Genomic DNA, 72,089 nt, shown 5'->3' on the forward strand with positions numbered 1-72,089 from the left:
TCCAGGTCACTGCTGCTGGGCCAGGGTGGAGAGAGTGTGCGCTGGGCAACACCTCACGCTGAGCAGTGGAGGAGGAGCAACCTCCAGACATGGTATTTTGTGAAGGTTTATGTAATGGATGTTGAGTAAGGTTATGAGATGATTGAAACTGATTTTCCAGAAGGCATAACAATGTAAAATTCAAGTAGATAACCCTTATCAGGCATTTTTGATCTAAGTCAAGTGTGTATTGTTAAATATTAATGCCATTAAGGTATGTAAGCAGGAAGTTAAGATATGTGACCCAAATACATTTCTTTCTGGTAACTGAGTGTAATAGGGAACTAGTGTTTAGTGGATTTGTAACTGGGGGTGGGGCAGGATGAAGAGAAGAAGGTCAGAATAACCTAGGGAGCTCTTGCAAAATTTATCGGGTGCCAGCACATGAGGTTCCTCAGAATGGCGGGGTGAGTGGCTAAGGAGAACCTTACTCATGTAACTTATTTTGAAAAAGCTCCCTGTGTAATTTCAGTCTACCTAATCCAGTGTATTGTTTAGAGATAGGAAAAGGAAAATTAGTCTGTCTCTTCCATTGTATGATGGAGTCAGCGGGGGGGGGGGGGGGGGGGGGGGGTGCGGGGGGGGAGTAGATTAATGTGTCTTAAAAAGGACAGCTCCAGATATGAGTCCATGTACTTGGGTGGGCCTAGATCCCCACTCTGTTCTCTCTCACTGTCTTCCTTTCCAAGGGCCTCTGGCCATTCTCGTCTTCCCTGTGCCCTAGGTCATTTAGAACAATCAACTGGGTTTAGAACAACTGCCTTAGGCATTTCTTTCCGCTATCAGGTGTGTCTAGCAAGCTCCTGCATGTGCATGCCAAGTCACTTTAGTCACGTCTGAGTCTTTGTGACCCCATGGACTGTAGCCTGCTAGGCTCCTCTGTCCATGGAATTCTCCAGGCAAGAATATTGGACTGGGTTGCCATGCCCTCCTCCAGGGGATCTTCATGACCCAGGGATGGAACCAGTGTCTCTTATGTCTCCAGCATTGGCAGGCAGGATCTTTACTGCTACAGACACCTGGGAAGCCCAGTCTGTTCTTAGATGCATTTTCTGATCAGTGCCTAAAATGATGATATTGTGTGCTGTTGATCAAAGGAGACATCACATATGCAGAGAATGCAATGGCTAGAGACCACGCTCAGCTGAAGAAATTTAGGAACCCCACTCCCAGAAAGATGGGCCAGGAATGTGTGAGCAGGTTAAAAATATTCTTGATCAGGACCTGATCAAGCCTTTGGATAACAGTTTAGGTTGAGACTTCAAAGTTTGGTTGTAGAGCTTGGCTCATTTATGTTAATATTAAAAAGGCTATTGCTATAGAGAAAACTTACAGGCCATCAGTTTAATAGCTAGGTCTGCTGATGGATGGAAAATGTCCTTCCATCAGATGGAAATGCGCTTTCCCCAAACTTCATTTAAACTGAAATTTTGTACCGTATTTTCAAGGCATATCAGCCTTGAATGGATCTGTTTGTTTTTCAGTGATTTTTTTTTTGTTGTTTTTTTCTGTTAATGGATTTAGACTATCCCTACTCCCTTCTGCATTTTCTTCATCCCTGATTTCAGATTTTCTCCTGATAGAGATCCAGTTTTCCCTGACATGTAAAATATTGGTCACCTTGGGATTTTAAAAGCACAAGGTGTGACTCGTATCATTGGGAGACTATCCAGAAGAAAATAAAGTTCTTTTGGTGGCATGTTGTACAATACCTTATATCAACAAAAATGGCTTACCACCCCACAAAGGTCTAGCCCTAGCTTCCTACGTCTATTTAGTGCCACAGAATCTGTTGGTAGTGAAGGTGATAAAAAGGCGTACAACCTTGAAGAGACTAGAGCAGATTGTTTGTCAACAGTTCAGATTCCATCTCTAAAAAATATCTGTGTTTCTCCTTTGAGTTTCCCTATGCTTTGGGTATCAGAGGTGTGAAGTGCCCTGGGGTTCTAGAAGCCACTCAGGATTTGTCTTCTTTAGATTATCTGACTAGAGGGGAAGGAGAAGCTTAAAGGCATGTATAGTTTGGGCTTAAAAATTTTAGTAATCTTTCAAAAACCCAGAAGGAAAAGAGAAAGAACTTTAGACTAACACAGTGGAGACTGCATCATTCAGTAACAAATACATTACGTGCCAGACATGGTGATACAACATGCTGGCGTGGCATGATTAAGAAAAAAATAGATTTGGCCTTTTTCCTGGTTCCTGGCATGCTAAATTCCTTGGAATTTCCACTGATAGGAGTGTCTTCTGTTTTCTAATAAGGTGACTAAAGATGGGGTATTTAGACAGCTTCAGGATGGAGGCTGGTTCCCAGAGGAAAAATCTATGTGATTATAGGGATAGAACCCTTCAGTCCCACCTCTGACCTCTGGGGAGGAGAGATGGACTGGAGACTGAGTTCAAGTACCAGTGGCCTAAAATTCAGTAAATCATGCCTATGCCATGATGCTTCCAGATTGGGAACACATTGATGTGCTGGGAGGGTGGTGCACTCGAAAAGAGCATGGAAGCCCTGTGCCCTCCTTACCCCCATACCTTCCCTATGCATCTCTTCCATTTGGCTGTTCCTGAGTTGTATTATTTACAATAAAGCTGTAATAGAAAGCAGAGAGCTTTCCTGAGCTGGGAGTTGCTCTGGCAAATTACTGAACCTGAGTGGGGTTGTGGGAACCTCCATATTTACAGTTGGCTAGGCAGAAGTGAGGCAAAGGCAATGGCAACCCACTCCAGCACTCTTGCCTGGAAAATCCCATGGGCAGAGGAGCCTGGTAGGCTGCAGTCCATGGGGTCGCTAAGTCGGACACGACTGAGCGACTTCACTTTTCACTTTCACACATTGGAGAAGGAAATGGTAACCCACTCCAGTGTTCTTGCCTGGAGAATCCCAGGGACGGGGGAGCCTGGTGGGCTGCCGTCTATGGGGTCACACAGAGTCGGACACAACTGAAGCAACTTAGCAGCAGCAGCAGGTAGAAGTGAAAGTTGTCTGGGAACCCCATTTGTGGCTGGTGTCCAAAATGGGACTAAGCCCTTAACTGGTGGGGTCTGTGCTAACTCTGGGTAATTAATTTCACATTGAATTTAATTACTGGACACCCAGTTGCTGTCAGAGAATTGGAAAATAGGAGTTGGAATGATATTCCATGCTTAAGTCGATTCAGTCATGTCTGACTGTTTGCAACCCAGGGACCACAGCCAGCCAGGCTCCTCTGTCCATGGGGTTTTTCATGCAGGAATACTGGAGTGATATAGTTAGGGATAAAATGGTGAACAAGAAGAGACATTTTCTGCTCTTACAAAATTTATAAGTATTTCTATGAGTGCATTGGGTTAGGTAGCACCCTGCTGTGTATTACCCAATTGCCCCTCCAGATCTCCTCACTCTGATCATTAGAGGCTGACTCTTAATGGACCCCTTCAGTGGGCCCCCTGTTCTGTCTCTGGTTGGATTTGATCAGTCGGGACCCTGACAGAACACTGGAAAGGGGAGGAGGAGGAGGTCAAGGTATTTATCCTCCTTACTCGTATCTTGTTGGGGACACCTTGGACAGTGTCCCTAGATTGAAAAGCACTACTCTCTTCATGACAATCTTCTCTACATGACTTTCTTTCTCCAGGTTCTGCCAACCCACCCCCCTCCTCCTTGTCTCCTTACGCCTAGAGTTGGTAACAGTGGCTCAGTTCCCAACCCTGATTATTGCCCAAAGTCCCTTGTGGTTTTACTTTACCCTGAGTACACTTTTGTAAAAGTTCCTTAGTACAGAAGCCTTTGAATTATTCTGATTTGAGTGTTCCATCTTATCGGGATCCCAACTAATTACAAGCACTGTCCATTTAATTGTGAGATTGATGCTGGCTAAGTGTGTTGATTTATGTTTTGATATTGTTGATGCTACTATTTCATGTAATTTAGCCAGTTGCTTCTTAAGAAGGTCACACTACGATTGCTTCTTAGCAATGATAAGATCATCTCATGGAATAGAATGCTTATCTTTATATTTTCTTTGGCAGGAGAGTGTACATTCAGCGAGGTAAAGTGAAGGGTAACTAGGACATCAGTTCTGTTTTATAGCATTTAGAATAGCAATTTCAGTTGCCAAAATGCTCTTCTTACCAACTGTGATTCTGGCATTAAACTGTATTCTAGGCTTTGAAGGTGCATTAATAGCCTGGGGTTTATACCAAGATCATACATGCTGATGAGAGCTTGATAAAGGGTGCACAAAGTCATTATTATTAACTGTTTTTTTGCTGAGATGGAACAGGATAGTAGCACCCAGAAGTTCAATAGTTATGCCTGGAACATCTTTCCTTTCATAATAAACACTGGAGTGAAAGGTGTGGGAAATGAAGAAAGAACACCCAGAAATGAGTTGTAAAGACAGCACAAATGTGTGCTTTTTTGTTTACTCTACAGAGGTTCTAACACAGGGAACCAAGTCATGAAATTTACATTTATTATTGATCTTTTCATCTGAACCCACCACAGCACCTTCTTTGAATCTGTTATAAGCCAGTTTTTTCAAATGATGAGTTTATTTTACTAATTTGTTTTTAACTGGAGGATAATTGCTTCACAGTGTTCTGTTGGTTTCTTCTGATGTAAATCAGCCATTGTTGTTGTTGTTCAGTCCCTCAGTCATGTCTGACTCTTTGCAACCCCATGAACTGCAGCACACCAGGCTTCTCTGTCCTTCACCATCTCCCGGAGCTTGCTCAAACTCATGTCCATTGAGTTGATGATGCCATCCAACCACCTCATCCTCTGTCATCCCCTTCTCCTCTTGTCTTCAATATTTCCCAACATCAGGGTGTTTTCCAGTGAGTCTGCTCTTCACATCAGGTGGCCAAAGTACTGGAGCTTTAGCTTCAGCATCAGTCCTACCAGTGAATATTCAGGGTTGATATCCTTTAGGATGGACTGGTTTGAACTCCTTGCAGTTCAAAGGACTCTCAAGAGTCTTCTCCAACACCATAGTTCAAAAACATCAATTCTTTGGTGCTCAGCCTTCATCAATTCTTTGGTGCTCCATACATGACCACTGGAAAAACCATAGCTTTGACTTGACAGACCTTTGTTGGCAAAGTAATGTCTCTGCTTTTTATTATGCTGTCTAGGTTTGTCATAGCTTTTTTCAAAGAGCAAGCATCTTTTAATTTCATGGCTGCAATCACTGTCTGCAGTGATTGTCAAGCCCAAGAAAATAAAATCTTTCACTGTTTCCATTGTTTCCCCATCTATATGCCATGCAGTGATGGGACCAGATGCCATGATCTCAGTTTTTTGAATGTTGAGTTTTAAGCCAGCTTTTTCACTCTCCTGTTTCACCTTCATCAAAAGGCTCTTTTATTCCTCTTAACTTTCTGCCATAATGGCAGAATCAGCCATAAGTATACATAAATCCACTCTCTCTTGAACCGCCCTCCCACTCCCCATCCCATCCATCTAGGTTATCACAGAGCACTGAGTTGAACTCCCTTCATTATACAGGAGCTTCCCACTAATTATCTAACAAATGATGAATTTCTTGAAGGAAGATATAAGCTTATAAGTTTATAGCCTTTCATCAGAGTTACTTTGATCCTCCTTTCTCCCTTATTTTGCTTCCTAGAGTCATTACCTAAATATGACTTAGGATGACCAGACAGGATTATCAAAGATGATGTCAGCTTGTCTATAATCCACTGATCTATAGATAAGAGAGAAAGCTTTTCTCAGAAGATGGTGCATGTTTACATCTCAGAAGATCTGATGAGAGTCTATGTCCATTCTTGAAAGTGAAAGTGTTAGTCACTCAGTCATGTCCAACTCTTTGCAACCCCATGGACTGTAGCTTGCCGACTCCTCTGTCCATGGGATTTCCTAGAAAAGAATGTTGGAGGGGTTGCCATTTCCTTCATCCTTGATCATTAGCTATTGGAGATACAGCGATTTCAAAGCTCATCTACCTCCTAATGCTATAGATGAGGCAACTGAGACAGAAATATTAGAAGACTTGGCTAAGAACACAGCTGTATTCATTTGCCAGGGCTCTGTCACACAGACCCCACAACTGACTGGACTAAACAACTGAAATGCATTTTCTGTATTCTCCCAGTGCTGGAGGCTAGAAATCCAAAGCCAAGGTGTTGGCAGGGGTGGTTTCTTCTGATGACTGTGAGGGAAGGACCTATTCCAGGCTTCCTCTCTCCCTGGCTTATCAGTGGCCATCTCCTCCATATCTGTTCTCACCACATTCCCACTTATGTGTGTGTGTGTCCAAATTTCCTCCTCTTAGAAGTCCACCATTCATACTGGATGAGGGCCCACTTTCATGACCTCATTTTAACTTGATCATCTCTAAAAGACCCTATCTCCAAAAGAAAGTCCAATTTTAAGGTACTAGGGCTTAGCTTATAACAATGGCTGTCTAAAGATAGACTTGAAAAAAAAATAAAGATAGACTTGAATCTTGATCTTTTGATGTCTTTGTTAGGTATTTTTCACCCTTGCTATGCCATGTGCCATTTAATATTCTTCTTCCCATGGATGCAAAGAAAACCATTTTATTTTTCATAGAGGTAGGGTATAGAGATGTGATTTAAACCTTGTATTTTCTCAGACATTTCAAATCATTCAATTTAGATGAAATATAAGGTCAAAGTAAATTTCAAATAGTAAGGATCCTTATTAATAAAGCCTGAAAATAGTCATCTTGGGGATAAAGATAAGTAATGAGATTTGTATTACATCACTGAAATTATTGAACTTTAGAATTAGAGTACCAGGTTCTCCCATACTTATTCTATAAATTACAGTTTATAACATGACATTGTGTTGATAAATGCATTTGTGCAGTTATTTTCCTCTTTATTTGGATCTCTCTGTCCCTGCAAAAAGGCTTCCAGGGAAGTAAGTTTTCCTTCTAGATGTGCTATGGATAAAGCTTTGGCAGAACAATTGCCAATCCTGCCATTTAATTCTCCTAAAATCATTTGGTCAGTGTAGGGATGCCTAAAGCCTGTGTGGTTCTAAAGCAGCCCAGGTGACACCAGATATCCTAGCAAAATATTTGCACATTGGTAGACAGGTTATTTTTGTTAGGTTATACCAAGTGGTCTTTTAGAAAAGGTGGATTTAAATAAGACAAATTTGTCTTAGAAGTTTTTAGTTCATATATCATATCACCAAGGTCAATGTGGTTTACTTATCCTTGCATTAATGAAAACTGCTTTGATTAAAGGTCAGAACAGGAAAAAAAATAATGGGGTGTTGGACTCTTTGGTGACAACCACATTCTCCCTGTTCTCACATGGCCTAACAACCTCATTTTGAAGGAGGGAAACCTGATGATCCTCTGATCATAACATTGACATGATCAGCCCAAGAAGATAAATACACACTCTCTCAGACTTTCCACCCAGGTTGGCCTCTGTGATGTGGAACTTGGGAACAGCAGATGAAGTAGCATTTCTAACTATCTACTGACATCCAACAGGGCTACACATAAATCTGCACATGGCCTACTTCACCGACTCTTAAACTATGCCTCTTGGTATTTAAAAAAGGTAGTTAAGTGGCCCCACTCCAGTACTCTTGCCTGGAAAATCCCATGGATGGAGGAGCCTGGTAGGTTCCTACCATGGTCCATGGGGTTGCAAAGAGTCGGACACGACTGAGCGACTTCACTTTCACACATTGGAGAAGGAAATGGCAACCCACTCCAGTGTTCTTGCCTGGAGAATCCCAGGGACGGGGGAGCCTGGTGGGCTGCCGTCTATGGGGTCGCACAGAGTCGGACATGACTGAAACGACTTAGCAGCAACAGCAGCAGCAGCAGCAGCAGCAGTGAAATGAAAGTGTTAGTTGCTTAGTTGTGTCCGACTCTTTGTGACCCCATGGACTGTAGCCCGCCAGGCTCCTCTGTCCACGGAATTCTCCAGGTAATTATACTGGAGTAGGTAGCCATTCCTTTCTCCAGAGGATCTTCCCAACCCAGGGATTGAACCCAGGTCTCCTGCATTACAGGTGGCTTCTTTACTGTCTGAGCCAAAGAGGTATTCATTTCTAGGATTTGCCCTCTATATTCCTCTCTTCTAGCAGTTTACCAAAACATATCTATTGCATCACCAGCCTTTCAGTATACACCAAGGAAGAAATGTTAGTGGTTAAAGAAATCTGGAAGATGCCACACACTGCATCCCTCTTTTAGCTATTCATGATGCATACTGGAATATTGAAGGCTTGGCAGCATCTTGCAAGAAGCAGCACTGAGCTTCCTTTAGTCAGTTTCCAAAGTCTTCTGAGCAGGGAACCATTTGTTCATGTAAACCTGTAAGATGTAAGCAGCACATTTTGAGAAATATTGTACAAAACTTGCTTACGTCAAAGAAATATATACACTGGAAAAGAATTTGGTGGGAATTCCCTGGTGGTTCAGTGGTTAAGACTCTGTGCTGCCAATGCAGGGGACAGGAGTTCGATCCCTGGTTGGTGAATTAAGATCCCACATGCTGTGTGGTGTGGCAAAAAATAAAAGACCTTAGATCAAGTTTATAGGTAATGTAGCAAGAGAGCTGCAGATCTCTCTCTCTCTCTCTCTTTCTCTCTCTCTCTCTCTCTCTGGATACTTGAGTGACTCACAATCTTTGTAATCTCTGCGAAATATTCCTTGTGGCTGATTAGCAGAGAGGAAGTACTGAAATAGCCTAGCCAGGTTTTTCACTCATGAAGATCTTTCTTAACTGTGGGGGGTAGATGACTGTTTTGTATGTGCACATATGGCTTCCCTGACAGCTCAGATGGTCAAGAATCCATCTACAATGTAGGAGACCTGGGTTTGATTCTTGGGTTGGGAAAAACCCCTGGAGAAGAGAATGGCTACTTACTCCAGTATTCTTGCCTAAAGAATCCCACAGACAGAGGAGCCTGGTAGGCTACAGCCCATGGGGTTGCAAAGAGTCGGACACAACTGAGTGACTAGCACAACCACATGTGAGAGAAAGGGTGAGTGTGTGTGTGTGTGTGTGTGTGTGTGTGTGTGTGTGTGTGTGTATGTATGTGTCTCCTGGATAATCAGATAGCTTAAAAAAAAACTACTGGGCTCATAATCAGAAGGTCTGATACCATAGATGTGAGATGTGACATCTCCACCAGTTAGCATGGGTGTTATTGCACAAACCCCATCCCTCTGTCACGAGGCAGGCCTTTAGTACCCAGCAAGCCTCCCTGTCTACTGGGGACCTTAGCAAATATAGTCTGAAGGTGAAGAGGAGGAAGTTGTCAGGCTGATGACATAATGTCTAAGAATGTGGGTCACCTTGAGGGGAGCAGAGTGTTTGGTCCAAAGGGCTGCCTTTCCTGAGGGGGATAGGAGTGGAATGTCTGACACCCTGAAGCAACCATTCCTCCTGACTGGCCTTGATGGATGCTGGGTCTAGATGCTCCTGTAACAAAGACCCTTTGGTGTTGAATAACAGAAACAATCTTTGAGCAAGCTTAAGGAAAAAAGAGAATATATTGGGTAGATATTTAAGCATATGATGGAATTTAAACACTTGGAAGAGTCAAATCTTCAGAAAGTTCAGAAACATGATGGCTCAAGGGGTCTGCTTTCCACTCTCAATTCCCCAGAGTCTCAGCTCCAATTTTGGGTGAAATGTCCACCCTAAGGCCATTTAGTTGTGATGTATCTGTTGGTTCAGGAGCATGTGGCAACATCTTGATCTCATAGAAAGTGGGTCCCTTCTCCAGCCCCAGGAGATACGGTGTGACAGTCTAAACCAGTCACTGTGATCTCACTGCCCTGTGTCAGGAACTGGTCTGCAGATGGCCTTGAGACCCAATACTAGGGCAGGAGATATAAATAGAAAAGGGCTGGATATGGATTCTGAGAGAGCTTTTGTTTTCCCAGGAAGAAGGAACAACAAATTCACATGGCATGGTTTTTTCTCCCTTTGTTTTTCCCCTTCTTTGGAGTTCAGAAATAATGCCTAGTGGTGCCAGGATGTGACTGAGATGTGACAAGCACCAGATGAGAGGTGTATACTAGGAGCAGGCGGTTTAGAGGAGAGAAAGCCAAGATGTCTACATAATAGAGCTGTCACACTGACACCAGACCCAATACCTCTTGATTGGTTCCTGAGAAAATGATTCGTTTGTTGACATTGCAGTGCACTACAATAGGGTGTTGTTATCATTGTTACTTGCAACCTAAATCATTCCTAAGTGAAAAAGTTACATAGGATAAGTATAGATGTTGGGGGCCAGTTCCTACAGATCAAAGAGAGATTCTCAGAGCTTTAATGGGGGACAAGACAGAAACAGCTCAGGAAATAGGGACATATTTAGAGGTGTCTACGAAATCTCCCCTGGAGCCTTGAAATCTTACTACCATGGCAGAGCATGGTGAGAGAAGCCCTCTTGGCACCAGAACACACCTGTCCTAGATAGAATTAACTCATTAACTCATACATTAGTTTTACTAATTTTTTTATCAATTCCTTATTATCTGCTAGATATTTTTCTACATGTTGGGAATAGATTGGGGAAGACTGAGGAGATTTTGGTTCTCATTAAATTAACATTCTAAAGGGGACATAGTTAATAAACCAGAAAGGTAAATGAACAGAATCATTCCAAGTAGTGAGAAGTGCTATATGAAATATAAAACACAGTGTTGTGATAGAGAGTCTGGGAGGATGTGAGTGTGGAAGACTTAAGAAAGTAACACTGGAAATAAAACTTGAATTGCATAAAGGTGCCAGCTGTATGAGACCCGGGGACCAAGCTTTTCTGAAGGGAATGGCCAGTGCAGAGGCCCTTGCCAGGGTGAGCATGGTGGGCTGGACACACAGACTGCATTATTAATGGGTGTCCAGTGCACGGCGATCCGGGAGGCCACCCATGCTTATCTCATTGTGACCGTTCCCACCACTCAGCTCGTGGGCATTGTGATGGATCTTGAGGCTGCTGATGGGGTGACTGTTCCCAGCATCTGCTTCAGGCTGGGATGGGATGGCTGGGGGCGGGGAGCCTGGGTAACAGACTGTGATCAGAGCCAGATCATTCAGCTGGCATGCAGCTGCTTCAAGACCATGCTCCAGTCATTTCCTCAAGATACAGTGGCCACATTTGATGTGTCTCTCTGTGGAAAGACCTGGCTCTGGCTCCCAGCTTGCTACAGCTGGTCATACCCAACATCATTTTCAAGTGATACTTATCAGTGAAGCAGTCACATGAGATCATAGGGCTTGAAGCACCCTCGCATTTCTTACATGTCTGGCATGACCCAGAACGAAAGTGTTGGAATGCCACCACCCCTACTTCTGGCAGGTTGCTGGCTAAACCAGATATCCACCTAGTTCTGGTGTAGAATTCAACTCTCCTTAACACTTGAACTTGGGGGCAATTAATTATTAGAGCTGTCAGATTTTCTCATGGATCCTATATGACTGGTCAGATGTTAGGCATATGTTCACTTTAGGAGGTAAGGTAACTGCAAGTAGCCAAACTACCATTTAAAAGCCCTGGCTCATTATTTTCTAATAACAACATGTGAGATAAAGAATTTTATATATATTTGTGTAGGATATGATTATATAAATTAATTAAATATAAATCTATTATATTTAAATTATTAATGACATCACTCACGATGCTCCTATTCTTATTTTTTCTGTGGCTTGATAAAATATTCTCAGAGAAATGTTAGTATGTCTGTGATTATATATTTTTTCTTCTCCTTTATATTTCTTCTGATTTTTGCCTTATGTATCTTTGCTTTTTTGCTGTTAAGGTGTCTAATGGTGTAAGATGTCTATATTCTTTGTGAAATTATGCCTTTTATCATTAAAAATACTCATCATTGTTTCATTTTAAATAAATTAATTAATTTTAAAAATAAGTAAAAACCCTGGCTTGCTTCTCCTAAATCTAGGATGAAATGGATTATAAAATATCAAAGTTGGAAGAGACTTCAGTGATCAATATCCCTCCTCTTAAGAGATGAAAAATAAAAAAGGAAAAACGACTTAACCAAAGTTAACATTAATAGAAAGGAAACAATAGAAAGTTTTTGGGTATCCACATGGGTCTTTCACAGATGTTTACATCATTTTGTTGTTTTGCTTTGACTTATGGAACAAAGGGGAGAAAATTCCTGGGTCAACAGTGTGAAAGTGTACAATCACAGTTCTCCTCGCCCCTGTCTGGTTCCACTCTCACTACCCTATATAGCAAGATTCTTTTTCTCATTTCACAGACGAGGAAAGTACATCCATTTAGTTAGTAGGTGGCAGTACTGAACTCGAGCTTAAGCCTTCCGATTATCTAATATCATTTCCAAATCCATCACTACTGTCATTCTCTGGGGGTTGAGGAATGTAGCAGAAATTAGCCATAACTTAGACGGGGTAGAATACACAGGAGCCCCAAAGCCAATGTGGTTGCTACAAGCCGTAAGGAAAGGATTCTGACGTCACCTTCAGTTCAGTTCAGTTCAGTTCAGTCGTTCAGTCGTGTCCGACTCTTTGCGACCCCATGAATCACAGCACGCCAGGCCTCTCTGTCCATCACCAACGTCCATCGAGTCAGTGATGTCATCCAGCCATCTCACCCTCTGTCGTCCCCTTCTCCTCCTGCCCCCAATCCCTCCCAGAATCAGAGTCTTTTCCAATGAGTCAACTCTTCGCATGAGGTGGCCAAAGTACTGGAGTTTCAGCTTTAGCATCATTCCTTCCAAAGAACACCCAGGACTGATCTCCTTCAGAATGGACTGGTTGGATCTCCTTGATGTCACCTTCACTAGTGTGTAAATACTTCCCTCTTAAAGTTACTTTATCTGAAGCAGAGGCTCCTGGCTGTAACATAACCTGGTGCTGTCATTTCAACAACCACCTTCATTTATTTTAAATACCACCTCCTGGACAGAGGGGCACATAGAAAACCAGGCTATTAGAACCAACTGGCTGGGTTCAAATCCTGGCCCTACCACTTTTTCTGGGTGACCTGAAGAATATTATTATACTTAACCTTCTGGTATCTCAGTTTTCTTATCTACAAAATGGGGTAGCAGTAGTGTCTTCCTGAGAAGGTGGTGATGACTAAATGAGGTCAAGTATTTAGAAGAGTAAATGTTGAGTAAAGGTTAATTGTTACATTTGCTCTCAGGACAACAGAAGGAATTCTGTCACAGGTCTGAGTTTTCTCCAGCAGTATGAAAAGAGTAATTTCTCTCTCTTTCTTTAAAAAAAAAATGTATTTAGCTATTTGGCTGCTCAAAATTTTAAATGTGCCATGGGAGACATTTAGCTGTGGTGAAGTGAATGAAGTTGCTCAGTCGTGTCCGACTCTTTGCGACCTCATGGACTGTAGCCTACCAGGCTCCTCTGTCCATGGGATTTTCCAGGCAATAGTACTGGAGTGGGATGCCATTTCCTTCTCCAGGGGATCTTCCCAACCCAGGGATCGAACCCCGGTCTTCCTCATTGTAGACAGACGCTTTACCATCTAAGCCACCAGGGAAAATTGTGGTATAGGGATCAAACCCAGACCCCCTGAATTGGGAGTGTGGAATCTTAGCCGCTGGACTGCCAGGGAAGTCTTGAAAAGAATACTTTCATAGCTCATGATAATGGATAGGCATCCCAGAGTGAGAAGTGTCTAAAAACATATTCCCATATCGTTGAATGCTTGACTCCAGAGTAAGATGTATTCCTGGCACTCTACTGCAAGAGTTACCTTCTTTTTGAACAGCAGAAAGCTCTGGCTTATGCACTCAAAAAGCTAAAGCTGACCCAGAAGTTATGCTTAGAGAAGAAAAAGAAGAAAGAGCCTCTTATGTAACTTGAAGAGTATAAGGGACCCAATGATAAAAACCACTGCCATGAACTTTTCTGAAGCATAATAAATCTCTGCCAGCCATTGCCAAGGTATCATTTGTCGTTTTGTTTTTGTCTTAAAATAGACTAGAAAAAATGTTAATAAACCCCCTCCCATTAGATTGTGTATTAGATTGTGAAAGGTAGGAAATGCTATTATTTCAAGTTTTTTCCATCTTCTAAAATAACCCTCTGTGTGTTTTATGGCTCCTTAGCAGTATTCTGACTTTAATTTGACGGTGACCCCTGACTTTGTCTAGATCTCCCATGCAGCTGAATCTTCCCTCTACTCTGTTTTTCTTTCTCTTTTTGCTTATACTTTCTGCACGTTTAGATCATCTTTCTACCGACCTTTCAGTGGCTCAGTGTTTTGTTTCAATGCATGAGCTAAGTTGGAAAACAGAGCCAAGTGACAAGCTGGGAAGCAGCAGCTCAGCCACGCAGAGCAAGTGAGCTTTGTGCTCTTTCTAGTCATAGCAAGTGTGGCCTTGGTGGACTGTAGGGAACAGTGTCTCTCAGGTAAAAATAAGTTGCTAAGATTCACACCAGAATGATGCAAATCTTTCATTTGCAAACAGATCCTGAAATGGGAGCCATGTGGAAAGAGGACTGACTTGGAAATCAGATTCAGGGTCCTGCCTAGCTTTCTTCCAGATGATCCCACCAATCAGCCATCTGGTCTCAGGTAAGCATCTGTGACTTACAAAATATTTTTTTAATCAACAACAAAAATTAGGGAGAATACAATAACAAAACTGTGTGTGCTATTGAGTTTTAAGCAACCCCAACATTGGGATGAGTTCATTTCAGACCTAGTTCTTTGTGGATTCCTCCTTTACCCCTGATTCCCTTCCTCCCACCCCAGAGATTAACCTGTCCTGAATTTGCATCTTTCGTACTTCTTCTGTATACACATGTATCTTTCAACAGTGGGTACTCTGTTTTGCGTGTTTTAAAACTTTAAACTTTATCTACATATCATTCTTCAACTTGCTTTTTTAATGAATTTAGCATTAGCTTTCAGCAACAAATCTCTGGTCCATTCATTTTAACTAGTATATATTCTAATGATTTGTGAATAGACATCAGTCTACCTGTTAATCTATCTATCTCCATTCTCCTGTTGATGAGTAATTAGCTGCTGCTGCTGCTAAGTCGTTTCAGTCATGTCCGACTCTGTGCGACCCCATAGACAGCAGCCCACCAGGCTCCCCCGTCCCTGGGATTCTCCAGGCAAGAACACTGGAGTGGGTTCCCATTTCCTTCTCCAATGCATGAAAGTGAAAAGTGAAAGGGAAGTCGCTCAGTCGTGTCTGACTCTTAGCGACCCCATGGACTGCAGCCCACCAGGTTCCTCCATCCATGGGATTTTCCAGGCGAGAGTACTGGAGTGGGGTGCCATTGCCTTCTCCGTGAGTAATTAGATTGTTTCTAATTTTGCACTATGGTGAGCAATGCTTTGACCAGTGTTCTTGTTCATTTTCTGTACTAACATACAAAAGCTCCTCAAAAACGTTTTGTCTATATTCACAGTAAAACATACACTGTACATGGAAACCCAGAACATACAAGTGTACATTTCTGTGTATCTGTGTATACATTGTATGTGGAAAAAAGTTTCTCAAAATAACACTCTTGTTGTCTATTCAGTTATGATCCAGATTGATTTAGTCTATTTCACATACCAAAAAAATAGGCCATTTGCAATTTACTAAAGTGATTCCGTGACCCAGTAGTGCATCTCCACACTGTTCTGGGGCACATACTTGGCCGTGAAATTGCTGGGTCATAGGTTACACCCATTTTAAAATTGATGAGTTTATGCCTTTGTGAGTTCATTTGATATGTTTAAATGGATATTTGCATATAGCCAGCATTCTAGGGGTTTCTAAGAGGCAGCTTTTTGAGTTATTTAGTGGCTGGAAATGGAAATTCCATTTTAGCTTTCTGGGTTTCAGTTTTTTCATCTGTCACAAGAAGTCGAAATAAAACAAAATACTGGATTCTTCAGTGTTTTGCAGATTACTTTCCCTTCAGTCCCAAAGTCCTGAGGAGGGCTTCAGGTTCTGTTCTAATGTGTGTAAGCTGTAGGGAGAGAGGGGTTTAGGGGAGCAAAAGGAGGAGAATGAGGAGGTGGAATCTGGGGCCTTTTACCGTGGTCCCAACCCAAGGAGCCCATTTCAATATTTATCCATTGTATTTCCATTGTGTGCAGCTCAAAAATATTCTGAAACTTTGGGTTTAAATGTTCTCAAGTCTCTTTCTAGATCTAAACTTGAATGAAAAGAACGTTTGCATCTCTGGACCCTTTAAAATTGCAGCCAGTATTAGAGCACATGATGACTTAGGGCATAGGGCATTGGCAAAAAGTGTTGGTTAACCCAAGTTCTTTATGGATTTCTAACACTGTGGAATATGACTTGGAAAGGATGATTTCAGAGTACTGTAGGGCAGTAAGTTCGGTGCACTCTTGGCTGGGACTGCCCCTGTGGGACAGCCAAGTGTACTCTGTTCTATGGGCTACGTCCAGAAGAGGCTGCTTTAAAGGATTTTTCTATTGCAGTATTGTTTATTTACAGTGTTGTATCAGTTTCATGTGTACAGCAAAGTGATTCAGTTTTATATATAAAAAATATATATTGTTGTTCAGTCACTAAGTCATGTCTGACTCTTTATGACTCCATGGACTGCAACACACCAGGGTTCCCTGTCCTTCGCTATCTCCCACAGTTTGCTCAAATTCATATGCCTTGAGTCAGTGCCATCTAACCATCTCATCCTCTGCTGCCTGCTTCTCCTTCTGTCTTTAATCTTTCCCAGCATCAGGGTCTTTTCCAATGTGTCTACTCTTCGCATCAGGTGGCCAAAGTATTAGCATCAGTCCTTCCAATGAATATTCAGAATTTATTTCCTTTAGGATTGACTAATTTGATCTCCTTGCTGTCCAAGGGACTTTTAAGAGTCTTCTCCAGCTCCAAAATTCAAAAGCATCCTATATTATATATATTCTTTTTCAGATTCTTTCCATTATAGGTTATCACAAGATATCGAATATAGTTTCCTGTGCTGTATAGTAGGACTTTGTTATTTGTCTGTTTTATATATAATTGTGTGCATCTCTTATTCCCAAACTCCTTATCCCTCCTGCTCCTATCCCTCCCTCCCCTCTTTGGTAATCATAAATTTGTTTCCTGTGTCTCAGTCTGTTTCTGGTTTGTATATAAGTTTATTTGTATGATATTTTTTTAGATTCCACATATAAGTGGTATCTTATGATGTTTATCTTTCTCCATAAAAAACTGCTTTGTTTTCGCCGTATTTGTTTATTCATGAATGAAAGCCTAATATCAATCTCTCTGAGCTCCATTTCTGCCTGCTAACTGTGCCACTGGCTCACGGTGAAGCCCATTTACTCAGCAGGGTGCACATACATTTAAACCATTACATTCACAGAGATGAAATTTTATTATCATTTTAATGAAAACACTCAGCTCCTCGTGGGTTTATTTTTGCCTTTCCAAATAGGGTAAGAGCATAAAGAGCTGGTGGTAACTTGGTAGTAAAGTGACTTCAGGATGGTGTGTGTTCATTCATGGAGAATCACGGTTGCCTTTCCTAATCCCCTGGCTTTCTCTCTCACTGTCTGTCTCCCAGCACCCGGGTGACTGCCTCCTGTCAGATCCTAGTCCCGCCCTTTAATTCATCCCGCTTGCATTTCATCTTCCTTAATCACTGTTTTCATCACATCACTCCCTTGCTCAGAAACCCCCGAGGGCTCTTTATTTCCCACCACATCAAATCTAAATGCAGCGGCCTGCTTTCAAGGCTTCTCCTAATCTATTCTTTCCTTGCGTCTCCAGCTTTATTTCCTTTGCCAGATGTGGTTCTGGTTCCTGTGGTTTAGAGATAATGGAATTTTTGTACACACTCACACACAAAACTGGAAATCTATCTATCATTTTCCTTAAGCACAGTTCAGCCTAGTTTCCGTACGCAAAGCACACATCAGCAGTGATGGCTCACCTCCCTCCCAGCCCTCCTCGCCCCAGGCCATGTGAGCGAGATGGAGGGGTCCTCTGGGGTAAGTGTGTGGAGGAAAACAGCTTATACCCCACTCTCTCTCCATACCCAAAGACGACTGTTCACTGGAGTGGTTTGTGAAAAGCACTGCCATGTTGACAAGACAGGCAGAATGCAAGCAGCTAAGAAGGCAATCTTGAAAGATATGTAATTTCAAATCAGAAAGATCTGGTTCAGGAACTTGGAAAGAAGTACACCTGGATAAGGTAAAACTCAGCAGATCATGAAACCTCCAAAAAAGATGGTGGTGAAGTTGGTAAAGGAGATTCAAGAGTAGGTTTACCTATTGGAATAGGTTTATCACATCTGTGAATATCATTTATTTTCTTTCAACTTTGTATTTATTATGGGGTGTGTGTTTGTTGTTTGCTTTTCTGTAACTATTTCAGGAAGTCCTGGCTCTTCCACTTAATAGCAGTATGATTTGGGGCAATTTTCTTTAGCCATAAAGTGGAGGTAATAATGCTACCTAGTACATGGGGTTGTTGTGAGGACTAAATAATATAGTTAAAAAGCAAAGAACATGAAGTCCAAGACCAAAATAGCAGCCATTATTCCTATCAACATTATTATTATAAGTACACATAAGCTGCTCTTCATTTGAGCAGCTGCTAAAATTCCACCTTCTCTCAAAATACCTTCAGTTTAGTTTAGCAAACATTAGCTGAACACTCAGTGGATGTCAGGCACTGATGCAACGCTGATGAAACCAGAGGCAAGAAACTGACCTTGTCCTTGAGTGGCTTGTCTTCCAGTAGCGGAGGCAAACCCATGAGCAGATTATTTCAGCTTAAGGTTTGGCTGTCTGGCACAGTCATTACTAGCCATGAGTGACTATTCAGCACTTAAAATGTGGCTGGTCTGAAATAAGATGTTCTCTACATGTAAAAAACACAGTGGAGTTTGAAGACTTGAAATGGTAAAAGAATGTGAAATAGCTAATAGACAATTTTTAGTATGATACTACCTGTTGAAATGATAACATTCTGGATTATGTGTGTGTTAGTCACTCAGTCGTGTCAGACTCTTTGCAACCCTGTGGACTGTAACCCACAAGCCTCCTCTGTCCATGGGATTTCCCAGGGAAGAATACTGGGGTGGGTTGCCATTTCCTTCTCCAGGGGAATCTTCCCAACCCCAGGGATTGAATCTGGGTCTCCTGCATTGCAGGCAGATTCTATACCATCTAAGTCACCAGGGAAGCCCTGGATATGCTGGGCTAAATAAAATACTTAAAATTAATTTCACTTGTTTCTTTTTAATTTTTAAAAACTGTGCTATTAAATACATGTGGCCCCTGTTAGGTTTCTCTTGGACAGCACTTGGTCTAAGATGATACAGTGGAGATTCAAACGGGATGCAGTGGGGAAGCATGCCACGGAGCCTGGGATTGAAGGAAGGCTGCCTGGAGGAGCAGATGCATCCTGAGCCGAGTCAAGGATGGACAGAGGTTATCCAGGCAATAACAAATCTAAAGGGCATTCCAGATGGAGGTAACAGGAAGGTGTGGAAAGGCTTGTGTTTATGGAGTGCTGGAGGCAGTTGGTTATTCCACAAGATAAAGGATTGTGAGTTGGGAAACTGGAAGATAAAGCTACCAGGGAAGTGAAATCTAATTTTCCCATCATTTAAGATCCAGTTGTCATTAAATGCTCTGGTTCTTGTCTTATGCTTGAGGTCTGATTATGTCTCCACTATTGTTAGCAGTTTTGGACTATCAGCAATGGAGAGTTGGAAGGTCATGTCCCAGAGGACAGGATCAATAATGTGAAGGTACCACTTGGAAGGCAGGATGCCATTTTTCCCTCGGCAGTAGTCTGAAAGATAGGAAGGCAGCCTAAGATTGCCATCTCGAGTGTAAGCCTGATGAATGAGAATCAGATAGGAAGGTCAGAGCTTTTGATTTGTTCTCATTCATTGGGTTCAAGGAGAGTATACATGGTTGCATTCACGCTCATTTACCTGTCAATGAATTTCAGGAGGATTCCTCCTCCAATAAATTCCCACCAATATGGAATATAATCATTCATCAGATTATATTAATTTGCAAGCATATTATACCACTCTATCACAAATCACCCGTAGGTCTTCTGCCATTAGTAACAAATTATTAACATGGATATTCAGTAGGTCATGGAAGAGGAGTAGCAAAAGACTTGGAAACCTAAGTGGATGGAGGAGCTGGAGAGTTAGAGAGCACGTTCCATCTTACAGTTTTCCCCAGATACTATCTGGGAAATTTCTGTGCATTGGTTCTTGTTCTGTTTTTGGAACCACTAGGATAATGAATCAAATCTCTCTTTCTCATGATAGCCACTTGGAAAATTTGAAGAGCATTTTACATCTTCCCCTTAATTCTTCTTTTCAGTGGATTAAAGCTCTTCATCTCCTTTGGCTGTTAATCATAGAATCCTCTGGTTCTCTCCCAGAGGGAGAAAACCAGACTCTCCAGAAAACTGTACTTTTGTGTACCTCTCCTAGCTGAACACAACATTCCAAGCTTTGTCCAAATATCAAAATGTAAAGTGGGCTTATGACTTACCTCCACTTCTTCCAGAGAGGCCTCAGTTGTGGTTGGTTGGCAGTCACTTGAGACTTCAGATCCAGAGCCGAACTTGGTTGATAAGAAAAAGCCCTGTTATTCTCACAGACTTGGAAAACAAGCTTATGGTTGCCAGGGGAAAGGATGCGGGGAAGGGATAGCTGAGGATTTGGGGATGGACATGTACATACTGCTATGTTTAAAATGGATAAGCGACAAGGACCTACTGTATAGCACATGGAACTCTGCTCAATGTTATGCGGCAGCCTGGATGGGAGGGAGTCTGGGGGAGTTATGTATGTATGGCTGTGTCCCTTCGCTGTTCACCTGAAACTTTCACAACATGGTTTGTTAATCATCTATACTCCAATACAAAATAAAAAGTTTTTAAAAAGAAAAAGCTCTGTTTTTTCTCACTGCATGTTATTGACTTATCTAACACTTCTGGACCTTTTTCTTTTTTTTCTTTTTAAAGAAGATGTGATGACTTCTCTGGTTATAGAAATAAATTTTGGGAAAAGTGGAAAATGTGAACAAGCAAAATGACCATTATTAACAGGTTAATATGTATAAACCAATTGTTTATAGCATAGGGATGGATATGTATTATGGATGGCATTTTGCAATAATGCTGAACTGTCCTCTGTGAACATGTTTCATATAACATTTTTATAGTCATATCAAAATTTTACAGACTAGTCAACTAGTCCTCTGCTGTTGGACATTTAGGTTGTGATTTTTTTGTCATTATGATTAATGCTTTAATAAACATCCATGAACCTAAATTTAAAAAAAATTATTGAATTATAGTTGATTTACAGTATTGTTAATTTGTACAGCAAAGTGATTCAGTTATATATATGTCGATATATATATATATATATATATATTCTTCAGATTCTTTTCAATTATAGGTTATTATAAGATATTGAATATAGTTCCTTATGTATTTGCTGTATACTCAGTCACATCAAACTCTTTGCCACCCCATGGACTCTAGCCCATCAGGCTCCTCTGTCCATGGGATTCTCCAGGTAAGAATACTGGAGTGGGTTGCCATTCTCTTTTCCAGGGGATCTTCCCAACCCAGGGATTGAACCCCCGTCTCCTGCATTGCAGGCAGATTCTTTACCGTCTGAGGCTATACAGTAAATCCTTATTGCTTATCTATTTTATATAAGGTAGTGTAAATCTATTCATTTCAAACTCCTAATCCATCCCTCTTCCACACTCTTTCCCTTTCGGTAACCATAAGTTTGTTTTCTATGTCTGTGAATCAAGAACATAAATATATTTACATTTTTTGTTAAGGTGAATTCCTAGAAGTGAAATTACTGGACTAAAAGATATAATATTTAAAATTTAGTTTGTATAAGTCATATTGTCTTCTAGAAATACTGTACTAATGTGGATGTATTATCAGCAACAGCAAGAATACCGATTTCTCTACACACTTGCACTCATAAAAATGTTTGACAGTTTGAAGAACAAAAACAAGTAATATTTTGTTGTTTTAATTTGCATTTTAATAAGAGAGTGAACATTTTTTTCACTTGTCTATTGCCATCTTCTTTTGGAGAATTAACTTTTCATACCAGTTTCCATTTTTCTACTAGGGCATTTTTATTTTTTCTTAATGGCCTTATGGCTTGGAGTAGTTATTTTAGTGCAAAGAATATTTATCTCCCCCAATTTTCTCAGTTTATTTGCTTTTTGGCTTTTTATTTCATTATAAGTAGATGCATTCTATCAGATGCATTCTATCAGATTCTATCTAAGTCTTCTATCAGATTATTCTTGATTTATAGAAAAATTATTTTTTTGTGTGCGTATGTGTTATTTAACTGGTGAGCTTACTAAGCATTCATACTCATTTGAAATGTTTTTTAACTTACATTTGAATTTCATATCTATTTTTGTCTTATTGTGCTAGCTAGAAATTCAAGGACAATGATATATAATAGTGGTGATAATGGACATCCTTGTTTGTGACTTTATTAGGAATACCTTAATGTTTAATTATTAAGCATGATACCGGCTTTTGTTTGAGATATGTATCAAAACAAATATGCATTTGCTAAGTAAATGTCAATTTATTCAGCTATTTTTACAATTTAAAAGAATAATTTCTGAATTTTATCAAATATATTTTAGTATCTGTTTATATGAATGTGGTCTCTCCCTCGTGAGCTCTCTTTCTCTAGAAACAATTGCAAATTTAGAGAAGAGTTGTGACTATAATACAAATAACTATCTTTCTGGAACCATTTGAGAGTTTGTGGCTGACATAATATTCACAAACTCTAAGTACCTTGTGTATATTTCCTACAAACCAGAAATATTCTCTTGCATTATCAAAGTACAGCCACCAAAACTAAACACTGAAACATTGCTAACATCTAATATGTAGATTCCATTCAAGTTCTGTCATATGTTCCAACCACATCCCGATAATACCCAGTTCAGAATCACATGCTACCCATACAAAAAAGTATACACACGTTTATAGCAGCATTATTCATAACAGTCCAAAAATGGGAACAACCCCAGATGTCTATCAATTGATGAATAGATAAACAAAATATGTTAGCTCCATGTAATGGAATTTTATTCAGCCAAAAGAAAGAATGAAGTGCAATCATATGCTCTACCTCTGAGTGACAATATTATGCTCAATGAAAGAAGCCAGTTACTATATTAATACAAAAGATCACATATTATGTGATTCCATTTATATGAAAGGCCAAGAATGGGAAAATCCGTAGACTGAAAGTAGATTAGTGTTCCTAGGGATTGGGGGATATTGGGAGAGGGAACAGGGGTGACTACTACTGGGCACAAGGCTTCTTTTTTGGGGTGATAAAAGTGTTTTTAAGTGGTGGTGATGGTTGCACATCTCTGAACATAAAAAGAACATCAAAGTGTGTACTTTATAAGGGTGAAATTTATGTGTTATGAATTTTATCTTCATGAAGCTGTTATTAAAGAAAATACTCGTATTTGCACTTACTTATCATGTCCCCTTGGTCTCCTCAATATGGAACAGTGGTTCAGTCTTTTTCTAGGCTTTATTGACCTTGACAGTTTTGAAAATTATGGACCAATTATTTTGTAGGTTATTCTCAATTTTAGATTGTCTGATATTTCCCCATGATTACATTCAGCTTATGCATCAGAGCTGGAAATCTCACAGAAGGAATGCTGTGTTCTTTGCATTGTATCTTATCATGTGATACATGATTTTGATTTGTCCCATTACCAATGATGTTCAATTTGATCAGTTGATTAAGATGTTATCTGTCAGGTTTCTCTCCTATAAACTTATTATTCCTTTCCCTACTGAATAATTTTATTTTATGGAAAGTTACTTTGGAAGGGTATAAAAATCCATTCATCGTCAAAGTTGTATTCATTTATTAGTATGAACCTATGTTTTAACATTTAATTTGCTATGTTATGATTTGTTACTAAAATTACCTTTTTGATGTCAGTTTACCCAGATTTGACCCATGGATCTTCTCAAATTGGCATTCTATGTCCTTTTAGTATATCCCCTTCATGGTGTGAGTAATTCCAAATGATTCTCTGGTGTAAGAAAATGCTCCAGTTTGTTTTGTGTTCTGCTTTCTCCAGCCCTAGAATCAGCCATTTTCCCAAGAAGCTCTGGTCCCTCTTAGAAGAAAATGCTACTTAGAAACCAAGAGTTGGTCTCTAAAGAATTCTCTCTGATTTGAAGGGTTTCACTGCTTCACATCCTTCTCAGTGGACTGAGCTAAAGAATATACGTAAATTCCTATATATGTACACTCTCTTATGTCTGTGTGGTTCTCTATGTTATTAATATCTGTATCTATCAATGGCAACCCACTCCAGTACTCTCGCCTGGAAAGTTCCATGGACAGAGGAGCCTTGTAGGCTACAGTCCATGGAGTCGCAAAGAGTCGGACATGACTGAGCGACTTCGCTCACTCACTCACTCATCCATCCATCCATATATTGAAAGCCATGATTTTATAGTGATCAGTCAGTTCAGTTCATTCGCTCGGTTGTGTCTGACTCTTTGCGACCCCATGAATCGCAGCACGCCAGGCCTCCCTGTCCATCACCAACTCCCGGAGTTCACTCAGACTCACGTCCATCGAGTCGGTGATGCCATCCAGCCATCTCATCCTCTGTCGTCCCCTTCTCCTCCTGCCCCCAATCCCTCCCAGCATCAAGGTCTTTTCCAATGAGTCAACTCTTCGCATGAGGTGGCCAAAGTACTGGAGTTTCAGTTTTAGCATCAGTCCTTCCAAAGAACACCCAGGACCGATCTCCTTTAGAATGGACTAGTTGGATCTCCTTGCAGTCCAAGGAACTCTCTCAAGAGTCTTCTCCAACACCACAGTTCAAAAGCATCAATTCTTTGGCGCTCAGCTTTCTTCACGTCCAACTCTCACATCCATACATGACCACTGGAAAAACCATAGCCTTGACTGGACAGACCTTTGTTGGCAAAGTAATGTCTCTGCTTTTGCATATGCTATCTAGGTTGGTGATAACTTTCCTTCCAAGGAGTAAGCGTCTTTTAATTTCATGGCTGCAATCACCATCTGCAGTCATTTTGGAGCCCCCCAAAAATAAAGTCATCCACTGTTTCCCCATCTATTTGCCATGAAGTGATGGGACCAGATGCCAATGATCTTCGTTTTCTGAATGCTGAGCTTTAAGCCAACTTTTTCACTCTCCTCTTTCACCTTCATCAAGAGGCTCTTTAGTTCCTCTTCACTTTCTGCCATAAGGGTGGTATCATCTGCATATCTGAGGTTATTGATATTTCTCCCGGCAATCTTGATTCCAGCTTGTGCTTCTTTATAGTGATACTTTTACTTTAATCCAACTCAGTAGTTTGAGGTTTCTGCCTTTCCAGATTTGTATATCCATCCTCTGAGAGTAAGAAGTCTGACCTTTATTATCCTTAAGAGTGTTACATATGTGATAAAATTCTTGTGTAAAACCAGTCTTCTGTTTAGCCCCGCTCCTGCCTCCCCTGTGTTTGCCCTTCTTGCAGCACTCAAGAGCTAATCTACACCCATCTATTCCTGGCCCTAGATGCTGGCTTTTGGGCTGAGTAAGTCAGAAAGGAAAGAGGGGTATGATGAGAAGGAGAAGAAAGTCATTTTTATTTTTTGGCTTATAACTTAGTGAATTATATTAATAGATTTTTACTAATATTGACTCACTCTTGCACTTTCGTAATGTGCCTTGCTTTGATTTTTTTCCACTCTTAAGATTTCTTAATAATTTGTTTTGCTGATCTGCAAAAGCCATGGCATGCTAAAAATTTTCTTAGGCATTCCTTTAATTTTATTTATTTTTTTATTTCTACAGGGGAATACATGGCTTCCTCCTGACTTCTTTGCATTTTCCCAGTACCTTTGATTTTGGAAATACTATGAGAATGATGGCTACATTTTTTCAGTGTTGGAAATTCCTGGTATGTCTCAGAAGCAAGGAATCACAGGATATCTACTTTTCAGTGGTGAGTATGCCTCTCACAAAAGCCACACCATTATTTATAATACCCTAATTTTTTTCATAGAAACAGAACAGGGATTCTCAACATTTCCTGAAATTTCAAAAACTCAGAAAAAGACTTCAAAAAAAAAAAAAAAAGAATATTCAACTAAATATTCATTTGTTAGCCCAGCACTGGAAGGGACCAGCCCTAAAGAATAACTGGTGAGTAAATCAACACCAATACCACTATCATTCATCTCCTTCATACCAGCCTAACCCAGAAGAATTTCTTGGCACCCATAAGAAGGTTAATTGAAAAGATAAATCTACTCTGGGAAGCATTTGTATTTTAAGGACAGATGGAATTGGGGAAGTGCCATGCTGACATCTATCATTCTACAAATCATAATTATTGTCAGTGACCCGAAACCTGGCGCATGTTATGATGGTTAAATAATGTCCATAGTTTTGCTCTCCAGGAATGCTTTTGTCCCCGACCTGATCATTATCATGCTTCTTGGGTCTTTTAGGCCTAAAATGTGTAAGCTGCTTATATTTATCTGGGTAGCTGGTTAATTTTGGTGGCAGCCACCTTGCAGGTATGATTTTTCTTCCACTGACAGAAAACAAAGCCTGGAATCCTATCTTTTTTTCTCTAAAGCATAGTTTTATTTTTTGATTGGAGTAGAATTGCATTATAATGTTGTTTCTGCTGTACAATGAAGTGAATCAGCATGTGTATACATGTATCACCCCCTCTTGGAACTCCCTCCCACCCACCCTTAAGTCCTACCCATCTAGTTCATCACAGAGCACGAAGCTAAGAATCCTGTGCTTTAAAGCATGTGTATCTATTTTATACATGCTTTCATTATTTATACTTTCTTCCTCATCTCCCGCTAACCCTCCCACCAGTCCTATTTAAAGAAAATATTTATTATGTATGTAGTTGCCATTGTTTAGTCGCTAAGTCGTATTTGACTCTTTTGTGTCCCCATGGACAAAAGTTCAACAGGCTCCTCTGTCCATGGGATTCTTCAGGCAAGAATACTGCCGTGGGTTGCCATTTCCTTCTCTAGGGCATCTTCCTGACACAGGGATAGAATCCCTGTCTCCTGCACTGGCAGGTGGGTTCCTTACCACTAAGCCACCAGGGAAGCCCATTATGTATGAAGATTCCTCAGTGAAGATCTATATATGCCCATGTGTCTTTGTGCACATACATATATTTCCACAGTACATGTGTTTAGTTCACTTTAGTCACTCAGTCGTGTCTGACTCTTTATGACCCCATGGACTGCAGCACACCAGGCCTCTCTGTCCATCACCAACTCCCAGAGTTAGTAAACTCATGTCCATTGAGTTGGTGATGCTATCCAACCATCTCATCCTCTGCGGTCCCCTTCTCCTCCTGCCCTCAATCTTTCCCAGCATCAGGGTCTTTTCCAGTGAGTCAGTTCTTCACATCATATGGCCAAAGTATTGGCATTTCAGTTGCAACATCAGTCCTTCCAATGAATATTCAGCACTGATTTCCTTTAGGATGGACTGGTTGGATCTCCTGGTAGTCCAAGGGACTCTCAAGAGTCTTCTCCAACACCATAGTTCAAAAGCATCAACATTTATCCTTATGTCCTGATCATAATTATCATCAGTATTATGTATGATAGTGCTTTAACAACATACTAAAAAGAAACCATCATCTCTGGGCAGCGCGGGAGGATGTTCAAGATACATATTTATGAGTGAGTGAGTGTGTATGTGTAAAGGTAAAGAAAAGCAGGGAAGGGTCTGCAGGGATACACACTGGATTTGGTATGGTTACCTCGAAAAGATGTGAGATTGAGAAGAAGTTAACAAAATGGGACTTTTTCTTTACTAAAAATCTGTACAGTTTGAATTTTGAATCATGAGTATGAATTAATTTTATAATTTTTAAATAAATTTGCACTGTCCAAGTTGCACACACAGAGCTGTCTCATATGATGTCAGTCCAACAGTGACCAAACGCATAGCAGACAAACAGCAGTTACCAGAATATATGAATCATTGTAGACAGAATCATTATTAAATAGTTATTGTTTTCCTGATGAAAGTGACTTCAATTGTTGATAGAAGATGAAATAGAATCAAGACACTTGATAGGTATTCCAGTTGCTGCAAAACAAACCACTCCTGTGGCTTAATGATAGGGTTTATTTTGCTCACAGATTTGCAGTTTAGGTTGGGGGGAGTCAGGGTGTGATAGGGACATTTTGTCTCTGTTTTACTGGACATCAGGTGGGATGACTGGAAGGCTGAAGGCAGAATCATCTGAAGGGCACTCACGTGTCTGGCAGCTGACGCTGACTGTTGTCTGGGATGTGGCTGGAAAACCTCCATGTGGCCCTTCCATACAGCTGCTCATCTTCCCCGCAATATGGTGACCAGGTTCCAAAGGTGAGTGTCCCAAGAGAGAGTTGGGTGAAAGCTGTGTCAACTTTTTTAACTTAACCTCCAAAGTTACAGAGATCACTTTCTTCACATTCTGTTCATCAAGGGAAAAAAGGTAAAATGAACTCTATCTCTTGCTGGGCAAGTAGCAAGTTCTACGAGAGCACATGGGACTGAAAATACTAACGTGGCCATTTTTGGAAAATACAACCTGGCCCAGTAAGGCCTTTCTTTACTGACGTGGTCTGCACTACACAGCCGCAGAGCAAAGACGGAAAACAGCCCAGAGCTGCTTGCCTGCCCAGCTGATTGTGAGTGTTGCAACTTTACCTTTACTCTGGAAACCATATTCATGCATTGTGAGAGCTGTGAATTCTTATGTAAGGAACCAAAAGAATTTCAGTATTGTAGTATTATTCATGCTTAGCACAGCCATAGTTTTTAAATCAGCTTTCCTGAGTACTGTCAACTTTATCATAGCCTAAAAGGCAGATTGACACTTTATAGGGACAGTTAAAGTCTATTTTTATTGATTGGATTCAGGAAACTGGTGTATTATTTTTGCCTCTGAGCTTACTTCTCAAATACAACAAAAGAGCCCAGAAAGGAGATTCATGAAAATGTATGGTTTGCAACACAATTTCAAATATTCTCCTTAAATGCACTTTGGTGTTCTTATAACCTACCAGCCACACTTTATTCAAGTCTATGTTAAGTTTAATATGTGAAAAGTCAGACGCATTTATCATTTTCTATTAAGGTTCATTAAGGATTCACTTGGATCCCTAGTGTCCTCGGTTCCCACTGCGGCATGCACACAAGAAAACATATTAACAGTGGACTAATCACCAGGTATGTATAGATTACCCATAGAGTAGCACTTAGAGAATGGTCAGGAAACATCCAATTAATGGAGCCTACTAGGTTCACATCTCCCTTTATTTTACGATATGAATTATTAGCCCCAAATCAGCAGTAAATTAGATCTGCAGGGATTCTAATTTTTAGAAACTCTGTTACTATTAATTTTTATTTCTTTGAACATAACCAAGTTCTTCTCTCATTTAAGAAGATGTAGTCATCATGTAACAAAAGTCTTATAAACTAAGCTCTTTTGGTGATTGACATGTGAAAAATAAAAGAAAAACAGAGTTTCACGCTGCCTTTTAAAGTGTGAAAAAACAGTCTTTATTCATGGTTGGATAAATCAGTCAAAGTGAATTTTAACAAAGTTTTGCCCCCAAATATTTTCTTGTTTAGACTGAAGACAGCCATGAAACATTTCTTTTAAGCTCAGTCAGCATTTCATTCTTTAGGAATTTGCTAGAGACTTAAAACTTTTTCCAGTCCTTTTTCTCCCATTACTACAATGCCAAAGTAGCAAACAAAGCAAGCTTGGTGCCCGTATCTTTCCTGAAACTGACATCATAAATGGAATTCAGATATTGTGACCACCCCCCCCCGCCAATGCTTATGTTTATTGATGTGTCCTTGTAAAGAACATTTACTGATATGGCCAGCTCAGACAATTATTAAAACCATCAGTTAAGTCAGTAAACCTGATTGTTCTTCAGTTCACCTGCTGCTGCTGCTGCTAAGTCGCTTCAGTTGTGTCCAACTCTGTGAGACCCATAGACGGAAGCTCACCAGGCTCCCCCATCCCTGGGATTCTCCAGGCAAGAACACTGGAGTGGGTTGCTATTTCCTTCTCCAATGCATGAAAGTGAAAAGTGAAAGGGAAGTCGCTCAGTCGTGTCCGACTCTTAGCGACCCCATGGACTACAGCCCACCAGGCTCCTCCATCCATGGAATTTTCCAGGCAAGAGTACTGGAGTGGGGTGCCATTGCCTTCTCCTAGGGGAGCCTTTATAAAATACTGATTCTTGGACCCACTACCCGAAAATGCTGGCTCACAGGCCATGAATGAAGCCAAGAAATCCATACTCTTCAAAAGTTCCTCTTATAATTCTGGGTGTTGGCCCAGGGTGGGATTGACTGAATAGGAATATTTGCTAACTTTTGAAGTTACTTTTGTAAGGTAAGATGTTCTGCCTTGATAGAGTTTTTATAGCCCAGAACAAAGTGATATTATGCTTGAATTTCTATCCTTATTACGTTTTACAATAGGAATCCAGGCTTACCCTAAACTTTTATATATTTATAGTAGAAGCTACAGCTTTATAAACAAAATGGGGAAAGAAATTCTGGTTCATAAATCTCATAATTATTTTCCTCTTCAGCTTTGTGTTTGGGCTGAAATGTATTATATATATAAATGTTATATATAATGATTACTTTCATTATTTGGTAAACTTTTTCTTCTAGATCCTTCAGGCCCCTCTAGCTGGAACTCTTGAAATAAAGGAACACCTATTAACAATTAATTATGGTTAGAGGATATGAATGGGGCTTGCCTCATAAAACAGGAATTTTTTTGCGTGTAGAGCCACATAGGGCACAAAAATATCTACAGATGGAGGAAACAGAAGAAACAAAGGCACAGATGCTTGAAGCTGCCTGGCACACTTCAGGATGGTGAGTAGCTCAGTGTAGCCCAGATACAAGATAAATGGGAGATATCAGCGGCAGGGGTGGGGGCAAAGAATTCTGTCTTGGTTCTATTTCCCATTGTTTGGAGTGGTTTTTTGAGGAAATAGGTTAAGATGGGTCTGAGTGTGCTTCTGGCCCTGAGGTTGATTAGGGCTCAGCTATTGGCAAAAGAGGAGGCAACAGAATATCAGGGTATTTTCTAGTCTTAGTCTCCATGATGTAAAGTTTGGGTGTGTGTTTTTTTGCTTGTTTATCCTTTTATAAAGTATTTTTAGTTGGAGGATAATTGCTTTACAATTTTGTGTTGGTTTCTGCCATTTATCTGCCCCCACCGACCCCTGCTGTATCGCTGTATTCTTGATCTTAGTGTTTTTCTTCCACAGTTCAGTTCAGTTGCTCAGTTGTGTCCGACTCTTTGCGACCCCATGGACTGCAGCACACCAGGCCTCCCTGTCCATCACCAACTCCCAGAGTTAGTAAACTCATGTCCATTGAGTCGGTGATGCCATCCAACCATCTCATCCTCTGTTGTCCCCTTCTCCTGCCTTCAATCTTTCCCAGCATCAGGGTCTTTTCCAATGAGTCAGTTCTTTGCATCAGGTGGCCAAAGTATTGGAGTTTCAGCTGCAACGTCAGTCCTTCCAGTGAATATTCAGGACTGATTTCCTTTAGGATGGACTGGTTGGATCTCCTTGCAGTCCAAGGGACTCTCAAGAGTCTTCTCCAACACCACAGTTCAAAAGCATCAATTCTTCAGCACCCAGCTTGCTTTATAGTCCAACTCTCACATCCATACATGACTACTGGAAAAACCATAGCCTTGACTAGACAGACCTTTGCTGGCAAAGTAATGTCTCTGCTTTTTAATACGCTATCTAGGTTGGTCATAACTTTCCTTCCAAGGAGCAAGCATCTTTTAATTTCATGGCTGCAGTCACCATCTGCAGCGATTTTGGAGCCCCCAGAAATAAAGTCTTCCACTGTTTCCCCATCTATATGCCATGAAGTGATGGGCCCCAGATGTCATGACCTTAGTTTTCTAAATGTTGAGCTTTAAGCCAACTTTTCCCACTCTTCTCTGTCACTTTCATCAAGGGGCTCTTTAGTTCTTTGCTTTCTGCCATAAGGGTGGTGTCATCTGCATATCTGAGGTTATTGATATTTCTTCTGACAATCTTGATTCCAGCTTGTGCTTCATCCAGCCCAGCGTTTCTCATGATGTACTCTGCATATAAGTTAAATAAGCAGGGTGACAATATACAGCCTTGACGTACTCCTTTTCCTATTTGGAACCAGTCTGTTGTTCCATGTCCAGTTCTAACTGTTGCTTCCTGACCTGCATACAGATTTCTCAAGAGGCAGGTCAGGTGGTCCGGTATTCCCATCTCTTTAACAATTTTCCAGAGTTTGTGGTGATCCACACAGTCAAAGGCTTTGGAATAGTCAATAAAGCAGAAGTATTTGTTTTTCTTCCACACCTTCTCTTAATTTGGTATATACATTCAATGTCTTTCTCCTGGTTTTAATTCTCCCTGTAGTGTCTCAGATTATAGAGTGAGATACTTGAGGGGTTCATCAGGTGCTGATCCTTTGAGAAAAGTGTTCTCCTTTGACTGCCTGTCTAGCTCTGTTGGTGGGCACTGTGGGTGGGCTTGGCTGGACCGTTATAATGAAGCAGCAAGAACTAGATGACTACAACCCAGTGTTCCACTTCTGAATTTCTGAATCAGCGATTGAGTCAAAAGGTGACTAATGAACAGTTAATCTGATGTTTTGCATTTATGGATTTCCATTTAAAAGGTGATGGCGCACAGACATTTTTTTCCTCCAGAAATCAAAGAGTTAACATAGAAATTAGATCAAGCTTCCTTTGTGGCTCAGACGGTAAAGTGTCTGCCTTCAATGCCGGAGACCCGGGTTCGATCCCTGGGTGGGGAAGATCCCCTGGAGAAGGAAATGGCAATCCACTCCAGCACTCTTGCCTGGAAAATCCCATGGATGGAGGAGCCTGATAGGCTACAGTCCATGGGGTCGCAAAGAGTCGGACACGACTGAGTGACTTCACTTCACTTCAGTTTTTACCAAGAAAGTTTACACTGATGGTCAAAACACCTGTTTTATTATATATTTAAATATTGATTAGTCTATTAATTTTTCAATTTATCAGTTTTCAGAAACAAATCCAAATAGTCTACATGCTTCAAGGAAATTTTAAAATGCATGTTTATCTCTTCAAAATTGTAATTACTGTGAAACTCTTTTTGTTGTTCCCGCTATTTTGTAGTTATATCTAGTAGTCACATTTGGACAAAATATCTAGGCTTCTCACTAATAGTACTTGAAGATTTTATATTTAATTACATGTGTTGTCTGTTACTTCCAAGACTTTCTTGGGGCCACATTTTGGACATTTTATGGAGCACTTTCCCTCCCAACCCCCACAAACCAAAAGCTGTTATTAAATTTACGCTGCTGCTTGGCCATTTTAGAGTCAAGAAAGTGTGGGAAGTGCATGCATGGAGGATGCAAGTCTTCGATTCTGCCAAAAGGAAAGAATGAGAACATGATAAATAAGGCAGAAGAATTGCTCTGACTGAAGATTTCAAAACTATACCTCCCTCTTCCTCTGATTTTGAACGTGGTTCCACGTACGTCTGACATGCAGAAGTTGGAGATGACTTTTTCTGCAGTGCCTAAAGGAGCAACAAAAGATGGATCAGGTGCCTTACCATCACTTTATTTCCAATATTTTAAAATCGGTGTGGTAAGCTAACGATGTCAATTGTTACTGATGTTAGAGGGGGCATTTTTACCTAGAGATTAAGTATAAAACCTTGGAATGGTAAAATCTTTTTAAAAAATTTTTATTTTATATTGGAGCTATAGTTGATTAACAGTGCCTTAGTTTCAGGTGTACAGTCAGCAATACGTGTATCTCTTTGTTTTCAAATTCTTTTCCCATTTAGGATTTTACAGACTATTGAGCAGAGTTCCCTGTGCTATAGAGTAGATCCTTGTTGGTTCTCTATTTTATATATAGTAGTGTGTATATGCTCTGATACTGTCTCCTCCATATCTACTGCCACTGTCCAGACTTCCTGCCTCCTTCAAGTATCTCCCTATCCTGCAGAGAATGTTCTGCCTCTCCTTCCTCCAATATTCTCCCTTCCAATAAGATCACCAATTTTATTTTTTTAAAAAGGTATGATATTAAAATTTTTAAATTTTTATTTCAATATTGTTGATTTATAATGTTTGTTTCAGGTGTACAGAAAAGTGATTCCGTTATATATATGTATACGTATACATATTCTTTTTTAGATTTTTTTCCATTATAGGTTATTACAAGATATTGAGTATAGTTCTCTGTGCCATGCAGTTTATCTACTTTGTGCCTGTTTATTTTACATATAAATATGTATATATTTTAATCCCAAACTCCCAATTTATCCCTCTGCCCTACTTTTTCATTTTGCTAACCATGAATTTGTTTCCAAGATCTGTGAGTCTGTTTCTGTGTTATAAATAAATTCATTTGTATCATTTTTTTTAGATTCTGTGTGTAAGCAATATCATACGATGTGTGTAAGCAATATCATACGATATTTGTCTCTTAACTTCACTTAGTATGATAATCTATAGGTCCATCCACGTTGCTGCAAATTGCATTACTTCATTTTTTTTATGGCCAAGTAATAGTATGCTGTATATATGCACCACATCTTCTCTAGCCATTCATCTGTTGATGCACATCTAGACCGCTTCCATGTCTTGGCTGTTGTGAATAGCGCTGCGATGAACACTGGGGGCATGTATCTTTTCAGATTATGGTTTTCTTCACCTATATGCCCCAGAATGGCATCGTTGGGTCATATGGTAGTTCTACTACTAGTTTTTTTTTTTCACTTTTTTTTTTTTTTTCTGATGATGGCCAGTCTGATTAGTGTGAGGTGATGGCTCATTGTAGTTTTGATTTGTATTCTCTAATAATTAGTGATGTTGAGTATCTTTTCATGTGCCTCTTAGCCAGCTGTATGGCATCTCTGGGGAAATGTCTATTTAGGTCTTCTGCTCATTTTTGGGGTTGGGTTTTTTGATATTGAGCTGCAAAAGCTGTTTGTATATTTTGGACATTAACCCCTTGGTCACATCATTTGCAAATATTTTATCAATTCTGTGTATTTTCTTGTTTTTTTAATGATTTCCTTTGCTGTGCAAAATCTTACAAGCTTAGTTAAGTCCTGTTTATTTTTGTTTTTATTCCATTACTCTAGGAGACAGATCCAAAGGCATATTGCTACAACTTATGTCAGAGTGTTCTGCCTATGTTTTCCTCAAAGAGTTTCATAGTATCAGGTCTTACATTTAGGTTTTTAATCTGTTTTATTTTTGTGTATGGTGTTAAAGAGTGTTCTCACTTCTGGTAATTTTAAAGATTGTCCATTCCTGTCAAATCCTCTAAGAACCTTCTTCCAACTTTGGGTCCAGAGTTTTGCTTGATAATCCCTCAGCCTGATGATTATAATAAGTTCTTATACACTTCCTATCCCATTACTTTTGACCTCAGAATACTCACCTTTAAGCCAAGTTAAATTTTCTAGTTGCCATGGACAGGTAAGTTGCTTAATGTGCAGCAAAATATAGGAGATATTTGGGGGTCAGACAGACTGCAGTTCAAGTCTCACTTCTGCCATGTCTTAGATGTGCAACTGGTCATTACTCAACATCTATAACCTTTATTCATTTATTCAAGTCATCCAAAAAAATCACTGACGTAAATGAAGCTTGTACATACAGAATGTGCCAGCACTAGCCTGGACACGGAGTGTACATTGTGAAACACAACCGATATATTTCCTGCTTTCCAAGAGCTTACTTTCTGAAGATACATGAGAATGAGTTGCCAGTGACCATCTAGAGGCTAAGTTCTCTGATAGGGATAGCCCAGGCTTGGAAATGAGGCACATTGTGTAGGCAAAACTTTTAGGGAAATTACATCAAGAAGGAAATGGAAACCCACTCCAGTACTCTTGCACGGAAAATTCCATGGATGGAGGAGCCTGGTGCAGGCTACAGTCCATGGGGTCACAAACAGTCGGACTCGACTGAGCAACTTCACTTTCACTTTCATATATGAAGAATGACTGGGGGTAGTCAGATGTTCAGGAATAATCATGAGTACCTTGACACTCCTAGGTTGTTGGGTTATAACGCGAAACAGAAACAGTGAATATAACACACCAAGAGTGCATCTGACAGGTCAGTACTGAGTCAGAAAGCAAATATAGACTAGGTACCATCGTAGACAATGGAGATGCAAAAATGAATAGGATACTGTCTTTGTCCTCTTGGGTCTCAGCGGCCCAAGGTCCACCCCTAGCTGTGTAGGCGGCCTCTATTACTGCTCTCGTCCCCACTGTATTGTGCTTGCCTGCTCCCATGTCTTGAGACCACCAGTGTCGCAAAGTCAGGAATGCTTCCGTCATAGATACTGCGGTATCTTCAATGCTGAGCAGTGCCTCGTGGACCTTTATAGTCATCTTACCCCCATAGCAGATGGGGCTGGGTCCCTGTTACATCATTTCTCCCTTACTTTTTCAGCTTACACCTGCCCAACTTTTAACTCCTCTCCCTGGAAGCTTTTATTTGCCTGAAGCTTTTCTCTGTCTGATTAGGTCCACTCAGTTCGCATATGAGTGCAGGAAAATTTAAGCGCCACCCCAGCAGCTCTCAGTGGCATGGGATATATAGTTGGTATAGAAAACCTCAGCTTCCAGCGCCTGGGATGACTCTGAGGCATGTCTTCTACACTGGCTCCATGTTCTCCCTAGAGGATTTAGATCCAGTTACCCCAGAGCAATAACTCAATGGATAATTTACACTCCCTTCTTTATCTTTGGAGATGGAAATGGCAACCCACTCCAGTAATCTTGCCTGGAGAATTCTTCAAACAGAGGAGCCTGGCAGGCTACATGGGGTTGCAAAGAGTCAGGCATGACTGAGCAACTGTCACTCACTCACTTCTTATCTTTCTTTCTCCACTTCCTTACCAGTGATTCCAGGGATTTCCATAGCTCCCAAAGAAACTACTTACATTTGAATCTGCCCAGTCCGCATCTCTTCAAGAGAGATAAGCTTCATCTAAATTATTTCATCTGATTGATGATTGTCATTTATAACTTTATTGTTACTTCTGTCTCAGGTATTCCTTTGGAAAAGGTGTATGGATTCATTACATATTCTAATGTATTATCTATAGATTATAAGATTAAGTCAAGCATCTATCTGTGGATACTTTTTAAGTTGATCTGTCTTTATACTTAGAAATGTCTCTTAATAGTAAACATCCCTGGTGACTCGGATGGTAAAGAATCTGTCTGCAATGCAGGAGACCTGTGTTCAATCCCTGGGTTGGGGAGATCCCCTGGAGAAGGGAATGGCTACCAACTCCAGTGTTCTTGCCTGGATAATTCCATGGACAAAAGAACCCAGCATGCTACAGTCCATGGGGTCACAAACAGTCAGACACAACTGACCAACTATCACTCATTCCCTCAAGGTCTCTCCAGCTGCCAAGTCTCTCTCCTGTATTTAGGGAATTCTGCCTAAAAAGAGCCCATCTCGCATGATAGGAATGGAAAATGTCAGATACTTTTGTGGCCACAAGTGGGCACATGACCTGGGCATTGACCATCAGATTTATCCATTTCTACTCTCTCTAAATTGGAAGCAAATGTCATAGAGAAGTAGGAAAGGCCTAGAGTTGATTCTGTTGAGAGATGGGAGCAGAGACAACAATTCAAATGGTACCTTCCAACACCCAGTGTTGGTGGTGGCACATGGCAGGACCCAAGACCTCCAGCACGCCTGCACCCACACAATGTCACTTGAAGATTTTTGAGCATTGCTCCTTCCCTGGCAGTTTCTGAGCCTGGCTCTCCAGTCCTCCCAGAGATCCTTTGATCTCTCCAGTATCTTCCATAAAAAAAATTCTTTCTTGCCAACATGTCAAGGTTGGTTTCTATAGCTTGTAACTAAGAATGGTGTCTGTCAGGATAGAGCCAGGAAAACAGTCTTCTGCATATTTCAGGCAGATGGGATTTAATGTAGATAATTGGTTAAAAGGGTGATGGAAAATCTGGCAAGAAATGGAGAAACAAAGGAAGCTGCAGGTCAGTAATAGCTGGAAGCTGCTATCTCCACCAGGGTTGGAGGGACAGGGGAGGAAGGGAGCCCATTGCCTGACAGGAGCTAGAACCACACAGGGATGCCTGGAGAGGGGACCAGTGGGATCCGGGATCTGGAAACTCATAGGAAGGAAGGGTGAGAGGGAGAGAAAGAAAAATCTGATCGTCTTTCTGTTTCTCTCTCTCCAACTTTATACCGTGAAAGTGAAAGTGAAGTCGCTCAGTCGTGTCCAACTCTTTGTGACCACATGGACTGTAGCCTATGAGGCTCCTCTGTCCATGGGATTTTCCAGGCAAGAGTGCTGGAGTGGATTGCCATTTCCTTCTCCAGGGAATCTTACCAACCCAGGGATCAAACCGGGGTCTCCTGCATTGCAGGCAGACACTTTACCATCTAAGCCACCAGGGAAGCCCAATTAACTGTAAGTAACTACCTGAAGCTAGAGGGCAAGGGAGCCTGTAGTACACAGCAGAATAGAGGATGAGCCAGAAATAGATCTGAAAGCCAACAGGCAGTTGACATGCCCATGTCCTAGAAGTCCAAATACTTTAATTAAAAAAATTTTTTATTAAGAGTAACAAATTGCTTTGCCATGCTGTGTTAGTTTATGCTGTACAGAGAGGAGAATCATCTATATGATGTATAGATATATCCCCTCCCTCTTGAATCTCCCTCCTACCCCCATCCCATTGCCATGGAGCACCAAGCTGACCTCGCTGTTCTATACAGCAGCTTCCCACTAGCTATCTATTTTGCACATGGTAGTGTATATATATATATATAGGAGAAGGCACTGGCACCCCACTCCAGTACTCTTGCCTGGAAAATCCCATGGACGGAGGAGCCTGGTGGGCTGCAGTCCATGGGGTCGCCAAGAGTTGGACACAACTGAGCGACTCCACTTTCACTTTTCACTTTCCTGCATTGGAGAAGGAAATGGCAGCCCACTCCAGTGTTCTTGCTTGGAGAATCCCAGGGACAGGAGAGCCAGGGGGCTGCCGTCGATGGGGTTGCACAGAGTCGGACACGACTGAAGCGACTTATATATGTTAATCCTAATCTCCCAATTCGTCCTCCCTCCCCTTCCCCCAACACCCTTTGTCCAAATCTCCATTCTCTACGTCTGCATCTCTATTCCTGCCCTGGAGATAGGTTCACCTGTACCATTTTTCTAGATTCCACATGTATGCATTAATATACAATATTTGTTTTTCTCTGACTTCCCTCACCCTATATGAGAGATTCTGGGTTCATCCACATCTCTGCAAATGACCCACTTTCATTCCTTTTTTGGCTGAATGTGTGAAAAGAACAACCAAGCAGAGGGCTGGGATTTAATCTTGTGCTTTCCTAACTTTTCAAAAAATAGGGAAAGAAGAGAATTTCCCTTAAGCTGAAGCACCAGAGAGAGAGAACGAAAATGAGGCAAGAGTAGGGCCCTGGATGTCACGGCTCTGAAGCAATCAACTCTGCCAGACTTCTGACTGGACTTCTACCAACTAGATCTGTGAATTATTCATCAAGTCTAGACAGGAGACTCAGAGCGCTTATCCAGGAGCTTTGGGTATCATAGCTTCTAAGCCAGGCTATTCCCTGGGTAACATGGGTTATTAAGTGAGGATAACAGTGCTTGCCAACTTTCACTGGGCAAGGTGAGGAGCAGCGAATAATGAGGATTTTTAAATACTTGGCAAAATAGAGAAATGAGTCGCAGCACGAATCTTAATTGATAACTTAGAGACAAGCGCATTCGCTCTCACAGTTTGAACTGATGGTGTTGTCCTAGATGAATTCGGTGAATAAATGGAATGTAATCTCTTTTTTACTGGCAGTGCATACGAGGAAACAAAGGTCTGGGTTTGGATTTGTGAGAAGGAACTTGGTATATAGAGGCAAAGCTTCTGAGCTCATGCCAACACAGAATGAGCACATTACAAATATTTGTTCCTTTCTTCTGTCCCCTTTTTTATCATAGCTCTAATCTAGAGGGCAAAAAAGGGAGAAAGTGGAAATACTTTCTAGAAAATGATTTTTTTAGAAACCCCAAACTCAATATTCCTGCTTATTATTGAAAAAAAACCCAAACTCAGTATTCCTGCTTATTGTTGAAAACACCAAAAATCCACGGGCATTGTAAATCAAAGACCATTTACTTAGGATTTCAGACATTCTTTTAAAAAAAAAATCATCTGCACTTACTTTGTTTCTTAAAAAATCCTCATTTACCATGGCTGCTGTAAAACGCCTATGGATTTCTATTTTGTGTGGGGTTTCATTCTCAGCGGGTGTCTGGTGTTTCTGTGACCCAAGCAAGGAGTGAGTCCCTGTGACTTTACCACACTCTTTCTTCTGGACACAGATGGAAATGTGATCACTTCAAGGCCCATTGCAAAGGAGCTGGGTCTCTGCCACAGGTCAGCAGCAGTCAGGAGGGTTGCCAAGAGACGGTACAAAACATAAGACCCCTACATCTCCCTCCGGGCTTCTGGAGCAGCCTTCTCCGGCTCAGCTGCTGGGATTTCAGTTCCTTCACTGAAATCCAAACACATCTGTCCCCAGGACAGGAAAGTGCTTATTAAATGACTTCCTCCATGCTGGCTAACCTTGTTTTTTATTCAGCCTTTGAAGACAGTGTGGGGCCTGAGTGAAAAGGGGGCCATTTCAGGAATGGAGGCAAACCCCAGGGATGGGTCACTGGAGTGGAAGCGTGCCAGCCAGCATTGATACCTGTGGGGCAGCCATTAGAGTACTCACCGCTTGGCTTGTCTTTGAAACATCAGCTGCAGCTCAGATAATATCAGATCTCCCTTACGCTTCACCCTTGCATGGGCAACCTGCACGCCTTCTCTCTCGTTCTTCTGATTGTTCATGGGCACAGTCCTTTTAATCTGTTTAATATCATAGCACAACAGAAATATTTATCACTTCATTTATGTGTCAGTTAGGTGTCTTCAAATATCGATTTTGTCATGACTTTCTGTTTTGGAAAGTATGATTTCAACCCAAAATGTAATCTTTTTTTTGTGAATATATAGGAAGGATGGTAGTGTCAAGCCAAGGTGGTGGAGGTCAAAAAGGTAAGTCTTCCCCATCAATTTTTAGAATTAGGTTGCCCTGCAGGGCCCTATTCCAGACAGGCCAAGAACCTTCCCGGGATGGGGAAGATCCATGTTCAGGGTCCTTGGGTTAGAATGCTCAGGGGGGCAGCTCTTCTCTTCCTCCCATTGTTTCCAGTGGTGCTAACCCCACAGTGGACCTCTAACCCTGAGGCTTCTCGTGGAGGCTGGTGCTCTGGGGCCCAGCAGCAGCCATCGCTCCCCTTGAGTCTATCTCACCCACTCAGTCATTTACCATGGTACCTGAATGGCCATCGTTGCAATGTCCTATTCTTTCAGGGCTATTTTAAACATATTTCCTTATTCCTTTTAGTATTAAATTCCTCATTCCAAACAGAATGCTACGTCCATTCACTTCCTATTGTGGTAAAGAGTTATCTCACATCCTTTATCCTTCCTCTGCCCTTCCAGTTTGTTACACTACAGTTTTCATTCTTCTGCAGTTTCTGACTTTGGAATAGTCACTATTGAGCAAGACACCTACTATTATTATGTTTCCTTTCTTATTCACTTATTATTTTGTCCTAGAGCTGATAAATTACTTATGTTTTAAAAACTACTTAGTTTTCTCTGTGTGTGTTTTACAGTTTCCCAGCCCTCACTCCAGTACTCTTGCCTGGAAAATTCCATGGACGGAGGCGACAGGTGGCTTCAGTCCGTGGGATTGCACAGAGTCAGACATGACTTCACTTTCACTTTCAGCCCCTCTATGAGCCCATAAGATTCAAGGTATGAATTTTTTATCAGACTGTAATTGCTTTATAATGCTGTTAGTCTATGCTGTACAATGAAGTGAATCAGCTATACGTATAATATAGTCCCTCCCTCTTAGATCTCCCTCCCACTCCCCATCACGCCTATCTAGGTCACCACAGAGCACTGAGCTGAGCTCCCTGTGCTGTATAGCAGGTTCCCATTAGCTGTCTATTTTACACACTGTAGCACATTTATGTCAATCCCTGTTTCCCAGTTCATCCCAACCCCATGTCCACACATCCATTCTCTACATGTGCGTCTCTATTCCTGCCTTAAGTGACTAAGCACACCAGGACAGTACCATTTTTCTAGATTCCACATCAATGCAGTAGTATACAGTATTTGTTTTTCTCTTTCTGATTTACTTCACTCTGTATAACAGGCTCCAGGTCCATCCATATCTCTACAAATTACCCAAGTTTGTTCCTTTTAATGGCTGAGGAATATTCCATTGTATATATGTACCACCTCTTCCCCATCCACATGTGTTGATGGATATTTAGGTTGTTTCCATGTCTGAGATATTGTAAATAATGCTGCAATGAACATTGGAGTGCATATGTCTTTTTTTTTTTTTAATTTATTTTTTATTGAAGGATAATTGCTTTACAGAATTTTGTCGTTTTCTGTCAAACCTCAACATAAATCAGCTGTAGGTATACTTATATCCCCTCCCTTTGGACCTCCTTACCATCTCCTTCCCCATCCCACCCCTCTAAGTTGATACAGAGCCCCTGTTTGAGTTTCCTGAGCCATACAGCAAATTCCTGTTGCTATCTATTTTACATATGGTAATGCTAGTCTCCATGTTACTCTTTCCATACATCTCACCCTCTCCTCCCCTCTCCCCATGTCCATAAGTCTATTCTCTATGTCTGTTTCTCCACTGCTGCCCTATAAATAAATCCTTCAGTACCATTTTTCTAGATTCTGTATATGTGCATTAGAATGTGATATTTCTCTTTCTCTTTCTAACTCACTTCACTCTGTATAATAAGTTCTAGGTTCATCCACCTCATCAGAACTGACTCAAATGCATTACTTTTTGTGGCTGAGAAATATTCCATTCTGTATATGTAGCACAACTTCTTTATCCATTCATTTGTCGATGGACATCTAGGTTGCTATTGTCCTAGGACATCTATATAGCATCTAGGACATGCTATTGTTCTAGGACATCTAGGTTCCATGTTCTAGCTATTGTAAATAGTGCTGCAATGAACAATGGGATACACGTGTCCTTTTCAATTTTGGTTTCCTCGGGGTATATGCCTAGGAGTGGGATTGCTGGCTCATATGATGGTTTCAGTTCTAGTTTTTTAAGGAATCTCCATAACGTCTTTCATAGTGACTGTATCAATTTACACTCCCACCAACAGTGCAAGAGCATTCCCTTTTCTCCACACCCTCTCCAGCATTTGTTTGTAGACTTTTTGATGAGGGCCATTCTGACCAGTGTGAGGTGATATCTCATTGTAGTTTTGATTTGCATTTCTCTACTAATGAGTGATGTTGAGCATCTTTTCATGTGCTTTTTAGCCATCTGTATGTCTTCTTCAGAGAGATGTCTGTTTAGGTCTTTTTCCCACTTTTTGATTGGGTTGTTTGTTTTTCTGGCATTGAGTTGTATGAGCTGTTTGTATATTTTGGAAATTAATCCTTTGTCAGTTGTTTCATTTGCTATTATTTTCTCCCATCCTGAGGGTTGTCTTTTCACCTTGCTTATAGTTTCCTTTGCTGTGCAAAAACTTTTAAGTTTAATCAGGTCCCACTTGTTTACTTTTGTTTTTATTTCTTATACTCTATGAGGTGGGTCACAGAGGATCTTGCTTTGATTTATGTCATCAAGTATTCTGCTTATGTTTTCCTCTAAGAGTTTTATAGTTTCTGGTCTTTCATTTAGGTCTTTAATCCATTTTGGGTTTATCTTTGTGTATGGTCCTAGGATGTGTTCTAATTTCATTCTTTTACATGTAGCTGTCCAGTTGCCCCAGCACCATTTATTGAAGAGGCTGTCTTTGCCTCATTGTATATTCTTGCCTCCTTTGTCAAAAACAAGGTACTCATAGGTGCATGAGTTTATTTCTGGGCTTTCTATCTTGTTCCAGTGGCCTATATTTCTGTCTTTGTGCCAGTACCATACTGTCTTGATGACTGTAGCTTTGTAATATAACCTGAAGTCAGGAAGGTTGATTCCTCCAGCTCCATTCTTCTTTCTCAACACTGCTTTGGCTATTTGGGGTCTTTTGTGTTTCCATATGAATTGTGAAATTTTTTGTTCTAGCTCTGTGAAAAATGCCATTGGTAATTTAATAGAGATATACCTGTAGCCTACCAGGCTCCTCTGTCCATGGGATTTTCCAGGCAATAGTCCTGGAGTGGATTGCCATTTCCTTCTCCAGGGGATCTTCCCAACCCAAGAATCGAACCGGGGTCTCCCGCATTGTAGACACTTTACCATCTGAGCCACCAGGGAAGCTTCCAATTTAATAGAGATTGCATTGAATCTGTAGATTGAGTTTGGTAATATAGTCATTTTCACAATATTGATTCTTCCTATCCAGGAACATAGACTATCTCTCCATCTGTTTATGTCATCTTTGATTTCTTCAATCAGTGTCTTATAATTTTCTGTGTACAGTTCTTTTGTCTCCTTAGGTAAGTTTATTCCTTATTTCTTTTTGTTGCAGTGGTGAATGGGATTGATTCCTTAATTTCTCTTTTTTTCATTGTTAGTATATAGAAATGTAAATGATTTTTGTGTAATGATTTTGTATCCTGCAACTTTGCTAAATTCACTGATTAGCTGTAGTAATTTTCTGATACTAGCATATGTCTTTTTGAATTAGGGTCTTCTCAGGGTATGTGACCAGTGGGGTCATACGGTAGCTCCATTTTTAGTTTTAAAAGAAACCCTCATGCTGTTCTCCATAGAGGCTGTATCAATTTACATCACCATCATCCGTGCAGGAGGGTTCCCTTTTCTCTATACCCTCTCTAGCATTCTTTGTTTGTAGACGTTTTTAATGATGGTCATTTTAACTGGGTGTGAGGGGATATTGAAAGGTTGTTGCTGAACCACAAAAGACACCAGGATTCTTGGCCTCCAGAGGAGAAGAATTCAATCTGGGGCCAGAGATGAGGCTTGACTGCTCAGAGCTTTTGTGTAATAAAGTTTTATTAAAGTATAAAAGAGATAGAGAAAGCTTCTGACATAGACATCGGAAGGGGGCAGAATGAGTGCCCCCCTGCTAATCTTTAGATGAATGTTACATAGCTACCAGCAATCTGCTAATTAAAGAAAGGAAATGTCTCAAAATTCAGAGAATGGCACCAGGCCCCTCACCCACAACGTGCATTTTGAGAATGTTGTGGCCATGCATTCCAGGAAAAAAACTCACTCAGAAGGACAATGCAGATAGTGGAGTGCAGTTTATTACACTGGCGGACCCAAGGCAGAGTCTCCTGTTAGCCAAGGACCCCAACAGGTTTTTGTGAAAACCTTTTATACCCTAAGTGTATGTGCTCAAACCCATCTCCCCAAATTCTCTGAAACTAGTCTGAACAAAGGAAAAGAGAAATACAATAAAAGTTAACCTATGATTCATATGCCTTAAACCCATGATTCATATGCCTTAAGCCTAGGTAGTTAACAGTGGACTATTATCAATAGGCCTGTGGTCATGGAGAAGGCAATGGCACCCCACTCCAGTACTCTTGCCTGGAGAATCCCATGGATGGAGGAGCCTGGAAGGCTGCAGTCCATGGGGTCGCTGAGGGTTGGACATCACTGAGCAACTTCACTTTCACTTTTCACTTTCATGCATTGGAGAAGGAAATGGCAACCCACTCCAGTGTTCTTGCCTGGAGAATCCCAGGGACGGGGGAGCCTGGTGGGCTGCCATCTATGGGGTCGCACAGGGTCAGACACGACTGAAGTGACTTAGCAGCAGCTTAGCATACCCCAATAAGCATAGTAGAATTTATAATTCTATTTGGTTACACAGATAATTAGGGTATTCTTTTAGGTGACAGAGAGTCTAGGTAAAAGCCCTGGGGCTCTTCCATCCGGGGGGTCTAGTTTCCCAGTTGGTATGTCATTTCCATAGATAGTGGGCATATAGCTCAAAGTCCACAGTCTGGCCCAAGATGGAGTCCTGCTTTCAAGATGGAGCCTGTTCTGTCTGTTTCCTCCTTCATTCCCCCTCTTGATGCTCTTAACTCATAGTATGAGCATTATTCATCGGGATATATTGCACCCTGGCTCTCTGACTGCCAATTTGGGAGAACGACACCAACCTTTAGGTTACAAAGTTCATAATACTTTGTAAAATGCAGAGTCCACAAAGCAGAACTATCAAAGTAACTATAACAATGGTAAATATAGTTTTCTACCAATCACCCTTCACCCAAGATAGGACTGAAGTCCAAAAAGGAATGTTTTCATTTGATGTTGCTTTTACCTGGTTTTTCATGTCATCTAGAGCAGCTGATACATTGCCAGATAAATCAGGAATATATACACAACATTCAACCTTAATTATAGCAACAGGTCCCTCCTTGAGCAGCTGTGAGCATGTCCAAAGCCATTCTATTTTGAATTACTGCTTTTCTCATTTGTATTTGTTCTTCATTTAAGGCTTGGATGGCTTTAGCACTTTCTAGGAGGGCCTGTTTTGTGAAATTAGTCAAGGCTTCTACTGTAATCATAATATCTGTTGTCCCTATAGAAGGTACGAATAAGGCAGCAATATACTCATACCACTGAAACACAGACTTTGTCCACCTAGCACGTAAATAAGGTAGATTTACCGGGGCTTGTTGTAGGTTAGGTTTTATGCTGCCATGGGCAAAAGCGAATCCCAGTGTGCATCGGCCTACCCAGCTGATTGGTAACCAAGGCCAAAGGTTAAGCCCACAAAGCCATTGTGTTCCATTGGGCGCCACCCAGCAGATTCCAGGGTTATATTTCCAATCAGAGCCTGGCCAATGGATGGACTGGTTGGGGTGGTATGTGACTTCGAATGTTTGTTTACATGGTTCAGGGGATAGATACCCCATATATTTTAGTTCTTTGGGGTCTAATGGACGGTCACCTACCCTTTGTTCTTTTGTTCCCAGCATATAGCAGTGGGAGTAATTAATTGACCCTTTTCTGGGGTCATCCAGAGATATTCATCCCAGACTTGGTAGAATTGTTCAACATACCTAGAGGCCTGTCCTCCTTTGCTGGTCAGGGAGCTTTCCCCTTTTTGTTCTTTAAATATGAGGTATAGGCTTTTGTTACGTCTATGAAACTGGTGTTTACATCAAATGTAGCCCCATGACCCGAATCTAATGACTGTAGGTCTGGCTTACACCAAGAAAGCAAGGAGAGATTATGATTGACAAGAGGAAGGAAAGTCTCTTTTTGTTGTCCCAGAAAAGAGCAGAGTGGCTTAAAAATCTCCTTGGCAGAGTGGTGACACCAACCAAGGAAGCCCATCCATCACAGACAGAGGCATAGCCCCACATACCCAGCAGTTGGAGGTGTTGTGGAAGTCCACGTAGGAATGTGTCCATGAAATGAAAACATTGTCCTGAGTTGAAACAGAAGTTTAATTCAAAATCACGTTGATGAGGCCAAGCAGCAGGAATTGATTATGCGGCTTCATCCTGAAGAGGCTCGTCTGGGATTTTCTTTTCCGTCTTCTTCTTAAGGATGATCTTAGTCTCTCGAGGGTCAGTAGGGTCCCTCTGCTCAGTCCACTCAGCATTTTCTGGGTCTGCGTGGTATGTTCTCTTCATGTGGTGGATCCAGAGAGTGACACCTGCAACTTTAACTGCCATAGGGGTGGTTAGAACAACAGTGTATGGACCCTTCCAATGTGGGGCCAAGGAGTTGTGTTTCCAGCCCTTGACCCATACCTGATCCCTGGGCACAAATTCATGAATCTGTTCCCCAAGGAGGAATGACAGCCTTTCTTGTACAAACTTAGTTACCTGATTTATTACCTTACCCAGTTGTTCCAACTGCTGTGAAATCTCATCTCCCCTTACCTGAGGCAAATTTGTTGACACCTATTTTATTATGGGAGGGGACCTCCCATACACCATTTCATATGGAGAATAGCCATGGGACCATGGGGTCATCCTGAGTCTGAGCAGTAGTCATCAGATACAAGTCCACCCAGGAGCAGTCAGTCTCTATGATCCACTTGAAGAGTGTCTCTTTAAGTTGGTACCTTCCACATCCCAAAACTCTGGGGCCCATATGCTATGTGTAATTTCCACTTGATGTTTAAAGTTTTGCTTACTTATACTAAATCAGCTATGAAAGCTGGGCCATTGTCCAATCCAATGCTGATAGGAAATCCAAATCTGGAAATTATCTCCCTAAGCAGGCACTGGGTTACTCTGATGCTCTTTCAGTCCGGGTAGGAAAAGCTTCTACCCATCCCTAGAACATACATACCATGACCAGCAGGTAACGGTAGTGTCGATGAGGCTTCATTTCAGTGAAGTCCACTTCCAGGTGTTCAAAGGGCAGCGTGCCTTTTAGCTGAGTCCCCAGAAGTTTCTGTCTGTGTTGAGAGGCAGCACTGACCTGTGAGCAGACAGTGCAGTTCTGAGATTCTGTCCTGCATAAAGAAGAGAGGCGGGGAACCAAAAATATTTTCAGATTAGCTCTTCCAGTTTCTCATGGCCTAGGTGGGTCGCTTGGTGTGTTTGACTTACCAGAGTGGGTGCCAGCTCCTCTGGTACCAATAATTTGCCACTTGGCAATTCCCACCATCACTTTTCAGTCTTGATGGCCCCTTCTGCTTTGGCTAGTCGGTTTTGGGCTTCAGTGTATTTTGGATAGTCCAGCGTTAGCTCAGGCAGCTCTGCCAATATGAGAGCTTTAACAGGGGCTTCACTTGTCACTCTCAAGCCCTCGGCTGCTTGTTTAATGGTCTTATCTGCCAGTCTGTTTCCCCAAGCCCGGAGGTATCCTTTTTTCTATGTCCTCGGCAGTGTATGATGGCAACCCTTTCTGGTTCCCAGGCAGCATCTAATAGGGTCTTAATTTCTTCCTTATTTTTAATATGTTCTTCACTAGCTGTCAAAAGGCCTCTCTCCTTATATAGACCCCTGTGTACATGTAGTGTGGCAAAAGCATACCTGGAGTCTGTGTAAATGTTTGTCTTCTTGCCTTTTGACAGCTGGAGGGCCCGAACTAGAGCATATAGTTCAGCCCATTGAGCAGACCAGTGTGATGGCAGAGAGCTAACCTCAACGATGGTTTCTTCCATGACTACTGCATATCCCAACAATCACTGTCCTTGTTTCAGCAGGCTGGTGCCCTTGGTGTACAGGACCAAATTTGGGTCCAGGATTGGCTGGTCTCTCAAGTCAGGGCTGTGGGCATATTTCCTTGCCATCATGTGAGGGCCCACCTTCTTCCACAGGAAGGAGAGTGGCCAGATTCAGGGCCTGACAAGACTCAATAGTAACATGGGGGTTCTCACATAACAGTCCCTGGTATTGAGTAATCTGGGATGTCGACAGCCATTTATGGGGGTCCCCTCGCAGAAGAGTGTTGACCTCATGCAGGACTTTTACCATCAAATCTTGGCCCAAAGTCAGCTTGGTTGCCTCCCAGACCAGTAAGCCAACTGCAGCAACTTCCCATAAGCATCCCAGCCACCTGGTGGCAACATTGTACTGCCATTTTGGGAGATAAGCCACGGGTCTGTCCCGTGTCCCATAGCCACCTTGTCCATTTCAGTCACGTAAAGAGTAAACGGCTTAGCAAGGTCTGGCAGGCCCAAGGTGGGTGCTGATGTAATTGTACTGGGTTTGAGTTCTATTACCAGTGGGACTTGTTTTGCAAGCCTGGTGGGGAGGGGGGGTTGTATTCCACCCAGACCTCAGGGAATTGTTGAGTTAACTCTCTCTCTCTCTCTCAACTGTTTAGCCCATCCAGTTTCCCTTCTGGGAGATCGTGCAACCTCCATTCATCCTGAGAGGTTACCGAGAGGAAGAATAAATAGGTGGTTGAGCCCATGCGAAGAGTGGGTCTTTTGCGGGGGGAAGGGAGGAAGGTCACTTGTGCCCCCAATTTAGACAGCAAGTCTCTTCCCAACAAAGGTATTGGGCATTCAGGGATGTATAAAAATTAATGAGTAACTTGGTGTCCCCCCATCTGACATTTTTGGGGTAGGCTTGAGACACAGAGGCTGCATTTATCACCATCTGAGACCCAGCAGCCTCTGGATCTATTGGCGTATAAAGTCTACAGGCCTTGCACAGTCTTTCGTAGAATTCAGAGGGTGATTCACTTTCCCTTTGAATCACTTTGGAGGGTTTTGCCCTCCTTATAGGTTTTCAGGCCCCCCTCTCGAGACCTTGTAAAATAGCCACCCGATCTCTCTCCAGGTGGCCCCTCCCTTCCTCTGTGTTACAGTCCCAGTTGGGGCTCTCATCGGGGGTGGCTAGTTCTGCCCACGGCTGCAGGTTTGCAGTACCCTCAGGTGCCATTTCTCTTAACCATTTTCTGGCCTCAGTTAGGATCCTGTGTCTTTCCTCAGTGCTCAAAAGGGAGACTAGTAGTTGGATTATGTCATCCCAGGTAGTGTGGTGGGTTTGAAAAATAATCTCCATTAGCCTAATCATGGCTTGTGGCTCCTCCGAGTATGGTGGAGTGTGCCTCTGCCAGTTTAATATATCTGTAGAGGAAAATGGATGGTAATAAATAATAGGCTACAAGGGGCGGATGGTAGTGCCCACATGCTTCCTGAACTGGAGGCTGTTGTAGCTCTCTGAGGGGCATCTGTAATGGGGTTCTTTCCCCCTGTTCCTTGGCAGAGCACAGCCTCTGTCTAATTCCTATGTTTTCTTCCCCCTTTCCATCAATACTCACCAGGAAAGGTGGATACGATCTATGAGGTCCAGCTGAGGTGGAATCCTGGGGGCGTTGACCAGAGGTCTCCATCGCTGGGATCAGAGCCTGCCGAAATGATGGCTCTACGATCTCCGGGAGAGCTGGTGGAGGAGCAGCGGCTGCTGCAGGGACTTCACCTGGCCCTGCACTGGGCATTAAGGTGGCCTCTGGTCCTGGTGGAGCACTGGGAGGCAGGCGCATCATTATCCAGTATAGGGGAGGAGTCAGGTCATCCCCGTCCAAATCTTGTTGAATTTCTTTTTTATTTATTCAGTCAATTTTTGTGCCATTAATATTTTTCGCTTTGCCTTCTGGATATAGAACCTCATCCAAGGAAGAGGGTCTTGAGCTAACCCTAGCCATGAGTCAATATATGGATATTGATCCGGGTGTCCTGGCTCTCCTGTGACTACTGTATAGACTGCTTCCACTGTTTTTGAGTTCATGGTGTTCTCTGGTGGCCATCCTACTCCCATAGGGGGCCATTCGACCTCACAGAGTATGTGGAGGCGATTAGGCGTCATCTTCACCCCATAGTCTCCTCCAAATCCCTTCTTTAAATTTTTAATCCTGCACTCCAATACAGTTGCCTTACATTCACTTCCCCCAGCTTGCTTATCTTCTTGGACCTTCTTCTACTTTTCCTTTTCATTCTGTCTATGAAGTTCTTAGTACCCTATGTTCTTCTGATATTTCCACTCAATGAAACACTTAAATTACCATTCTGCTTCCTTCCTAATTGGGGTGAGAAGAGCCTTACCTGCCAGATCCCAGAGGGAGAAGGGGGATTGGTGTGTCTTTACCTGCTGGTCAGCACGACTGAACCAGAACACCACATGGTCCAAGACTGTTTCTCCCTTAACTTTTTAAAGTCCATTCTGCCTTGGTGGGCTTGATCAGGTGTAGATGAAAACACAGATGGGTTAAATATCCCATGTCCCAGGCCGTCTCCAGAAAAGCCAATTCATACTCCTTCTCCTTCTAGCCTGACAATTCTGAGGGGGTCAAGAATTTCACAGCAGATGGGATACCTCCTTGGGGAGGGCAGAATATGAGCACACAAAGACCAAGTTTCTTCTCCTAATAATCCCCTGGTGACTGCTTGGTAATAATTTTCTGCAAGATGGCGTGGACACCACCTCCTAAATAACATTCACGAATTTCCTTCCTAAGCCCTAACACGCTTGTCAACCTGTGTACCAGGCCATCACCACCACCTGCCTATTCTAGGCTCCTGTGGGTCCATGCCTCTTCTAGTCCTTCCCAGGGCGGTGATCAGGCCCCCTCTTCCACCCTGCTGGGTGGGTTCCTCCTCACCTGAGTGCTCAGTTCCCCTGCTGCCATCCACTACTGCTAACGTTAAAGGTCCAGGCGCTGAGAAACAGAATCCTTCCAGAAAGGTGAGGTGCCTTCCTCCTCTAGAAGATCCAAGCCAGAAGGCTTCTGAGTAGTCCCAAGTGGGACTTGTCTCCTCAAACTGAATTTCCCAGCCAATGCACCAAATGTTGTAGCCATGCATTCCGGGAAACAAACTCACTCAGAAGGACAATGCAGATAGTGGAGTGCAGTTTATTACACCGGTGAACCCAAGGCAGAGTCTCCTCTTAGCCAAGGACCCTGACCAGTTTTTGTGAAAAACCTTATATACCCTAAGTGTACGTGCTCAAATCCACCTCCCCAAATTCTCAGAAACTAGTCTGAACAAAGGAAAAGAAAGATACAATTAAAGTCAACCCGTGATTCGTATACCTTAAGCCTAAGTAGTTAACAGTGGACAATCATCAATAGGCCTGTGGTCATACCCCAATAAGCATTATAAAATTTATGATTCTATTTGGTTACACAGATAATTAGGGTATTCTTTTAGGTGACAGAGAGTCTAGGTATGAGCCCTGGGTTGGGGGAGGGGGTCTGGTTTTCCAGTTGGTATGTCATTTTCATAGACATATTCATGGGCATATAGCTCAAAGTCCACAGTCTGGCCCAAGATGGAGTCCTGTTTTCAAGATGGAGCCTGTTCTGGCTGTTTCCTCCTTCAAGATAACCCTGGCACCAGGTGGTCATCCTGGGCCATAAAATGATTGACATAAATCTTGAAGAAAGGCAGATTTCCATACAAATATATAGTTTCATTAACATAGATTAGGAGAACAATGTATGAGTGTAACATACTGGTTTGTCAAGTCTTCTGCCCATTTTTTGATTGAGTTTTTTTTTTTTTTTTAATTTTTGAGATTAATCTCTTGTCAGTCACTTCATTTGAAAATATATTCTTCCATTCTGAAATAACTATGAGGTAAGTACATTATGACCCAATTTTATAGATAGAAAACATGAAGCACAGGGAGGCTATCTGTCTGACCACAGTGGCAGAGGAAGGATTTGAACCCGGCCAGTCTGGCTTCTGCATCCACATTCCCAACTCCAGCAATACAGCCTTTGGAAAAAACTTCTAAACAAGCGAACCAACCAGATAAGCAGTTGGTAAATGTTTTTTTAATAGAGCTCTTTCTCCGGTATGTCCCTGTCCTCTCATATTCATCTGGATTGCTTACTTACTACAGCTGTCTCTGCTGTCATAGTAGGGTTTATTTTTACTATTTTCTGGGGAATTTCCTATATCTCCTTTCTGTATTGATTCTTTGTTTTCTGGATATCATTTCTTCTTTCTTGGTGAATCTTATTGCTTTAGTGGGAAGTAAGGAGATCCAACCAGTCAACCCTAAAGGAAATCAACCCAGAATACTCATTGGAAGGAAAGTTGCTGTAGCTCCCCAACACTTTGGCCACCCAATGGAAAAGACCTTGATGCTGGGAAAAATTGAAAGAATGGGGGTGGCAGATGGTGAGATGGCTAGATAGCATTACCAATTTGATGGACTTGAATTTGAGCAAATTCCCGGACATAGTGGAGGACAGAGGAGCCTTGCATGCTGCAGTCCATGAGGTTGCAAAGAGTTGGATACAACTTAGCTGCTAAATAATAAGACCTTTAGAAGACTTGAGGAAAGGTACATGGGAGAGAAATACTTTCTAGATCTTAAATGTCAGAAAATGTTTGTATTCTAGTTTGATAGCACTGGATATGGTGTTCACCACCCTCTTATTCTAGTTTATCTGTGACTTGTTTTTTTCCCTTTCTTTTTTACTATCTTCCTGATATTCTAAAATTTACAACTTGGTGGGTATTTTCTCATTTATTGTGCTGGGTGCTCAATAGGACTTTTCTGCATGTCTAAAAAATGTTCTTGTAATATTCCTTTTGACATTTTTCTCTTCTGCATTGTTACCATAGGATGTTGGGCCTCTTGATTTAAACCTTCTAGTTTAACCTTGTTTTCTATTTTTAAAAATTTTTGAGATATTTTATTTTCCATATATATATAAACATATAAATATATTTTTATCCATGTAATTTTAAATTTAAATTAAAATTTTATATTTTTAAAACACTTTATTATGCTAATAAAAGTGTCTGCTTATTCCTTTTTCTTCATAGTGTTGTAGCCAAGGACCCTGACCAGTTTTTGTGAAAACTTTATATACCCTAAGTGTATGTGCTCAAAGCCACCTCCCCAAATTCTCTGAAACTAGTCTGAACAAAGGAAAAGAAAGATACAATCAAAGTTAACCCATGATTCATATGCCTTAAACCTGTGATTCATATGCCTTAAGCCTCAGTAGTTAACAATGGACAATCATCAATAGGCCTGTGGTCATACCCCAATAAGCATAATAGAATTTATGATTCTATTTGGTTACTCAGATAATTAGGGTATTCTTTTAGGTGATGGAGAGTCTAGGTACAAGTCCTGGGGCTCTTCCATCCGGGGGGTCTGGTTTTCCAGTTAGTATATCGTTTCCATAGATACAGGGCATATAGCTCAAAGTCCGCAGTCTGGCCCAAGATGGAGCCTGTTCTGTCTGTTTCCTCCTCCAAATAGTATCCTGACCTTGTTTTAACAATAGCTTATCTTCTCTTTCTGAGGTCATTAAGTATAATTCTATTAAAGTTTTCTTCTTTTTAGTGTGCTGTCTCTTTTGAGTTTTCTTTCTTCCTTGCTTCCATTTTGATGTCTCTGTCTTTTACGTCAGAATCTTTCTTCAACTGTCAAGTAATCATTGGTTTTCTGTACTTATTTTTTTTAAGGTTAGGTTAAAATAAATTCTGGATGCTCAATGTGCTTAGATTTGTTTTGTTGACTGTAAAGTGCACTGTAGAATAACTGGGTGATGAGTTGGCTTTTTAATTGAGAGATTTCTAAATGTCAGGTCCTACAGGATTTTCTCTAAGCATACAATGTATTTATTTATGTAAAATTGAAGTCTTGAGAAAACTTGAGACAATTTCTATTATGGCAGCACAAACAAATTCAGTGTGAGATATGTGGTTCCTAAAACATCTCCTGCTCTGTCTGCAACTTCAACTCTGTCTCCCCACTATATTCCTTATCAAATTCTTCCTCACTACTAAATTCTTACTCATCTTAAGGTAGAGCTGTTTGGTTCTTGCTGACCTACGTCCTCAGAATTCTCTTTCTACCCCTAGTCAGCTTTATAAATTATTTTCCTACAGGAAGGCAGTCTAACCAATAGAAGAATTATTCTTCAGTTTCTGCCACATACTGAAACATCAACTGTTGAGGTGAAAAATCTAATAGTTACATGATAGCTATTATAACAGAGAAGGCAATGGCACCCTACTCCAGTACTCCTGCCTGGAAAATCCCATGGACGGAGGAGCCCAGTGGGCTGCGGTCCGTGGGGTCGCTGGGAGTCAGACACGACTGAGCGACTTCACTTCCACTTTTCACTTTCATGCATTGGAGAAGGAAATGGCAACCCACTCCAGTGTTCTTGCCTGGAGAATCCCAGGGACAGGGGAGCCTGATGGGCTGCCATCTATGGGGTCCCACAGAGTTGGACACGACTGAAGTGACTTAGCAGCAACTTAGCAGCAGCTATTATAAACCTGACTTCTGGATTGATGCCAACTTATATACAACCCTTACTTCTGTATAACATGTAATCACTGCATGTAGATCCATTCTACTCATTAAGATAATTACATACATATTAATTACATTTATCTTGATGTACATTCATCTCCTTTTTCAGTGATTCTGCTGAAACCACATGTTTATTTATCCTCTTGATGATTGAGATTTTCTACATATTGGAACAGTCACACTAGGCTGTCCTGGATAGGACTTTCAATTCAACGCTCTGAACCTCTCAACAATACATTTGCCAGGAATTCCTCCCCCAGTCCTCAAGATCTAGAAACACAGTAGTGATGGACATAGCTGGATCCTTAAACATGATTTCCTTCATGTGGAATCAAATACTTGATTTTCTGGTGTTATTATAACTAGACCTCCTAGCAGCATTTAATACACTGGATTGCTTTTTGCTTCTTAAAGTTTCCCTTGATACCACATTTTCCTGGTTGTGTTTCTATCTCCTATCACACTAGCCACTCTTCCCTCTCCTCCTTTATTAGGTTGACCTCCTCAAGGTCAAGAGTACTCCAGGATCCTGTTTACTCACCCCATCTCTACTGTCTATCAGGTCTCTTTAGGTGATTCCATCTAGTTCATATTTTTACACTAATGACTCCATGCATTTATCTTCAATTCTGTTGTATCTCCAGACTTCCCTGGTGGCTCAATGGTAAAGCATCATCCTGCCAATGCAGGAGACTCGGGTTCCATCTCTGGGTTGGGAAGATCCCCTGGAGAAGGAAATGGCAGCCCACTCCAGTATGCTTGCCTGGAAAATCCCATGGACAGAGGAGCCTAGCAGGCTACAGTCCATGGAGTCACAAAAGCCACACACAATTAAACAACATATTGTATTTTCATGACTCCTGACTCTAGTTGCCTACTCTCAGATCTTTATACAGATGTTCAATAGACATCCAGTGCTTAGCATGACGACTATCAAACTCCAGAGCCACTGCTATCTGTACACATCTTAACTAACCCTTATATCTCTCTTTCTTTCTTCCCATTTTAGAAAATGGCACCAACATCCAGCCACTTGCTCAAGCTCCAAATCTGACAATTACCCTTGAAATTCTTTCACTTAACCCACAAAAGCCATTTATCTATAAATACTATTGATTCTACTCCCATAAATGTCTTAAATCCGTCCAATCTTCTGTATTTTCTTGACTCTTACCTTAAAGAGATCATAGTATTTCTTCTAGACTACCGCAGTAGCTTCTTACCTGGGATACCTGCTTCCAGCCTTGTACAGAGCAATCCTGGTAAACTTTTAGAGGCATAAATCAGACCCTGCTACTGCTTGAAATCCTCCAAAAGTCTTTATGATTTACAGAACCATACATGTTCTCACTTGTCTATCAATCCTTCATTTGGTTCCTCACAACACAAGCTCATTCCTTCCTCAGAGTCTTTGAACCAGCCCTTCTTCTGCCTGGGAGCTTCTCTCATTTTTACAGGGCACATTCAATAATCTCAAGTAAAAAGTCGCCTCCTCAGAGAATCCTTCATAGGGGACCCACCTAGACTGCTCATTCAATCACTTTCTTTACCATCAGCCTATTTTTAATTCTTTGGGTAACACTTATCACTGTCTGATATTTTTCTTTCTTGTCCAGCCCCCACCACTTCTTGAGAAAAGTGACCTCATCTGTCTCATTCAACTTGTTTCATTAGTACCTGGATCTACAAACACACACACAAAAATCACTCAATGCCTATTTGTTGAATGGATGAACAGATGGATGAAAGGCATCTTAGAGGTCAGCTAGTCCAACCTCTTCACTTTTAGAGGTAAGAAACCAGACAGAAAAGCAACTTGCTAAAGGTGCTTATTGTTATCTTGCTATTTGGCTTACTTTTTTAAATTTGTTCATTGTTTTAGTGACCTCAGCCACATCCCAAAGCAACTATCTTTAATTACACTCTTGGCTCTACCAATTTCATCTGTTTATCATCTCACCCTAGGGCCATATCTTATTAGCATTACCCCACCTGAGGGTGCTTTGGACAGGAGCCAACTATATGTTCTATTGTCAGCTGCCATTCACACAGGTCATAATTTCCTGGGGCAGTGATAAGCTTTGTTTATAAACTTGGGGAACTGACTTTTTAGATGTTTTCTCCTGCTGATCCACTAAAATCCCACCTTCTTACCAAACTAAATACTTGATAGTTTCTGTGTATAGGGTAGAATTATAAATCTAGCATGTTTACAGGGTAATTATGGTTTGGTAGAAAGAGCTTTGCCTTGGGAAACCTGGATTTTCTCCATTTCTATTACTAGAAGTTGTCTGAGTTTAAGCAAGCCCTTAACACTCTAAGCTTCAATCTCGTAGCCTGTCCAGCTTTGCTGTGAGCAGGGAAACAATAAAAATGACAACAAAACCCAAACAACCAACAGCCAACTGTCTCACTTCCTCTCTCTCTTCCCTTATTTGGAATAATAAGTATGAACATTCACTTTACAAGGATTAAGGGAATTCATTAATAATCCAGTTAGTTGGATTGAATCAACTCATGAACGTGAAAACATTTTGCTAAGTGTACAATGCAATGCAGCCACAAGGCATTCAGTGTAAGGGATTGCTTACATCAATCAGTTTCTAATGTTTTAAAAACACAGCCCTCAGTAATTGTGATTTTTGGTTAAGTCCCTGTTTGTTACATGTTAGACTTTCAAAACAGCAGTCTTCTTATCCAATATATTTCGAATACTTTCAATTACTTTTTAATATAAGTATTATGTTCACTGTAACTAATCCAAATGGTCTAAAATGAACATGAAAAGTGCTACTCTTTCACTTCAAGCCCACAAGTATAAGCCCCAGACATAAGCAGTTAGCATTAGCTTATTATTTTTAGTTACTACCACTACTGCTCATCATAGCTCATATATAACGTAATAGCTCACATAATTAGTTTAGTATTATTATGTGAATCCAAGATTGTTATAAGCACTTTTCATAGGAGTTCATTTTGATGCTCACAATGACTCTACTGCTTACGTATTACCGTTACCCTCATTCTATATGTGAACAAGCTGAGGCACAGAGTTGGGACGCTAATTGCCCAGTGTCACACAGGCGTTTGAGCTCAGGCAGACTGGCTCCAAAGGTCACGCTCCCAGTCACTATGAAGAGTATATCTCAGAAACCTTCCATTTGTGTGTATAGAGATCTGTATGATTTGAGTGCTTACAGAACACTCCGTTGTATGATGTAGCTTATCAACTCCTATCTTATGAGAATTTTTATTCTCTTCCAGATTTTTCATTACTAGAAATAAACTGCAAAAAATGAAACCATCATGGACAACCTAGTGCTTTTGTGAGAGTGGGTGTCTATGGCACATGCAGCTGAAACAAGGGAGCTACGCACTAACCTTTTCTGAGCACCACCACCACACTGCCTTGCATAATGAGCACTTATTTTCACCTGCAGTCTACCACTCACCAGAATCACTGTGAGAACCAGTTATTTTTATGTGCTTCTGTTTTTTCCCTCTGTGTTTTACATCTGATTGCTCTGCTGTTTGACAAAGAATTTTACCACCCGGTAGATGCAGCATCTGGGGAAGCTCCTGTTCCTGTGGGGTGACGTCTCTGCTTCTGGGCATAAGGTGAGGAGGCATCTGGCGACCTCCCTGCTTGTGCTGCCTGGTACCCTGAGGCTCTGGAGAAATTACTGTGCGATTGTTCACCTTGGCTCAGCTTGAGAGCTACTGTGACAGATTTATTGGCTCTGAAACATTTATCCAAGCAGAACCTCTAAACCAATATACGTTTGCACTCACACACACTCTAGGGAGAGGGGGAGGAGAAGTCTAAGGAGTGGAACTCTGCAGAGATGTAAGTCCACCCCTCACTTCACTCTTGCAAATTTGAGAAATGAAATGCATCATTTCTTCCAACCTCAGGTGTGTTTCTTTTTTTAACCAGTTTTTCTCAGTCAGTTGGTACAGAAAAAAAAAAAAAGTACATTAATAAAAGGAAATTAATGAGGTCACTCAATCAACTATTTCATTATTTGTTTTGTAAGAGAAAATATTGAATAGTCTATGATTCTTGCCTCTAAAGAAACTCAATCTGCTTCAACTTTTGTAGGAATGAAGAACATATAAGAAATAATCAGTAATAATATTATCGCTATTTTCTTGATGAGAAAAACAAAAGCTTAGAGTGAATATGTGACTTAGCAGAGCTTACTCAAGAATAAATAATAAACGGTTCAAACTCTGGCTCCAGTATCAAAGGTCATGTATTCTCTATTGCACTTGCTGGCAGTCTTCAGACCTGACTAATGCAGGTTTCTAGTTCCAACCAGACATCCTGTAGTACACAGCAGGGTGTCTGCATTGGATAGGACCCAACAGCTAGGGGTCGTGGTTTTTAAACACACGACTAGAATAACTTTCCCTTGGGTCTGTGAAAGGTGAGGAGGTAGAACTGTGAAATTCATGCATAAAGCTAGGACTGAGAAAGAACTGCTGTCACTACAGAAGGTGACTATGATGCTTCATTCACTCACGACAAAAGCAACTGGCAAAGTTCTCACTGATGAGATATCTGGATGGGAAGAATTTCCCCATGATAAATGGCAATTTAAAGATATAAGTTATACACAGAGCTAGAATCCACATTTTAGACTATTTTCATAACATAGGAACCCCAAATGGGGATATTTATGTACATACTGGAAATATTTCATACCAGTGAAACTCCTGGAATTCTCAGAAGAATCAAATGTAAAACTTCTCTGATAGTTACTACCAAATACACAGGGATTCCACAAGGAAATACAACCTGGCTGAAAATGTGCTCACAATTAAGAAGTACAGCCTAACCAAGGAAGTGGTTTGCCACAAGAAACAGTCAGCAGATACATGTGGGAGGAAGAAGCCCAAGAACCTGAGATGTAATGATCTAAAGCTATCTATAAATTAAGTATATTTATAATCATTGAAGAGATAAATAAAAAACCCTCATGAAATAAACCAGGGAATGTAAAAAGAACAGACAGATATGAACAACAACCAAATAGAACAATTCAAAAATGAAAGGCTGTCAATAAAATATAATGACCAATTTAAAATCAGATTGGGACCGTTAAAGAGTTATAAAACCCAAAAGAGAGGCTGGGAGAAATGAATGACTAAATTTGAAGTTTCTATTTAAGACTAATGGGAATTTCAGAAGGAGAAAATGGGGAAGGGGCAATATTTTAAGTGAAAATGGCTATGAACTTTCCAGAACTAAGAACAGCCATGAAACTTCAGACTGAAGAACCACACCGAGTCTTGCACAATATAGAAATCCACTGCTAATCCTGTTAAGAGTGGAACACTAAAGAAAAGCAAACTTTCTTTAATTGAAGAGCAAGTAGGGAAAAAAGATAACATACAAAGGAACAATTATTAGAATAATAGAGGATATCAATAAAATAGAGGCTAGAAGACAATTCTCACTTATCATCAGAATCACCTGAAAAACACATTAAGCTACAGTATTATGGTTTTACCCCAGATGCTTTGGATGGTGTTCAGGAATATGCATTTTAAATCATCTACTCAGGTCAAGTATGTTTAAAACCCCCTTTCCTTAGCACCAAATACATAAACACATTGTATATTCTTATGCTCACACACATTGTTCTCTGGTGTATATTAGTGAGATTTCCCCTAAAAAAAATGGAGAGGCTGGATCCATAACCAAGGATAGTTTCTAAAGTTTTATTATTTTTTAATCTCCAGGTATCCATGCTAAATTGTGTCAGATGATTTCCTCCCCCCGCCCCAAATAAAAGCAAAGTATCTCTGACCTCTGAAATCTTTTCCCATTTCTGTCTTCTCCAGTAAACATATGGCTAGAATCAGAGGGCACATCAGACCTCCTCATACTTTCAGAATCCTAGGTGTGTGTTTGATGAGGCTCGTGAATGTTCCAAATTTTCAGTGTTTGGTAAGACATGCCTTCTGTCCTACTTGGTATTTCATATTAAATATAAAAGAACAGTATACCAAAACCACCAGTGTAAGAAATTTAGTCTATCTTTATGGACATCTGTTTTCAGATTGGTTGCTTAACTCTTATAATGGGCTTCCCAGGTGACTCAATGGTAAAGAATCCACCTGCCAATGCAGGAGATGCAAGAGACATGGATTCAATCCCTGGGTTGGGAAGATACCCTGGAGAAGAAAATGGCAACCCACTCCAGTATTCTTGCCTGGGAAATCCCATGGACGGAGGAGCCTAGTGGGCTACAGTCCCTGGGATCACTAAGAGTCCAACACGACTTATTGACTGAATAACACCACCATGATCAAGTGGGATTTCTCTTTGGGATGCAAGGATTTTTCTACATCTCCAATCAGTGTGATACACCACATCACAAGTTAAAGAATAAAAATCAAATGATCATCTGAATAGATGCAGAAAAAGCTTTTGATAAAAATTCAACACCTATTTATGATAAACACCCTCCAGAAAGTGGGCATAAAGGGAAACTACCTCTCAACATAACAAAGGCCATATGTGACAAATCATAATTCTCAATGGTGAAAAGCTGAAAGCATCTCCTCTAAGATCAGGAAAGAGACAAGATGTCCACTCTTGCTACTTTATTCAACATAGTTTTGGAAGTCCTAGCCACAGTAACCAGAGAAGAAAAAGGAAAGTAATCCAAATTGGAAAAGAAGATGCAAAACTGTCACTGTTTGCAGATGACATGACATGATACACAGAAATCCTGAAGATGCTACCCCAAAATTACAAGTCATCAATGAATTTGGTAAGGTTGCAGGATACAAAATTTGCACACAGATATCAGTTGGATTTCTATACACTAACAACCAAAGGTCAGAAAGAGAAATTTAAGGAAACAATCTAGTTTACTGTGGCATTAAAAGTATAAAATACCTAAGAATAAACCTACCTAAGAAGGAAAATTCTTTATGATTACATAGAAAATATATATAAAATACATATATAAATATCAAATCCCTTATGATTATACAGTGGGGGTGCCAAACAGACTCAAGGGACTAATCTGGCAAAGTACCTGAAGAAATTTGATGGAAGTTTGTAACATTGTACAGAAGGTGGTGACCAAAATGATCCCCAGGAAAAGGAAATGCAAGAAAGCAAAGTGGTTGTCTGAGGCGAACTTCCAAATAGCTGAGAAAAGAGAAGTACAAAGGAGAAAGGGAAAGATATACCTAACTGAATGCAGAGTTCCAGAGCAAGGAGAGATAAGAAAGCCTTAAGTGAACAACGCAAAGACATAGAGGGAAATAACAGAATGGGAAAGACTGGACATCTCTTCAAGAAAATTAGACATACCAAGGGAACATTTCATGCAAAGGTGGGCACATAAAGGACAGAAATGGCAAGGACCTACCAGGAGCAGAAGAGATTAAGAAGAGGTGGCAAGAATACATAGAAGAACTGTACGAAAAAGATCTTAATGACCTAGATAACCAAAATGGTGTGGTCACTCACTCAGAGCCAGACATCCTGAAGTGTGAAGTCAAGTGGGCCTTAGAAAGGATTGCTATGAACAAAGCTAGCAGAGATGGTGGCATTCCAGCTGAGCTATTCCAAATCCTAAAAGATGATGCTGTGAAAGTGCTGCACTCAATATGCCAGCAAATTTGGAAAACTCAGCAGTGGCCACAGGACTGGAAAAGGTCAGTTTTCATTCCAATCCCAAAGAAAGGCAATGCCAAAAATGTTCAAATTACCACACAATTCACATTTCACATGTTAGCAAGATTATGTTCAAAAGCCTTCAAGCTAGGCTTCAACAGTATGTGAACTGAGAACTTCCAGATGTACAAGCTGGATTTAGAGGATAGAGGAACCAGAGATCAAATTGTCAACATCCACTGGATCATAGAAAAAGCAAGGCAATTCCAAAATCATCTATTTTGCTTCATTGACTATACTAAAACTTTTGACTGTGTGGATCATAACAAACTTGAAAATTCTTAAAGAGATGGGAATACCAGATCACCTCACCTGTCTCCTGAGAAACCTGAATGCATGTCAAGAAGGAACAGTTAGAACCAGACATAGAACAATGGACTGGTTCAAAACTGGGAAAGTTCAGGTCAGTCTCTCAGTTGTGTCTGACTCTCTGCCACCCCATGGACTGTAGCATGCCAGGCTTCCCAGTCCATCACCAACTCCTGGAGCTGGGGAAAGTGTATGTCAAAGCTGTGTACTGTCACCCTGCCTATTTAACTTATATGCAGATTACATCATGTGAAATGCTGTGTTGGATGACTCGCAAGCTGGAATCAAGATTGCTGGGAGGAATATCAACAACCTCAGATATGCAGATGACACCATTTTAATGCCAGAAAATGAAGAGGAACTAAAGAGCCTCTTGGTGAAGGTGAAAGAGGAGAGTTAAAAAAGCTGGCTTAAAACTCAACATTCAAAAAACAAAGATCATGGCATCCAGTCTCATCATTTCATGACAAAAAGATGTGGAGAAAGTGGACACAGTGACAGATTTTATTTTCTTGGGCTCCAAATCACTGTGAACAGTGACAGCAGCCATGCAATTAAAAGACACTTGATCCTTGAAAGAAAAGCTATGACAAACCTAGACAGCATATTAGAAAGCAGAGATAGCGCTTTGCTGACAAAGGTCTGTCTAGTCAAAGCTATGGTTTTTCCAGCAGTCATGTACAGATATGAGAGTTGGACCATAAAGAAGGCTGGATGCCAAAGAATTGATGCTTTCGAACTGTGGTGTTGGAGAAGATTCTTCAGAGTCCCTTGGACAGCAAGGAGATCAAACTAGTCAATCCTAAAAGAAATCAACCTTGAATGTTCATTGGAAGGACTGATGCTGAAGCTGAACCTCAACCTCCAATATGTTGGCCAACTGATGTGAAGAGCCGACTCACTAGAAAAGATCCTAATGCTGAGTATGACTGAGGACAAGAGGAGAAGGGGGAGACAGAGGATGAGATGGTTGGAAGGCATCAGTGACTCAATGGACATGAATTTAAGCAAACTCTGGGAGATGGTGAAGGACAGAGAAGCCTGATGTGCTGCAGTCCATGGGGTTGCAAAGATTCAGACACAACTTAGCGACTGAACAACAAGAGACCAGAGACCTATACTCTGAAAATTATAAGACACTGATGAAAGAAATAAAAAATGACACAAACAGATGGAAAGATATACTGTGCTCTTGGATTGGAAGAATCAATATTGTCAAAATGACTATACTACCCTAGGTAATCTATAGGTTCACTGCAATCCCTATCAAATTACCAATGGCATTTTTCACAGAACTAGAACAAAAAAATTTTTAATTCCTATGGAAACACAAAAGACCTCAAATTGCCAAAGCAATACTGAGACAGAAAAATGGAACTAGAGGAATCAGACTCCTTGATTTTAGACTATAATACAAGGCTGCAGTCATCAAAACATTATAGTACTGGCATGAAAATAGAAGTATAGATCAAGGAAACAGAATAGAAAGCCCAGAAATGAGCCTACTCACCTATGGTCAATTAATCTATGACAAAGAAGGCAAGACTGTACAACGGAGAAAAGACAGTCTTTAATAAGCCTTGCTGGGAAAACTAAAAAGCCAGATGTTGAAAAAAAAATGAAATTAGAACATCTCTAACACCATACACAGAAATAAGTTCAAAATGAATTAAAGACCTAAAAAGGCCAGATATTATAAAACTCTTGTAGAAAAATAGGCAGAACACTCTGACATCAATTCCAGCAGTATCTTTTTCAAGCCATCTCCTAGAATAATGGAAATAAAAACAAAAATAAACAAATAGGACTTAATTAAAAACTTTTAAGCCATAAGCAAAATGAAAAGACAACCCACTGAATGGGAGAAAATATTTGCAAAGCTACTGGCAAGGGATTAAACTCCAAAATATAAAAGAAGTTTCTGGACCTCTATATGACAAAAACAATTCAATCAAAAAACATAGGCATATAGTCTAAATAGACATTTATCCAAGGAAAACATACAGATGGCCAAAAAACACAGGTAAAGGGTGCTCAGCATCATTAATTATCAGAGAAATGCAAAATCAAAACTGCAGTGAGATACACCTCGCACTGGTCAGAATGGCCAACATCAAAAATATCTACAAACAATAAATGTCGGAGAGGGTGTGGAGAAGAGGGGACCCTCCTACATTGTTGGTGAGAATGTAAACTGGTACAACCACTGTGGAGAAGAGTAAGAAGGCTACTTAAAAAGCTAAAAATAAAACTACCATGTGATCCAGCAATCCCACTCCTGGGCATATATGTGGAGGAAACCATAACTCAAAAAGTTACAGGCACCCCAGTGTTCATTGCAGCACTATGTATAACAGCCAAGACATGGAAGCAACCTAAACGTTCATTGACAGAGGAATGGATAAAAAGCATGTGGTACATATATACAGGGGCTATCAATCAGCCCATAAAAAGGAAAGAAAGAATGCCATTGCAGCAACATGTATGCACCTAGAGATTACCATACTAAGTCAGACAAAGACAAATATCATATGATATCACTTATATCTGAAATCTAACAAAATTGATACAAATGAACTTGTTTATAAAATAAAAACAGACTCACAGACTTCAGAAATGAACTTATTACCAAAGGCGAGACATGGGTGGGAGGGATAAGTTAGCAGTTTGGGATTAACAGATACACACTGCTATATATAAAATAATCAACAAGGATATACTTTATAGCACAGGGAACTCTACTCAGTATTCTGTAATAAGCTATATTGGAAAAGAATCTTGAAAAGAATAGATATATGTATATGTATAACTGAATCACCATGCTCTACACCTGAAGCACGACATTGCAAATCAACTCTATACCAACAGAAAATAAAAATTAAACGGAAAGAGCCTATATATTCAAGGGTATTCATTCCAATGTTATATACATATATATGGAAACCTGCAAGTCTCCAGAAGGGACAGAGATCACTAAGATCTTTTTCAGACACATGTAGAAATACATTTGCTTTTTGCCTTGAACTCCTTACACATATATTTGCTTAGATAAATAATGCTATATCCACATGATAGAACTATGCCAGTTTAAAGACTATTTTGAACAGGTGGTTTACAGAAGAAATAAAAATGTACTACAAATACATAAACAGTTAACCTTATTAGTATTAAAGAAATAATAAAATTTCCTTTCATTCATTTGATAAAAATTAGTTTAAAAAAAATAGATTGATAATACCCAGTGTTGGTGAAGTTGTGAAGAAATGGGCTTAACTTTGCTGTTGGCAGTATAAGTTGGTACATGGGTTCTAGACAGAAAATTAGTAATATATAATCAAGTCTTAAAAAGCCTTTTCTTGGCTCAGCAAATCCATATAAAGAATACATTTTTAATAAAATTGAACAAGTGTAACATTTTTTATATTATGAAAAAATTGAGAACAACTTAAATATACCCAAATAGGAACTATTTAGCCAGACATGACTGAGCAACTGAACAACTGATAAAATATGGTGCTGTATAATGGAATACAGTCAGAAAAAATATTAATAATATATAAGTAATAACAAAAATGAAAAACAGGTGAAATAATCTAAGTTTGTTAAATTATAGATCATAACATTAAAATGTCAAGAAAGAGATGTATTAAGAATTGTTAATGATTATTTCTGGGTGGTGGGAACTTATGGATAATTTTTGTCTTTTTGCATAGTATTGCTTATATACTTTGCAATGAAAGTTTATTTTTTAATATAAATAAGAAAGTTTTGTTCATGGCACTTTTTAATATGAGATAATACCTATTGTGCAAAAAGATTACAACTATGTATAAATTAGAAGAATAAAGGATGTAAATAAAGGGGAAAAGGAAGAAGGGATGAATAATCTCTCCTAACAGTGGTTTTCTTTAGCCAGTGGAAAATGGGGCAAATGCTTTCTATTTTTATGAATTTTTCATACTTTCTAATGTATTACCAATTTTATTCTCAGAAATTTATTTTTAAATATAAAATTGAATTTAATCAAGTAAGCATCTTTCCACCCTCTTTTATACATGTCTCTGTCATGTCAAATGTCTTCACTGAGTCTTAATGCCAAGTTTCTAGGCTCCAGCCAGGCCACTACATTAGGTCACATTTATAGACAAATACTTCTGAATTTGTGATGTGAATCATGAAAAGAGGCTTGGAAACTTTTCTAGAATCCTTTTAGGAGTCTAGCAGGGAGCTGGGTGGGATTAGAATTGGCTGCTTTCCACTCAACATTGCATCTCAGTCTCTGGAGAAAATGGGGAGTGATGCGATCTTGGCACCACTGTTCCAGACCCAAGTTGTAGTGTACTGGTTTTTTGGCTGGAACTCCTCACACATATGCTTTGCCTTTCTGCCATCAAGCAGAGGGCTCCTTGCCTGCACCAGTTTGGGTGCAGCAGGAGGCCTGCTGGTCCCTAAAGCTTTCTGCATGAATTACCCTGTGTGGTTTCTGCACATCAAAACATGGCACCCACACGCCTCCAACCCTCCCCTGACATACGCTCAGTATTCCATTGGAAGCTGGTTCCATTTGGCCATGATATTAGAGCAATGCCAGACCTTCTTCAAAAATCACCTAGTTTCCGCCTGCTACAATACAGTATTTCTTCTTCCCTTTCCAGATAAAGCATGCTTTCTCGTCCATTTCCAGCTTCTTAGTTCTTCCTCTCCAGCCCTGCCTCTGTGGAGCTGCCTGAATGAACTGATCTTGTCACTCTGTGGTCCCCACGTCTTCTGCGACTCCCCAGCACATTCAGGATAACATATGTATTCCTTAGATGGTTAGCGGGTCCTCCACAATATGCCCCCGACTTACCCAGTCACTGTCACCGCAGGCTTCTCACCTGACTCTATTGCTCTAAACACTGTCATTGGACTTGACCTGCCTTCTCACTTGCCTCTGCTTTTCCACAGGCTGTTCCCCTGCCTTCTCCACTTTGTACCCAATCAATGCCTCATCTTTCAAAACCCAATTTGAGTGTCATCTTACTGAGAAGTTTTTCTTGCCCCTGCTTCCCTCTTCCCTCCCTTGTCTGTTCATTCAGTCCAAGGCCGTATCACCCACAGCCCTTACATACAGTTAAGAGTATTTTCCAGCCCATTGCTGTCCTCCATGGGGTCTTGAGGTCTTTGCAAGCAGGGACTGTGTTTTTCCATGACTTTATCCCAGTGCCAAGCCTACTTTCATAGTTTCTAGACAATAGTAAGCACTCAAAAATAATATCCAGCAAAAAATTCATCTTGGATATAATCCCAATATATGCAAGACATGTACAAGAATGTTCAAAGCAGCATTTTCTGGATTAATCCCAAACTGTAAATAACCCAAATGTCTCAGAACTATAGAATAGGTAAGTAAATCATGGCATTTTAAATAAGTAAATCCCATACAACAGTGAGATTGAATGACTGAATACTGTGAATGAATTTCACAAACATAATGTTGAGTGAAAGAAGCCAGAAATAGGAGTAAACAATGTATAATTTCTTTTATATGAGCTCAAAAAGCAGGTAAAAGTTATCTATGGTGCTAGAAATCATGAGAATGGTTATTCTCATATGTACAGAGTAACTGATGGAGGGGCATCTGGGGCCCCATTAGTGTTCTGCTTCTTGATCTGGGTACTGACTGTGGAATTTTCATCTAGCTGTGTATTTATGATTTGTGCCTGTATCTCATATTTAGTAAAAATTTTAATTTAGCAAAGTTCCTTTTGTGAAACATGTTTCTCTGTGGCATTGAGGACAGTGACAGAAATGACCATAGGTTTGACTCAGATGAATTGCCAGCTTGACTGATGCTCTTTTCCTTACTCAGAACAGTGTTTCAGGGCAGGAAGGAAAATTTTTTTGAGAAAGAGAAAAAAGAGAGAGAGAGAAAGCTCTCCCATACAGAGTCCAGCATTTGCTTTGGTGTCAGCAGGTGTTAATTTGGATAGTTTGACTTCTGTACTTGAATTTCGGCAAGCCCCAATGATTTTAGAATGAGTCGGGGTATAATTGGAATTTCACTCTTTGCTTGCTATCTTCATCCTTCTGCTTTTAAGGCTTCTCTTACTATTAGGCACAAGCTTACCGGCCTGTGCACATCTATCAAACATCCCCTATACTACGTCACATTTCCCAGCTGCAGTTTAAAATTGGTTTTCTTCCTCTTGATAAAAGGATTGTGCTTATTTATCAAAATTAACATATGTGAACTGATAGGGTTTTTTTCCTATCAAAATTCCTCCCAAATTTTAAGAGCTCTAGAAATTCTAGACTCTGGGGCATCTTTAAAAATTCATTTTCTTCTCTTTAAGCAGATCAGTGTGGGGAAGGAGCCTGGGAACCCTGTCTCTGAAACCTCACAGTCATTTTGGCTACAGCCTTCTGCAGCCTCCTTGCTGGAGCCCATCCAGCTATCACTACAGGAACTCACTGAGTTCCTCTCTCACATTCAGTGATAGAGGCCTTTCAGTGTCTGCACAGATGGGAATTCTGCTCCCACCGTCTCTTTTCACATTTCCTGCACTTTTCTTTCGAAGCACTCCACTGCCCAAAATAGAATCACAGTTTTTGAGTCCATGTGTAGGAATTTACTGGGAGAATGGACAGGGTCTCTGTAGCTCCCTGTGATTATCACACCCTGAGGTAATTTTCCTACTGGCTACCAGGTAAATAAAGGAGTCAGAAGGGTGCTGAGTGTATCTCTCAAAGAACAGCGTGGGTTTTCTTTCAGGGGCTTGGTGGGGAGGAGCCCACTGTGAGGCAGGATGTTAGTGCTGACCTGTGGACAATGAGGATGCAAGGGGACAGGAGCCTATGTCAGCCCTGCCACCCATCAACCCTCTCACAGTTCTCCGTGCTCCTGAGGTCTCTTCCTGATGGGATATACCCTGCCTTTCTACGTGTGTGTGTGCACGCGTGCACTCAGTCATGTCCAGCTCCTTGCAGCCCCATGGACTATAGCCTACTAGGCTCCTCTATCCATGAAATTTTCCAGGCAAGAATACGGGAGTAGGATATCATTTCGTCCTCCAAGGGATCTTCCCAACGCAGGGATTGAACCCATGTCTCCTGTGTCTATGGCATCGGCAGGTGGATTCTTTATCACTGTACCACCTGAGAAACCCTCCTTTTTTTTTTTTTTATCAGTTTCCATTCACTGGAAGGACTGATGCTGAAGGTGAAACTCCAATTCTTTGGCTTCGCAATTCTTTGGCGAAGAACTGACTCATTTGAAAAGACCCCGAAGCTGAGAAAGATTGAAGGTGGGAGGAGAAGGGGACAACCGAGGGTGAGATGGTTGGATGGCATCACTGACTCAATGGACATGAGTTTGAGTAAACTCCAGGAGTTGGTGATGGACAGGGAGGCCTGGTGTACTGCAGTCTATGGGGTCGCAAAGAGTCAGACATGACTGAGTGACTGAACTGAACTCTCCCTGATCCTCTCTACCTAGTTGAATTATCTCTCCATCCTTTAAAGTCTTATTCAAATCCCACCTCCTCCAGGAAGCCTTCCTGGATGGCTTCAGCTGGAAGTAATTTCCCTCTACTCTGAATTTTTAGAGCCCTTGATGACTATACATTCTGGGGGTACCCACATAAAAGATAATTTATAGCACTAATAAAAAGTATTAATTTTAATATTACTGTTAAGTTTTTATTAATTTAAAATTTATTATTCTAATAAATATAAATTAAAGCATTAATACTTAAATTAATTATTGATTTTAACTATAATTATTAATTATAACTATTAATTATAGTGCTTGGTATGAGTACCTCCATATAGGCACTATTTTTTGCACTTTACTGATATAAAGTCAGAATCCTGACAATGACTCTTTAAGTTAGGTTGTATTATTACTCACAATTTATGAATCCTAGCCTGAAAAATCCCATGGACGGAGGAGCCTGGTGGGCTGCAGTCCATGGGGTCGCTGAGAGTCAGACACGACTGAGTGACTTCACTTTCACTTTTCACTTTCATGCATTGGAGAAGGCAATGGCAACCCACTCCAGTGTTCTTGCCTGGAGACTCGCAGGGATGGGGGAGCCTAGTGGGCTGCCATCTATGGGGT

General features: G+C 40.8%; 1 long non-coding RNA gene across 2 annotated transcripts; it reads left to right on the plus strand.

The window, feature by feature from the left end:
• The first annotated feature begins 651 nt into the window (after positions 1-651).
• On the plus strand, positions 652-59,981 carry LOC109562922 (uncharacterized). 2 transcript variants are annotated; one of them, XR_011568044.1, is made up of 12 exons: positions 652-13,950; positions 14,478-14,584; positions 25,892-26,042; positions 28,301-28,459; positions 28,560-28,764; positions 29,214-29,305; positions 30,779-30,988; positions 33,493-33,723; positions 41,227-41,268; positions 41,895-42,036; positions 57,594-57,768; positions 59,242-59,981. It is a non-coding gene; the product is annotated as an uncharacterized lncRNA (long non-coding RNA). The 2 variants fall into 2 exon arrangements; XR_011568045.1 differs by lacking the exons at positions 652-13,950; positions 14,478-14,584; positions 25,892-26,042 and adding an exon at positions 26,065-26,242.
• Positions 59,982-72,089: the final 12,108 nt, after the last annotated feature.

Source organism: Bos indicus, chromosome 8 (genome assembly GCF_029378745.1).
Source record: "Bos indicus isolate NIAB-ARS_2022 breed Sahiwal x Tharparkar chromosome 8, NIAB-ARS_B.indTharparkar_mat_pri_1.0, whole genome shotgun sequence".
Lineage (NCBI taxonomy): Eukaryota > Metazoa > Chordata > Mammalia > Artiodactyla > Bovidae > Bos > Bos indicus.